Source organism: Phaethon aethereus (assembly GCF_964289735.1).
Source record: "Phaethon aethereus genome assembly, chromosome: 1".
NCBI classification, from domain to species: Eukaryota; Metazoa; Chordata; class Aves; order Phaethontiformes; family Phaethontidae; genus Phaethon; species Phaethon aethereus.
The window spans coordinates 191243551-191315639 of record NC_138575.1 but is presented as its reverse complement, the minus strand read 5'-3'; the positions used below and the strand labels follow the sequence as shown (position 1 = coordinate 191315639).

The 72089-nt window shown below is 41.8% G+C and overlaps 1 protein-coding gene across 1 annotated transcript; it reads left to right on the top strand.

Moving 5' to 3' along the window:
• Positions 1–13524: 13524 nt before the first annotated feature.
• On the top strand, positions 13525–68318 carry KPNA3 (karyopherin subunit alpha 3; the record flags this gene model as incomplete). Its single annotated transcript, XM_082005693.1, has 17 exons — positions 13525–13608; positions 33029–33073; positions 43204–43293; positions 43494–43523; positions 43608–43660; positions 43751–43846; positions 46182–46267; positions 49271–49357; positions 49753–49922; positions 51074–51118; positions 60498–60629; positions 61770–61898; positions 64098–64202; positions 64338–64409; positions 64505–64667; positions 65643–65737; positions 68220–68318. The coding sequence occupies 17 exons, from the start codon at positions 13525–13527 to the stop codon at positions 68316–68318; spliced, it is 1581 nt and encodes a 526-aa protein (XP_081861819.1).
• Positions 68319–72089: the final 3771 nt, after the last annotated feature.

Below are 72089 nucleotides of genomic sequence, written 5' to 3'. Positions count from 1 at the left end.
ACCCAGGAGTCCTTCCAAATGGAGGCCCCTGTCGCTATCGTTTTTCAAAGTGGATGAAGAAGCCTTGCAGGGTTTTGGGGTTTACCGCTGTTGTTTTTCCTCCCTGCTTCTATTTACCTTGGCAGCAGGGGAAATACCGAGTCGCGTTGCTGCAGGTTTGCTGGAGGGCTTCTGGGAGGCCCCTGTGGTCTCTCACTTAGTAGCTGGCTGAGGGCAGGAAAAATAGCCTGGGAAAAAAACCAAAACAAAACCTCTCTCCCTTTTTCTCTTTTCCCCCTGGATCAGTTCTCTGACCTGGCTCACCACCAGCCTGCCAACTGCCTGTAGTGGCTCGTGGTGGGGGACCTCAGGGAGCAGAACCAGCCCTTGTGGCTGGGCTGGCAGGAGGAATGCTGACCCAAAAGGCAGCACCCCTCTCCCCACCTAAATAAATTGGTATAAAATATCAATTTCAGCTAAATTTTAGTAGCCACACCGGGCTGGCTGACACCCAGTTCAACTCAGCCAGATTTTACATGAACTGTGTTGAATCATCATAAAACTATCTGCAAACAAATGCTTACAGAAAGCTCCCTCCCCTCTCAATTACTCCACACTCACATTTTTTATTCGTGTTATGTTGTCATCATCATGCTTCGGCTTAGATAGAGCATTGCCAGCACTCATGCTGTTTGAGGTTGCACTTTAAATCCACTGCAGCTTGAGACAAGCAGTGAAGTAGGAATCACAGTGCTCCTTATTAGTTTTATTTTGTCCTTCTTGCCCTTCCTTTTCCTTCCTCTCCTCTCCTCTCCTCTCCTCTCCTCTCCTCTCCTCTCCTCTCCTCTCCTCTCCTCTCCTCTCCTCTCCTCTCCTCTCCTCTCCTCTCCTCTCCTCTCCTCTCCTCTCCTCTCCTCTCCTCTCCTCCCTCTCTTGCCCATTTTTCTGCCTTTTCTTGCCTCTTCCTGCTTTTTATTCTTTCTCCCTTGCCTCACCTCACCTTGTCTTTCTTTGCCTTGCCTTTTCCCTGTCCTGCCTTTTTCTTGCCTTCCCTTGCCTTGCACTGATGAAGAAAAGCTGAAAAATCCCTCACAGGCTCACCCTGAAGGCAAAGCCAAACTGAGGACTGGCTTAGCTCCACGTCTGCTGCTGGAAACCAGCAGCTGGTGAGTCCATTTCACAAGTAGTTTGGATGTCCCTGCCCTGGGATGACAGCACCCATCGGTGGATGCCGGGGACAGGAACAGCAGTCAGCTGCACTGGTGCCTCTGGGATGCAGCTGGACACCCCACACCGAGCTTGGAGGCGACAGACCCTGATCTCCGCCGGCAGGGCCCCAGCAAGGTGTGGTGCATGGCATTGCTCCATCCTTGCCGGTGAGCTGTGGGGCCTCGGTTGCCTCGGCCAAGTCCCACAGGGACGCACTGGGCTGCCCTTGTGCCAGCCAGCCTGCGAGAGCAGGGCAAGGAGCTGAAGACACTCGCACTTAAACAAGCTCGCTCGCAGCTGGTGAGATGCCATTGTAGCAAGTGGTTTTCGTCACCCACTCTGCTGGTTGCAGTAATAAAAAGAGACAATTTAGAGCTGTACAGCTTTGACTGGGAGCATTTCCCAGCTCCTGGCTCTGTGTGTGCTTCTCAGCCATGCCCCGGCTTTGCTCTGTGTCGTGCAGAGCCTGAAGTGCCTCAACCTGCACAACATTAAGGGCTCCTGTCTGCAGCTCTGCAGCCTCCTCACTGCTTCCTGTCTCCCCTCCATGCTGCTGGGTTCTCTCCAGCCCCTGGGTGGTGGTTTTCCCTTGTCAACCTATGTTGTTCTGGTCTTGTTCTCATGGCCCTGCGTCTGCAAGCCCTGTTATGATGGGCTCCTGTAAGAAGTGATGGCCATCAGCATGGGAATCACCTTCCTTTCTCACCTCTCTTCCTATTCCTGGGCTGTTGCTCTTGGTTTACATTAGGGGACCTGATGAAATGCATGCACAAGGCTTCACAAGCAACCAGTGTGCCCCATCAGCATGTGCTCCCATCAGCACTAACAGCTTTGTAAGCAGGAAAAACCAACACAGAGTCTGAGGGGATCAAAAAAACCCCGCAACATATAGTAACAATGGGAAATCTGTCTGCAGGGAGGGCACCCACGCCACCAGAGAGGATGCCCAGAGGAGGACACTCCTCTGGGGACCTCCTGTTCCTTCTCCTGCCAGCCGGCCACAGGGGCATTTTCCTTTCCTTTCTGTTTCCTTTTATTTTTTTATCTTTCCCCAAAAAGTAACTATTACCACTGGAGTCAATGCATGCCACCAGCTACAGACCCCGTGACTACGTCTCTGAGCAGGTCCAGCTGTCTCAACACCCTCCACACAACAACCTGCGGGAGGCTGCAGGCAGCTGAGCACCAGTCAGCAGTTTAGCACCAATGGCAAACGGTGCCCATCTTCCTGTGGGACCTGGTGCTCACTAGCCCCTGACACTCCTGCATTGGGATCACACAGGGGCAGGCTCCAGGTGTGATGCAGAATGGGGTAACCAGGAGATGAGATCCATGTGATAGCTGGTGGCCCACAGGAAGAGGTCCATCCAGGCACAGCCCTGCTGGAGCACCGTCACCGGACAAAGTCAAGGTCCATCAGAAAGGCAGAGAGCTGTGAGCAAAGAAACTGCCTGTGTAGTTAAATTCTTCCTTCATTGTACATTATCTTCAAACACTTAAGGCAGCATCAAAGATGAAAACAAATTCCTATTCTTAACCAAAACAACTCACAAGGCTTCCTGTTTTGATTAACAGCTCCTGTCCAAAGGGGGAATGCATGAATATACAAACCAAGGCGAGGATCCATTTTCTTGCTTTCCCTCTTCCGTGGCACCATTTCAGTGGTATTTTACTGGGAAGAGCGATGCCTAATGGGTTCCTGGTGCACATGAACCACATCAGGTATCATTAGAAAGCCGTTCAAAAGGATGAATGCAGGCCTGCTTTAAAAGTGACAATGTAAAAATAGCACTCCCTCACTTGACACATCTGACCAAGTACAGCAGATCTCTACGTGCACTTAGAAAATAGCTATTTACTTTCATGACTGAAATGAAACCCTCTCCCTGCAAGCATGCATCCATATGCTTTGCCTTACGTGTGAGTAGCGTCTGGTTTATTCAGTCAAAGTAGCTGCGCACATTGTTATTTTCAGGATTTGAGAAGCTATTGCCATGGGGACTGAAGATCCAAATAGATCCTGAGATCAGATCACAGGAGGTTTTAAAATAAAACTGCCATTTCTGCCAATAATCATGTGAAACTGGCTTCAATGTGTAAACATGGGGACTCGCCGCTTTGGTGACTTCTTACAAATTGAAGTTACTGAAACAAGAATATTATATGTTTGTTCATAACAGCCTGGCACCAAATACATAATTATCTGCAGGCTTTAAATATGCAGAGCATCTCCTCAAATGAGCAGGAGATGATGGCGGTAGCCAGCTGTAGCGGGTCTGTGTTGGGACCAGAAGCATAATTACACCTGAATTTTCTTCCATCAAGTCACACAAAGGGAAGCATCTCTTCTTCCAAATTCACATAGCACCGCATCTGTGACTTTCTTATCTCTGCAGCAAGACAAGCTATTATACATATATATATATATAAAAAAAAAATACATGTAGATATAAAAACTTATACCAGAGTAGAAACTAAAACTTGTTTTGCAGAACAGAAGTTATTGGAATCTGCCTCTACTTCTGCATAATCTCTGCAGCGAAGCGATCTCAGGCTGTGCTATCAGCTCTGGCAAATGAAGAGATGTCAGGGCAGGTTAATACTTGGATATGAGAACACGAAAGAAAATCCGCCTTTCTAAGGATGCTGTAATCAGAGCTGCATTAACCAGGGACGGAGACAGCCTGCTCTGGGTGGGTGTGGGGAGGTGCTGGTTGCACAACATGCACACAGAGTGGAAATGCACGTTGTGTTGCTGGGACCGAGGGGAGTGGAGGGAACAAGAAGCCCCCCAGATCCACCCCAGTAAATCTTTGCCTTGTCTGTCCTAATTATTTGCATTAAATTGTCTTTGCTTATGCAAAAAGTTCTTAATCTGCGTTAGTGCAATCAGATCAAATGCAAGTGAAGGCTTCTGATAACCTTTAACAACGTGAGCACTAAAGATACTTTGAGATGCTTCCGCTGAAAAAATGTCTGTTTTCTGCAGTGCAGGTGTAAGTCCCGCAGCTCTCAGTGACTGTGTTTAGGAGAAAAGGTGTATTGCTAACATGGACCAAAATCTTAAATGGGTCATTGCGCTTTTTGATGCTGTGATGCGTTGTCCCTGGCTGGACACCAGGTGCCCACCAAAGCCGCTCTGTCACCCCCCTCCTCAGCTGGGGAGGGGACAGAAAATAGAAGAAAAGGCTCGTGTGTCGAGATAATGACCGGGAGATCACTCAATGATTACAGTCAGAAGCAAAACAGACTCAACACAATTAATTTAATTTATTACCAATCAAATCAGCGTAGGGCAATGAGAAATAAAACCAAACCCTAAAACACCTTCGCTCCCACCCCTCCCTTCTTCCCGGGCTCAACTTCACTCCTCATTTTCTCTCCCTCCTCCCCCCAAGTGGCGCAGGGGGATGGGGAATGGGGGTTATGGTCAGTTCATCACACCTTGTCTCTGCTGCTCCTTCCTCCTCAGGGACAGGACTCCTCACACTCTGCCCCTGCTCCAGCCTGGGTCCCTCCCACGGGAGACAGTCCTCCATGGACTTCTCCAACGTGAGTCCTTCTCACGGGCTGCAGTTCTTCATGAATTGCTCCAGCGTGGGTCCCTCCCCCGGGTGCCGTCCTTCAGGAACAGACTGCTCCAGCGTGGGTCCCCCACGGGGTCACAAGTCCTGCCAGCAACCCTGCTCCAGCCTGGGCTCCTCTCTCCACCGGGCCACAGGTCCTGCCAGGAGCCTGCTCCAGCGTGGGCTTCCCCTGGGGTCACAGCCTCCTTCGGGCATCCCCCTGCTCCGGCATGGGGCCCTCCCCAGGCTGCAGGTGGATATCTGCTCCAGCGTGGAGCTCCATGGCTGCAGGGGCACAGCCGGCCTCACCATGGGCTTCCTCAGGGGCTGCCAGGGAATCTCTGCTCTGGTGCCTGGAGCCCCTCCTGCCCCTCCTTCTGCACTGGCCTGGGGGTCTGCAGACTTGTTTCTCTCATGCATTTTCACTCCTTTTCCCGGCTGCTGTTGCCCAGCTGTTTTTCCCCTTCTTAACTCTGCTCTCCCAGAGGTGCTACCACCATCGCTGATGGGCTTGGCCTTGGCCAGTGGTGGGTCCATCTTGTAGCTGGCTGCATGGGCTCTGTCGGACACAGGGGAAGCTTCTAGCAACTTCTCACACAAGCTGCTCCTGTACCCTCCTGGTATCAAAACCTTGCCATTGAAGTCCAATACAGATGGTAATGTGCTCGCTATTAACATCTGTGATAGGTAAATACATCTGGCTATGGTAGATCAAAACACCGTTTCCCCATCCGTCCATGGACATTAACATGTGTCAGTTAATGTATACCACTCAGTATCTGTTCAAAACAGCAGTGTCACAGCACCATGGTGTTTAGGAAGCCGGCAGTACATGGGCCTTTCAGCATGGCTTTGTATTATGATTCAGAGGTGATGAAGGTCACTCCAACCACAAAGCTCCAAACCTTCAGTTTGTTTACTTCAGAAGTGATCCTTCTGTGCCACCAAACTAGAGGCTACAAGACAAAAGCTATCGTCTTCCCTTGTGCTGCTGAAGTACAAAGAATTGTCTGATGTCCATCAAAACTCCCATTGACTGGGGCTCTCAGCATAAAGGAGTTTGCGAGCTAAGGCCTGACCAGTGCTCCAGAGACATTTTAAATCTTCACTAAAGTGAGGTTGTCCTGTCTGGATTGCCTTTTGGAGACCAGCCAGTGCCAACCAGGTCCTTCCTGTGTTTCATAGCCCAACCATAGCCTTGAGCTGGGCATGCGGGCTGGTTTGCAGGAGCTTCAATAACTCTGGGGAGGACAGTCCATGGACATGCATCCTGCCAGCCAGCAGGAGTGGGCTGTGACAGCACAGCTGCCCATCCACTGCTAAACCTCACCAACACCAGGCCTGGCCAGCACATTCCACCTCATCCACCTGTGCTCACAGTGGGACCACATGGAAATCTGCAGTACCATCACCTTGCTGCAAGTGATGCTGATGAGGTCTAACCACAGAGGATTGCCCCAAGCTCACCTACAGTCTTCAAGGCGAGGCCAGATGGTTTGTAGCTGGTGGATCCTCCTCATACTAGAGCTTACAGGCTGAAAAATGCAGTGTGGCTGATGACAGTTGTTCCCAGAGGCCTAGTGTCCACCTCCTCATAGATGGAGAGCAGCAACCTTCAGCTGGGCCCATGACTCTTGCAGGATGGAGTACAGGGGGCTTTGGGTAGCTGACCCTGAGTCCCAGGGCTCCAAAGACAGGCTTCCCCTCGCCCACTGTGACACTCTGCCTCGCCGCAGTCTCCACAGCTTGCATGAGGGTTTTGAGGACTCCTTTTTCCTAGAGGATGCAGTAAGATAGGGTTCCCTCGGTGGCAATGGCACAACCTGGCACTGCCACGGCTGGTGGACATGCTTCCCTGGCCAGAAGAAACACGTGGGAAGCCATGTGTGATCATACAGCTGGCACAGGGCTACCTGCACCATGCCGCAAGGGTCATAACACATGGGCTTGTACCACCAAGGATATCATCCAGGAGCATTGACTCTCCCCTCCTCTTTGCCGTGACACAGAAGTAATCCTCTCCTGCTCCAGAAGGTGAGGAATGTGGTACCCCATACCCTGTGACTAGCGCAAAGAGGAGATCTTTATTACCTCTCCAGTTTCCCATATAGGATGACTTTATTTACCTCATTGCAGACCACTTCTGCAATTATCTCCCTCCCAGACATGCTTCCCTCTTGCTGTCTCTACTACCATATTCTGTGCATCCATAATGAAGAGAAGAATGAAAACTTCTAATTATGCCAATTAAATTACCCACTTTGAAATATAAATTGAGAGCCATCCTGCAGACAGTCACTCCCAGGTCCTCAGGGATCTTTCCTGTAAACTACATCCCTTTGCTGTCTCCTTCAGGGGCAGCACAGTCTGTGTCAGGGATTTCATGGTCTTTCTTTGGCTCTGGGGCTGGGCTTCAACAGGTGCATCTCCTGGCTGCCTGCGCCCAAGGGTCTGGGACATGGAGAAGACTGCCCGAAGCTGTTCCTACCAGGAAAACCAGCGAGCCTGTCAGGTTTTGCTGTTTGTGACACAGCCCAGCTTCCTGAGCACCCGCATCCCAAGGCCAAAGCCTAGGAGGCTGGTGGACCCATGGTGATGCAAACAGTATCTCAGGAGCTTTGCTTGGATCAAAGGTCGGGGCAGGATGGCATTCTGGCTCCTGATCATAGAATCATAAAATCACAGAATCATAGAATAGTTTGCGTTGGAAGGGACCTTTAAAGGTCATCTAGTCCAACCCCCCTGCAAAAAGCAGGGACATCTTCAGCTAGACCAGGTTGCTCAGATGCTGATCACCACCTACTTTAAATTTGGGAAAGCTGTCCAGGCTTTGGTGTAAGCCTCCATGACCCCTCTGGTTCTGCTGCAGCCTGGAGCTCAGACAGCAGGAGAAAGGGATGTCTTCAGCTCCAGGTGGGTGCCCGGGCCCTGAGCACATCCCTCTCCTCCTGGGCCATGGGCTGCCTGGGCCCAGGGCCAGCTTTGACAGTGCAGCTGGCTGGCCTTGAATCAAAGAGCTGTTTGAGAGCAAGCTGTGAGGAGCGTCGGCAGGGACTCCCTCCTCTTATCTCAGGAACTGCTTTTAAGCAGGGCCCTTGCCCTTAGTGTCTGCCTGCGCTACGTTGCAGCTATGCCTGTACCCAGCCATATAATTCACCAGTCTGGACCCTGGCGTGACCTGGGACCTGCCTCATCACTGTTGTCTGGTGATTGGGCTTTTGGCTGACCTCAGCTACCATCATCCAACCAAGCTCTTCTTGCTTGGGTACTGTGGCAGCAGACCCTTGTCCATGAAGCCACTACCCCATGCCCATGCTTGCTTGGCTGCAACTCCAGCTCACCTTCTCATATGGACCTGCTTGACTGTGAGAAACAGCAGAAGATGAGGAACCGGTGTGTACTTACTCTGGGGTTTCTTGTGAGAATAGTGGGGGAGGAAAGTGATGCTCTGTCCCAGAAGGAGCTTCCGCTAATTCCCCTCCAGGTCAAAGTGTGGACAAAGATGCTGAGACAGCAACTTGGCTCAGACTGAACACAGAGGGCCTATGAATAACCAGAGGTTTTACAGTTCCTCCTTCACGAACAATGTGCCTCAGACTCTGGAAACACTAGCAGACCAGCCAGCTGCTCCCTCAATTCTTCTGTTCCTGGTCTGCAGATAACAAGGCATTTCTAAACCCCAGTCCTGGACTGTTCACTGGTTCTCCCAAAGTCAGCCTCACGCCAGCTCCTTCACCAGCTCTTTGTGTTGCTCCCAGAAGCGACTCCTCCCAGCAGAAAGAGCAGCCCTCTGGGACTGGTCCTGGCACAGGTGTACTGAGGAGGGTCCTCATTTCCCTGAGCCTTGTACTGGCCCACACACCTCCCGCCAGCCCAGTGAAGCTGCCTGTTTTGTCAAAGTGCCATTGACTGTTGCTACCTATGGGTATCAGGATATGGTTCACCACTGCAGAGAGGTATTAAAGACTGCCAGGTTCATTGAGACACTGTTGAAGGACTGAGAAAGGACATCAGAGAGCCAAATTTGATGAAGTACATATACCCAGGGCAGGGCTTCCTTGTGTGTACCATCCTAGCCTTTGGCTGGAGTTTTCTACCAAAAGAGCAGCGTTTTTCACCCAAACTGGAGTCTGGCAGAAGGTAAGCTGCCTCCAGGTGGGTGACTGGGGAACATGGACCCTGGCATGAAAGGGGCGAAGCAGCAACAGGACAGCATGGTGACACCCATAACCTACTGCTTTGAAACTGGAGGACCACACTGTACCCTGAGAGTATTTAGGTGCCAAATTTATAGTGATATGGTTTACTGAGCACTAACTTTCTGGTGTAAATATAAGGACTATTTTGGGTCAGACCAAAAGCCTGTCTTATTCAGTATTGCATCTCCAACAGTCGCCAGTAAACGGATGTCTTAAGAAAAGCCTAAGAACAGGAAAAAATGTGATGCTTTCCCAGCTTTCAACCATTTTCAGATTAGGGGTTTCCTGACCTGGGTGTGGATCTTTGTATACAGCAACTTTCCATCGGCTTCTCTTTGGTGGACCTATCTTGTCTCTCCTTGAGTACGAGGTAAGAACATAACTCTTTTCCTATGAAGATAAATTTTTACTTCAGTGACAAAGGGCACTGCAAATGTGCATTAATGGTCTCACTGAAGTGATACATGTATCTTAAGGGAAAATGAGTGTCAAAGGCATTGTTTCTAGGGGACTTTGCCTTAGTTTACTTTATGTGTTACTCATCCCTTTTTGTCAGAGAGTAACACCCGATGAGACGCTGCTCAGCCAGTTGCTGGAGAGCTATATGTACGGTGAGGATAGCTGCAAACGATGTGAGCAGAGACCCCGGCTGTGTGTGGGTGTGAGCCTGCACCAGTCACACTGCCTCGAACAGACATGAGAAAGCAAGGCATGAAAGTTAATGTCTGCTGGGAGTTAGAGAGCACATGAACAGTGGCAAATTTTGTAGGGAAAAGCATAGCGTTCTCTTCCTCTGCCATGCCAATGGTAATACACGGTTACAGCTGTTGTGCAACCCAAGTTGGAGATGCTTAGGCGTCCTGTTTTGAGATGGGCAAAAAGACGCGAGACTCATGAGTGGTTTAGGCCAACTTAAGGGCTTAAGTTACAGCCCTTGTACCTTTCTGTGATTACAAGTTGCATGCTTTTAAGAGACAGTTCTTGGCAGGTGGTCTGTAGCCAAGTCAGCAGCCGTGGTTTAAGATGATACCACCTCGCCAGCTGCCTCGCTCCTCTGCTGGGGAGGCATCCACACCTCCTTCACCCCACAAGTCTTGGCTTCAGCTGCTTGTGGTTGTGAACAGAGAGACTGAGGAGCTGACACATGTTTTCTTTGCCTCTCCTGCCTCGCCTTCTAACATCCACTAGCAGGGTGGCACTGACAACAGGTAGCGTCTTAAAGCACTGCACCTAAATATCCCCAAGCCCTCTTGGAGGGCATGCCAGCAAGAGCATGAGTCGGGTTCATCACATTTCTTTTACACACTGGTTTTCTTGCAGTTGTATTGACCGGTGGATATAGACAAAATCACTGACTGCAAAAGAGCAGATGACTGGCTACTGCAGGGTGAGCGTCCTCTGACTCTGGAGCTGCAGGTGGGTTCCTGAGCTGATCGTGTGCACTTCTCAAAATACAGCAATATCACCTGCTGAGTTCATTATGTTTTGCTGAAGCCAATAGCTCACCCCAGAAACAAGCACTTCTCAACTCTTTTGAGTAATGGCACAGCTGAAGAGTTGTTGTCCCACATCTTTGAATTATGAAATATCTTTCCTCCCCATAGCTCTTTAAGCTATGAAATATATGTTGTCAGGGCATTGAAGGCACCCACAGAGCTCGCTGGCCCTAACCAGCCTCTTCCTCCCCTTCACCCCTTCCCATCACCCAGGAGCCCCACTCCTGCACATCTGGACCAGGTCTGCAGTGAAGCTGGAGACCAGCACCACTACAGCATCACTGGGGCAGGGACTGACAGCCACAGGGGGCTGAAATGGAGTGCAGGGAGGCTGCTCAGGGCCAGTAAATCCTACTAGTGTACTCACAGCTCTCACATATATTTTGCTGGTCTTGGTGACAAGAACACCTTGATATGAAACTCATATGGTAAGGAAGAATGGCCACCCTGAACCACATGGTTTGTTCAGTTTTCAAAGTAGCCAAGTACTCGTTCCTTATATTTTAGTAGTGTCTGTTAATTACAGTGCCAGAAAGTAGTATTTGCTTAACTACATCAAAATGTTTTCTCTCTGAATACATGCAAGTTTAATTATCTAGTCAAGAACTCCACAAAGAAGCTTTATTCAGGCAGTAAAACTAATCAAACTTCCATGTAGCTCTAAGAGGCATTCAGTTCCTGCATGTCTACTAAGACTAATGAAGTGCGCTACAGAAACTTGGAAAGGCTTCTATTGTGCATAGGTAAAAAATGGAAAGAAAAGATACTGCCATTGTTGTGTCTATAAATCCTATCTGGTGGAATGGGTATACATTTATGGATTGGCAAATTGAATTGTCCCAGTCTGGAGACACTCCATTTTTTTATTTGCAAGTTTTCCTTTTACATCACAAATTATACTGGATGGAGCTGAACAAAGCTCTTTTGTTTCTGGTAATGGTGAGCAACTCCTCCAGAGGATAACTGTAATACTCCTCCCTGGCAGGGTTCAGATCAGCATTACTCTGATGTCCTAGCAGGCCTGAGTAAGCCACAGCTGGAGGCTACGGCCACCTTCCTTGGCAGGTAAAACAAAGTCCTCAGCTTCTGAATCTGCTTTAGCAGCTCTCTTGAAGACAGCTGACAGCTGGATCCAATTCCTCTTCAAAAGAGCAAGTGCCAGAGCCTAGAAGCCATCTCTGACATTAGCAATCTTGACAAACACCGTCACATTGGTCATGCCGTTTGGGGTTTGCGTGCCTCTGGCTCATTCTCTTGGTGCAGCACACCCAGACAAAGCTGTTGGGAAAAGGCATGGAGGAATGCACATAGAGAGCCGAAACTACTTGGATACAAGAGGGATGGAAATACGACATTGATCCCTCAGAGAAGAACATTTGGCACGCAGCTGAACGACAGCGAAGAGCATTAGTCTTCCAGATTTTTATTCATCTCCATCAGGCTGCAAGCCTTATTTTGCCAGAACTGTGAGTTACAAGTTACAGTCATTTGAATGATATAAAGAAGGGCTGGGGGAAAGCAATTAAAAGGCCAAGTTGTCAATTAGAGGGTGAGAGTCTGAGAGAAATCTGTGAAAAGCTTATATATTATATATATAGCTATAACAATCCGTTGCAGAACCTGTTGTGGTATAAGATGAGCTAGATATGAATGCTACATGCTTTTGTTATTTTTTATTTTGGTTTTCTTGGATGCTTTTCTTCCAAATAAACAATACTACGCTTTATGTAAGGTGTTAGATCACTGCTTACCATTGTCTACAATTACATCATCTCCACACATCCCCTTTTCTAGCCTGGAAATACTGGGTGTGACTTCAAGGCGCTGTATTTGACTCAGCCTGTTGTTCCCAGGCTACTATTGACCGGAGGTCCTTGGTCTGTTCACAATGTATACAGCTACCCGCCCCCAGCTGCACGAATGACTTGGTGGGGTGGGATATGCAGCAATTTTGACAGTATGGGGACAATTTGTTGGATTGGCAGGGACCACTTGGGCTCTGCATTACAGTAGATATGACATCCCCAGACGTACGCAGCTGCCGCGTGCACGTGAGGTAGGAAGGGTGTATTTGCAAAGTCCTGGATTTGCTTTCCAGGTAGAGCTTGCTTTCATGGCATGGGAGCTGAAGGAGACGCAGGGCTTCCCAAAACATCTCGATTTGCTAGATCTTGTTGTGCGGCATTTCTCAGGTGACATACAGCGACGTTAGTGCCATCGTTGGGAGCAGAGGGAGGTGCAGAGCAGACCCCTGACACACCCTGGGCTGGCAGTTGCCCAAGGCCGGGCGAGCCACACCGCGGCAGTCGCCACACAGTGCCTTTGGGGGACAAAGCCGCAGGTAACGAGGGCAAGGGGGCTCAGGGAGCTTCCCGGAGGCTGGGGCGGCCCAAAGCTCTCAGCAGCTCCCCTGTCACGATTGATCCCGATGGGGCAGGCGGGGCCAGGGGCTCCCTCAGAAACACGAGGCCATGGAGGAGTGTGTGCACACCACTGCCAGGCCCTCCCCACCGCCCTCGGCGTTTCCGGGAGCCCCACAACGTTCGGCGTTGAGCTGGACCCACCCAGCCGGACACGCGCAAGCCCCCGCCGAGGCGTGAGGCCGGCGGTGGCCCCGCCCGCCCTGCAAGGAGCACTCCCGCCCGCTCCACGTGCGAGGCCGCTGCCCGCCGGGACTACACCCCCCAGGAAGCAGCGCGGGGACCGCCGCGGTGCAGGGCGGGAAGCGCAGTCCCCAGCCGCTGGCCCCGCAAGGCCTCCCTCCGGTCTTTACGCAGGGCGGGCCAGGCGACGCGAGGCGGGGGAGCCGCGCCGCGATTGGCGGAGCCCGCCCGTTGCGTCAGGTGCGCTCGCTGCCGCTCTCCCAGTCACTCAGCAACGGCGCGCGCGCTCGGCCCCCCTCCTTCCCTTCGTCCTCTCCCCCCTTCCCCCCCCTTGCGCTCGTCACGGAGCGTCCCGCTTCCCCCCGCCCCCCTCTCCTCCCCCCCGCCCTCCCCTCGCGCGAGCCGCCGGGAGCCGCCGCCGGAGCCGCCTCGCAGGAGCTGGGAGCCGCCACCGCCGGGAGCCGCCACCGCCATGGCCGAGAACGCCGCCGCCGCTGCCGCCGGCCTGGAGAACCACCGCATCAAGAGCTTTAAGAACAAGGGCCGCGACGTGGAGGTGGGTGCGGGAACGGCGGGGCCCCGGCCGGGCCCGGCCTCCGCCTCCGGCGGGCGCGAGAGGAGGGGCCGGGGCCTGGCCGCGCTCGCGGCGCCGCCGGCGGGCGGCGGGAAGGAGGCGGGGAGCGGCCGCCCGGGGCGGGCGGGCGGCGGGGAGAATGCCCGCGGGGGCTTTTTTTTTTTTTTTTTTTTCTTTTTCCCCTCCGTCATGCGGGCGCGGCCGGCGGGGGGCGGAGGAGGAGGTGGTGGCGGCGGGGGGAAGGGTTGGCGCGGCCGGGCCGAGCGCGGTCCCGGCGTGCGGGCCCCCCCGCGCCCCCTCCGCCGCCTCTCCCCCGGGTGCGGGAAGGCCCGGTGGGCCCCGCGCCGGCGGCCGCGCCCGGGCACGGCCGTCAGGCGGCGGGATGCACCCTCCCCGCGCCCCCTCCCCCGGGCTCTGATGGGGCGGACAATGGTGCCGGCTGCCTTTTGTGCCGGCCTCTCCGGGCGGTGGTAGCCCGTCCGCCGGGGCGAGGGGCTGCCCTGCCCGCCCCGCCGCGCCCCGCTGTGCCGCCTGCGCCGGTGGAGGGGGCCGCTCCCGTACTCTGGTCTGCCTTTTCCAGTGTACTGTGGTGGCCCATTTTGCTCCCTGTACTGCCTTCAATCAAGCCCCCTTTTTTTTTTTTTTAATGCTTGTAGGCACGTAAGCAATCGTCTGCTGGGCGTCTCTATCTAAATCGGGAAGGAGTGTGGCGCTTACTAGGGCTGATGGGGTAGTAGTTTACTCCCCCGAATTTGAGAGACGCTGGGTAATTAGAAACTTATTCCCTGGAGGTATTGCGAAGGTCTTCTGAATCTGTGTGTCATTACCGGGGACGTCTTCCATTCTAGTCGCAACTGAACAGGGAGGAAATCCCGAATCTTGTGTTTTAAGTTTCTGTAATAGGAAAGGAAGGGGGAGGGGGTTGTTCTCCAATCAGACTAGGATAGAAATCGGATTAGGACTCACTGGAGTGAAAACCTAAATATGTGTCAGATTACTTTGACTTCACCTGAGAGTGTTTTCCAAGCTTCTGTTGATTTTATCGCTTAAATTCACTTCTGTAATCAGTAGGGCTGGAATTTTAGTCCTTTGAAAGCACGTTTTGTGTCTTGGCAGAATTCACACCTTTGCTGCTATTGTTTGGGTGGAGACAATTTTATGCAGGTCAGGCGTTAGCAGCAGCAGTGTCTTTAAGGTGACATTCACAGTGTAAACTAATCTTTACCTTAATCTTTGTTTAATTTGGTGACAGTAAATCTTTCTCGCTGAAAATATTGTATGTAAGGAGTATGATAACTTCAACACTTCTGGCTAACATTAGTAGATGTTAGAAAGTAACTAAAAATTGCCCATCCTTCTGTTTAGCAAGTTGCTTTTCAGGGTAAGGAGGAGGCGTGGAGGGTTTCTTTTTCCCCTTCTCATCCAGTGAGACTCTTCCTGCTGCTCCTCATTCATTTTGTCCTTGTCTCATCTTCCCGTACTAGTTACTGGCTTTGTTGCTGCTTTCTCAGTCACTGGCCTGAATCCATCAGAGCTCTAAACAGGGAAAGGTTAGGTATGTTCGTGCCTAGTGTGAACTGATCTGTTATCCATACTTGCTTGTATTATAGCATGCCCGAGACTAGGGGAATTAAATATCTGCCTCTCTGGGGGGGAAGAAAGGAATTGACTGCCTGAGCTTGACTGAAATTAGTTATACCAGACCAGCTAAGGTAGCTTAGCTCTCATTTCTTCCTGAAGGGGAGTAATTATTTTGGAATAGGGTATTTGCTGTTATGGAGAAGTATATCCTCAAGGGTTATCTCCTAGTGTGCTGACTGATTTCCTTTTGTGGCTGAGCTTAAGACTGGCAGATAGCTCCAACAATGTTAATGTGGTTAAAGATTTCATCCTTGCTTTTGAAAAGAGTTAAAATCTAAGAAGCATCTTTCAAAAGATGGGCAACAAATGAAACACAGAAGCATGTAAAAGTTGTATCCCACGGAGATAAGCTGAAAAGGAAATTTAGATTCATTTAAAGACCTGTAAAAGATTAGAAATGTGTCAGCATCTTTCAAAAACAACTTAATTTGTATTAAATGGCTGAAATTTTTTATTACACCTTCTTTTTGACTCTTTTCTGATCATGGTACTTAATTGAAAGTTCATGTTAGAAGTACCCTTCTAAGTAAATTTTATTTAACTTAAGTCTCTAGAAGTAAAACAATGTAAATTAAGTTTATAGTGGAAAAAGGAGGAGCATGGCAGTGCTGTATAATTGCCATTACTTACTGTGCTTCTCTTGAGATACTGCTATGCAGACTGATCTGGTGATTGGACTGTTTGTTGTTATTTAATGAAAGTTATCAGTTCTTCACAAAATGTTTATTTTCTAAATCAAATATGATACATAATTCCCAACTGTCAGCAATTAAATACACTTGATTTGGTCCCTGTGCTGCAATAAGGAGCTTTATGTAGAGCTCCCGCCTCCAATTTTCTTCACTTAACTTTGGAAACCAGGAGACATCAGTGCTATTGTTGGCATTGATTTTCATCTACACATTTTGTCAAATTCCACCAGTGATAAAATAAGTGGTTAAGATGATGGAGTAATAAATCATGGTCTGATATCTAGATTATATCCTTTGGAAAATCTAAAATATTCGAAGCCGTACACTCTCAAGTTCAGTTTGAAAACAGTGATGTTTGAGTCACCTTCTGCCCGGAGACAGTCACTGCCTTTGAACTCATCAGGCTTGAATACATTCTTTAGTAGTCTTCCTTTGGCTTCTAATAAATACTGATGAGTTGTTATTGATCCCCTCTGGGTACAGACTCTTCTGGCAGACCAAAATACTTACTCCTTTAATTTGTAACTAACTCATATTTTATTACTGGGTTTGCTAGGCCATATAATTGTCTTTGCCTTTTGTTAATGCAACTTTAAGGGAAACAAAGGATGAGTAAGTACTTTTGTTTTATGGTAAGGCAGACCTCAGTCCCCTGTGCAACTTCCCACTATGCTCCTTTTCTAGGAGCAAAGAAACAGATCTCTTGAAAAGAAGTCAAAGTTTCTGATTCCTTGACCTGCACAGGTTCCCTCAACTTTTCCTAGTTTCAGGTTTGGGTGGAAGTTTTTTACCTTTTTGTTGGCTTCCTCTGTTAAGGAGGCAGAGTTGTGTTTATAGAACTGAAATTCTGATTTTTGAGTTACTAATACTTCCAAAAAGTATTTAGCACACAAAAGGGATAAATAGTAAAATCAAATGCCAGAAACAGAGCATTACTCACTTAATATGAGTTTGTGTTCTTGCTTTTATTAGTGAGATTCTTCTATTTTTATAGGTACTGACATGTGATTAGCAGCAGACAGAGTTAACCTGAACCTGCAGAGCTGAGTGATAAGGAGCCAAGACACTAGTGGCTTCATCTGGATGAACAACTGCCAGAACAGTTCTTCCTCACAACCTTCTCAATTTTATATTCTCCAGAGATGTGAAAGGGCTTCTTAAATGGTCTCATACATGGAGAGAAAACTTTCCTGTGTTGATGATAGGCATGTAGTCGTAAGTCTCAGTGGGTTTCTTCTAAATGCACGGCACTGATTATTCCAATACAATTGGGGCTTTACAGGACAAGATTAAACGTTGCAGTCACTTAATTCATAATACCTCTTGTAGCTGCTGCGTTCATTTGTTTATATTGACATCTAAGCTAACCTAGCTTTTAGAAAACCTAATTTGAACCTTCTGGTTTTTCTGTTTGCAGTTCTTCAGCTTCATTCTTTGCCTAGTAACATCCTTCTTAGACTTTTTTTTACTTCTCCAACTTCTTGGACCAGAACTGTTACTTATTCTTTATTACAGTAGCAGGCACCCATATGTTGGCTTGCTGTTCTGATGTTTAAGGTGACCGATCAAACAGTTCAGCCCATTTCTTTTTGTCAGGATTAGGCAGCATCCCTGACTAAAACTGAGGAAAAGTTCTTGATGAATAGAGATGTTATAATTTGTAGGGCCGTCTGCATGACTTGCTGTTATTTTTGTGTGTGGTGCAATGAGACTATGTGGTCGTGTAACTAGCAAAATTCATACTGTATCAAAAGTAAAGCTCAGTGTGCACTCATTAAAAAAAACCCAAACCAACAATAAAACCCAAACAACTAGTGGGGAGTTAGTGCTGTATAACCTAAATAACTTTCTGTAAAAACACTTTAATGACTGGGATTAAAATTTCCTTTTTGTATACTTGTCATACCGCTAATAATAAGTCAAAAGAACACCAGTCCTTGAACTTCTGTTAGGATTCAGGAACCTCCTGGAATTTGTTGAGGGCTATTTACTGAAAGGAGACATAGCTACTCTGTCATTGTTCACCTATGTCTGCTCTATTTGGTTTTAACCTTCAGAGGTCCTGGCCACTGATGTCTTTTCCCCAGTTACATTTTTTTGGGCGGCAATTGTGTCACCTTTTGGTCTGTATCTCCTTTGAGTCCACGGACTTGGAAGGATCCATTTTTATTCCGTACCTTCAGCATCCTGACCCCAGATGAGACAGAGGAAGAAAGTGGGCTTAGCCCAGATCTCCATCATCAGCTCTGGCTACTTCAGTGTAACAACGCGGATCTAATTCTTGAGGATGCTTGAATTTATTCACATTTTTCTGTCATGCTGCCATCATTTTTTAATTTTTTTTTGCAAGCAGAGGAATATCATTCTGAGGAGGTTAAATCTGTACAGTCTCTGGGCATCTGAGAAAGGTATAGGTTGACTTAAAGCCATGTTGCTGTCAAAGGCTTATTGCAGTGGAGGCACCATAGCTGTGCAGTGTTAATGAATGAGTAGACATGCTGCTTACCAGCTCATTTTTTGATACTGTTCTGTATACTGACTAGTGTTTTTGCTGTCTCCCTGTACTCCTCTCAAACACTACATGAAACAAATAAGGCTTGTAGCAGTCTCAGAAAGCGTGGTATTCCCAGCTACTTTACAACAACCCAGTTTCTTTCAGGAACACACTTTTACAGATTGATCAGCTTTCTGCCTTTCACTTTGCTGGCACAGGAACTGATACTGGCAAAAGAGGAGATGGGTGGGAATAGAGTGGTAACAAGCTGATCTAGATTGGTTTAAGGTGCTATGGACCTGCTGTCTTAATAGCCTCACTGGCTTAGTGAATCTCAATAGTTTAAGTGAAAACACAGGTGTCAACTTCCTATTGGGAACTGCATCTAATATAAGATCCAGTACTCTCATGTAGACTTTCTAAGGTCTGACTTCTGCAGCTTCTTTATTGCCTGATCAGGCCAGTATACACTTGGGATAATATAGGTGTACATGTTTGTAGCTTGGAAAGAATTACATGAGTAGGAAGTAAGAGGTAGAGGTGGGAAGCCTCCTCAGTTGCTATTGCTACAGGATTCTCCAAACTTTAGTTAATCTGCAAGTAAATAGTACAATGCTGTGAAATGTTTGTGACTCTTGGCAGAAAGCAAACACCTAATAGGTCCACTTAGATACACTGTTTTATATTTTCCTTGTGAGGTTCAAAATCAATTGAATGCATTGCATTTTAAAATGTTTAAAGACACAGATACCTTAGGAAGTTGTAGTTTATTTCAGAAATATCTGTGGAGAAAACAATATGGAGATGGCATCTCATGATGAACATAATCTTCATCAGCTGATTGGGATCTGTGCTTGCTGTATTGAGGCCCAATTATTGCTGTTTGTTGTTGTGATAGACGAAGCTAATCTTCCTGTAATTACAGAATCTCTTTTTCTTCATTCTTGTGTATTTGTAACACTATGGCAATTGCACTGGTATCTGTAAAGCTGCTTCTATTAAAGGATTGATTTTTTTAACTTGTAAACTGTCAAAGTCTAGTCAAAGTTGGTAGCAGCATAACTGTCGTACTAGTTTTAAGAGCTCTTTAGCTATTTTTACATAAGTTCTTTGAGGCTTTCATAATATTTGTGCAGTTCCAGCACAAATCCAAGCAGGACGTTTTGTCCTCTAAAACTGCATTATCTGAAAAGACAGCGATGAGGAGGATGTACCAGCTACAAGTGAGTGATCAGATTTGTATTTATTATGGGGTTGGAAGTGGGATGAGGCATCTAATTTATAAGATTAGGCCAGAAGAGGCAATGACCTTGTTGAAGCTGATGGGGCATGTCATCAAGTAGTTAAGACAAATAGCCAAATGAACTGATTTGAAATGAAAAATAAATGTAAAACCTATATATTTTCCAAGAACAGGGTCTATCAGTTGTTTCCAAAGTACCCAGCACTGTGAAACTCTGATACTGAATTGGTATTCCAGATTACTTCTGTAACAGCAGAAGCTGTGGGCTTTACATTCCTCTTCACAAAATTTGATGTGGGTAGCCAAAAGAGCTAGTTTCTTCCAAAAAGATAGTCCTGCATCAGAACTGGTTGTGTCTTGGAGTGAACTAGTTGCAAAGCTCTTTGTGTTTCTTTAATTTTCTATTCCCTTAGCTTCCCCCTTCATATCTGGGGAAGACCAGTGCTGGCTTGAAGGGGAGGAGGTATACCTTGTCTAGTGATATTTAACTGTTGGATTGTTATTCCTTCACAGTTGGATTGACACCATTAAACCTGCTGGGGAAGCTCCATATTGTTTCTTCTGGGTCAACTGACACTTGTCTCCTTTCTCAGGTTAAGCAAATGTTACAGTCAGTTTTAAACTTTATTTTGTGTGTGTTTAATAAATACAACAGTACAAAACAGGAATATATATACTGTATGAATGGCTGCAGAACAGAAGACGAAATTAGTATCTTCCCCATCCAAACACCCGTTACTGAATTACTCGTTTCTCCCATGTTCTGTCATGTCTGACCAGCTAAGGACCTCTTCTTGTGCATTTTTAACCTTGGTTATTGTCAGATTGAGTAACAGGTGGGCTTTGGAGGTAGTGATGGAATAGGTGATTTGCAAAATCAGCTTGGAGAAATGGCTTCCTTGTAGTTTGACTTGTTAGCCCTGGTTAAGATGTATTTTAACAAGTGCTTAAGCCCCATTGCAAACTTGCTGTTGTGGAATGTAGTCAAAGCTTGTTTGCATGAGGAGAAGGTGGTTAGAAGGTGGTCAGACAAGGTGCTAGGGTCACTTGGGGCCAGGTTTTCAGAGATGCAGTAAGACATTCCTGGCCAGGTGTAGTGTGCAATTTCAGGTTTGCAGTTCTCAGAATGTCCTAGTCCTTGCCTTTTCTTATTCAACTGCAGTGTAAGTCAGAAAGTTGATGAAATAATGCAGAGAGACATTGTAGCTCTCTCCCAGGTAAGCTAAGGTCACTCCAACCAGCAGAATACTGTCTTTGCATGTAGCTTTTTGGCATCAGGGTCTCATGCTTGTTTTCCTGCACACAAATGTTAGATGCGAAGTCAGTGGTAATGATTTCTCTGCACCAAAAATCTGTCTTGCAGCCAGATATAGAAGGCTTTCCACATCAAGAGAGAATCCTGAAATGAGAGCACCCAGCTAGGAGTCAGCAGGATCCTGTTAACCACTGTTTCAGGCGCGCAAGAAGAATGTAGACTGGTGGTGGGTAGTGTTCATAACACACAACAAACAGCAACCTTCCAGGCAAGAAGAAACGTTTAAGGAGCTCTGACACAGGCAATCAATCAAACGAGCTGCCAGCAACAGTTCAGAATCTGACAGTACCCTCTTCACATACGCTGATAGGGAGGTATGGCCCCCTATACCTCTGTGCTCAGTGTAACCTGTGTTTTGGTGGGCCCTATAGCTGTGAGGTTCGAAGGAGTTTTGTGTTGGTTCTTGTCCATCAAAACCAGACCACTTCTGGTGATCTAAGCGACTTCTTAGGGCTAGCAGATACCCTTTTTATGGAAGGACATCTAAAGTGGAATTTTTAGAAACTGAAGGCATCCTCAAGAAGTATAGTACTCAAAATATTCACATGCCAGAGATATGGAATCGTGGCTTATGTCATGTTAAAAAGTGAGATAGAAGCATCTAGAATTCATGATACTGAAATGCTTAAATCGTAAGGGTTGCTGACAGGGTTCATAAAAGATGCTGGGATGTTGCTGGAGTGTATTTTCTAGTTCCAAATGCTCCCTCTTCTTCCTGGGTTGTCAAATGGGTTTGTTTTCTCTTGCATCTTGAGCAGAATGATCTCGTCATAGATTTAATTAGGCAGTTAGCACATGTTAATCTTTTTTTGCCTTTTGATTATATCTTTCAAAAAAATGGGAAATCTGATTTCATTTGAGCCATGTAATATTACACCAAAAAAGCTTACTGTGGTTGAATATAGACTAGCTCTCTAGGGACTTGATTTGTTGTTTTTTCATGGCACCCTATGAATGTATGCAAATTGCAATTATTTTTTTCCCACTTTATAGATGGAATGATAGGACTCTTTTTTCTTCATTTCACAGGGAGGTGCTTATAAATATGTCATAGAATCATAGAATGATTGTCTGAGGTACTTTGATATTACAGTTGAAGACTTTTAAGTATCTGGAAAGGGAGTGTCTTTGTTCAAACACAGATTGCACAAGAAGGTATCTGGCTAGTATTTAGCCTAGTACATTTTCTTTTTTCTTTTTTTTTCTCTTTTTTTTCCTAGGGGAAACTAGTGTAAGTATTTGGCAAGCTTAAGAATGTCTGGGCTCTTGTGGCATTTGCCCCAGAAGTCTGTGAGGCCTTTCTGACCAAACACTTCATTCTGTAATTAGATTCTTGAAAGTGTTTATCTACAATTTTAGAAAAGTTTTGACATTTAAAATAATTTAAAGTTTTTATGCTGATATAAAGACCAAAATTTTAGTATGATGTTTGCACCTAGTTACCATGAACAGTTATTTTAATTTTGTTCTGCTGTTTTCTGTTGTTGTGTCCTTGTACACAAGCAAAGACAGTATTTTGGCTGTGAAGTATGGCATTACAAGTGGTAGATTTGGTTTCTGGTAACATCGGTTAGAAAAAAAATCTGAACCTGTAGCTCTGAATTAGGGTCTCCTAAACTATAGAAGAGGAAAGGGACTCCTGCTCTTTTGCAATGGCAATCAACTGTTCTGCTTGAATAGACATGTTGGTGTACTTTCCCTCCTTGGTAAGGGAATGGGAGGGACGCTTGCTTAGAAATTCTAAGAGAGCACAGAGGTGGTGTCATATCTTGGGAGAGAACAAGGACTCATGTAGGTGTTTGCCTTCAAGGACAGGATAAACTTCTCTTTCTAGGATAATCTAAAGCATCTGCTACACTGTTTGTGCAATAAAGGAAAATAAATATCTTTTTAGTGTTCACACATCTGAATAAAAATTTGTGTACTGGCAAAAGCAGATTCCTGTAATATATAACTGTACCAAATTTCAAATCCTTGTATGCATTTAAAGTCAAGAATCTTAACCTTCTAACCTTTTGAAAAAGTGTGAATAGGAATCACTTGTAATTAGGTTATCTTGGTAATCCACTGTTCTCAGTGCCTATTTGGCATACCACAGTATTCAGGTAAGATAGTGCTGGCATCATGGTAAAATTCAGTATGCCCTTCTCTTTCCAAAAAAGTACAGCAAAGAAGAAAGATGGATACAGGTATCCTTCAGACCAGTAGTTTCTTTTGGGCTGTAGCATAAATGACAAAACTCCATGGTTAAGTGCAAGGTGGGCCGTTGTTAAAGTGAAGATAGCAGTGGCTGCATTGCCACCACTCTTTGGAATGTTACGCAGACAGATTCCTTGCCATCGTAGGACAAAATGAATACTTTGAATTAGTTGGTGATCCTGCTTGAGGTGCTGTGGGATTACCTCGAAGCTTCAGTTTGACTTCAGGTGGAGCCTATATGCCTACGTTGTGGTCTTTGGTCTGATGTCAGTAAAGGTGTGCTTAACAGTGTTAAGATCTACATCTGAATGGAAATGCTGTAAAACTTTTGACTAGGTGTAATGCCCTTAATTCACACAGAAGCAGTAACTGGAAATCTACAAGATCCTGTCTTCCTTCCCCCAATTGAGTTTTTATGTTGAATAAAGAATTCCAGCTCTTCTTTTATTCTATATTAAAACAGCAGATAACATGTTGATTGTATTCTGAACTGCTTTGTGTCTTTTGATATCGGTGCAATTTGTGTTGAATGCAGCAAACTAAATTGCTTCAGGTCCAGCCTCCTGAGGATTGTTTGATATGTCTGCACTTGTAAACTGGGTAATTGGTATATGGAAGTCAAAACATGAGTGCTCACATCTCACTTTTTGCAGGTAGTAGCTCAGTATGCAGGTTAAACAAATGCAGAGAGGATATGAGGACCTTGAAGAATATGCTTACAAAAGAGCTGGTAAGAAATAAACTTAGCAATTGCTTTTCTGCCGAGATCTTTTGGAGCAGTAGAAGTGGGTAATATGGATGGGCAACTTTGCTTCCATAGGGCTTTCAAGTGAGTCAGCACCATAAGCAGTCATAATTGGAGGCTTGTAGCTTTCCATGTTGGCATGCATGTCTGCCTTCAGTGAGTAATTACCTGTCACTAAGTAAAAGCATTGCAGTGGATATCTTATGCATCCAGTTTGCTGAGACTAGCTGGGTTCAGATACTTGAATTATCTAGCCACAGATGGGCTAACAAGAAGCAGCTGGTATTAATTTTAGGGGCCCCAAACTGGAGATTAAAAAAAAAAATAAAAATAGTGTGGCAGCTCCGGCTGCAAAAGAACTAGTTTTCCTTTGGTGGCTTTTATTGACCCTGAGAAACACAAGTCCCAGACAGATTATGGCATAAAATACACTAGTGTAAATACTGCACTCTGCTCCTGATGTACCTAGTACTGTGTTAAATGGTACAAGCCAAAAGGGAACTTTATAGTATTAAGGTTCTGCAGCACACAGAGTCTCAACCAGTTCTAATACTTTCTGCAAAATAATAGACTGTTTTCCTAAAAGAGGAGCAAATACCTGTCGGGTCAAACAGTAATCAGATGAAGTAAAACTCTCTTGGAGTCTCAGGTCAGGGTACAGGCAAGTTGTAAGTGTATTTCGGTGCTTTGGTAGATCTATTGCTTGTCCTGTGGAATCCATGCCTCCTACCTGCATTTCTAACTGAGTCAGCATAATTTAATATGGAGCTATGATAACAAAGCCAGAGGTGAAGTTGTTCTAACTTTGTTGTCTGTATGACTGAAAAAACATCACAGTTTTCCTTAGAAGGACAATTTGGAACTTCATGGGAGTACTTGGTAATAAGGTAAATCTCAAAATAGTGTGTGGGGAAGAAGAGTCTGTCTAGAGCATATACTGTGGGGGGAAGGCTGGGTAATAATCCATGATGTTTGTAACTAAAGGAATAAACCTAGTAGGAAGGGTTAATTTTGACTAAACATTTGATTTAGTTTGGCATGGATGTCAAATCTTTTTGCATGTCCAAAAGAAATAGAGGGGATCAGTGTCCACAGTGTCACTGGGTTTAGTTCTTTTAATTGTGATGAGGTAGTTGCATTCAGACTATTGTGATGCTGTCCCAGAATTTTGATTTAGTAGTCCCAGAATTTTTTCTTCATGTATTGTGGTTTGCTTGCAGTTCTTGGAGTAAGTTATATGCACTTGGAAAGTGTGAACAGGTAGAACAGCAGTATCACCTTCTATCAGTGTCCCTTTGTGTCTTTGTTTTTGGCTGAGGCCAGCTGTACCAGAACAAGTAGAACAATATCATCAGTCTAAGCCTCAACTTTACACATGCTAACAAATGATGTTCCTATGCAAATATGGAATATTTAACTTCTAATGTTAACCAAAGATAGGCAGCTGACAATCTTAATCATGTCAGCTATTGTACAACAAACAAGCACTTGAACTTTTTTTTTCAGCCCAAAACCAGCCCAGCTCCCAAGGCTTCTGCATTTTCATGTGCATTGCAGTATTTCATGCTTGTTAAAAGGTGTCAGAGAAGGAATAAGGAAAAAAGGCAAGTAAAGGTGATTTCTAGGGAAGAACAGTGTTTACTTCATCACTTCACCTTCTCCTTTCACTGTCTTGCATCCACACCTACATTGTAAAGTATTTAAACTATACTGTAGCATATGCTCATATGCAAGGGGGAAGGTATTAGTTAAATGTAATCCAGCTGTTGGAAATGGACCATTTTTTTTCTGTCAGTTAGGCAGGTGGAAGTAGTCTGGAATTGACTTGCAAATGCTAAGCTCTTCAGGTACCCTGTGTGTTTAATCAAACTACTTTACTATTCCAGCTATGTATTCAGGGTAGCTCTTTCCTGTAAGCATGTATCTTCTGGTTTTCTAAGACTGGTTTCTGTAATGTAGTGAGGCAAGAGCAGAAATAGAGTAGAAATTTTAATGAAGTTTGTAGATGCAGAGAAATTAGAATCAGTCAGTGAATTTGTTCTCTCTTTTCCACTTAATAGCTGAATTTTCAAAAGCAACTAAATGCACATCTTACCAAAGTTCCTGAAAACTTATGTTTTGTATCCACAGAATAGCTAAAACTGACATTAGTGTGTGATGTTCATCTTGTCATGGTGAGCTTGGATTTTCCACTTCCATGGGCTAGTTAGAGGCTGATGCATGCTGGTCAGCCTGCAGGAGAGCAGGAGTAGCCAGCTAACTGCTTGTGGGGCAGCTGGCAGGCCACTGGTACCAGTTGGTACACTGGCTAGCATAAAAACATCTGTTTCCTCTTCTCCATCTCTGATGTTTTCTGGACTCACTCCTGTTGCAATGGAAGTTGGTGTCAATGCGTTGATTAAAAGATGACACTCCTTGGGTATCCCACTTAATGAGGTGGCCAGTTTGTGTGAGCACCACACTCAGCTCCAGATCTCGGTGTTACAGTGGTAGGTAGATTTTTAGTCATTAAATGACGGTAGTGCTTTAATCTTCCCTCTGACACAATGGGTATAGCTAAAAATGGTTGAAAAGTTTAAAATTCATACCACTTACTGTTGCAGCATTTGATTTTTTTTTACTGTACAGAGAATATATGTTTTTAAACATCTTGTACATGAAACTTAATTTTTAGCTTTATTTAAGAAATCTATCCCAGCATAACAAAGGGAGAGTAATGACTTAAGCTTCTAACTAGTTCTATCATTCACATGTTTAAATAGTTTTGATTTTTCTGATTTGTACTGTAACTGGGAATGAAGTACTCTTATCAGGTATCCAGAACTTCTTGTCTCTGAAAGTGATATACTTAAGGGACTTTAAAGTGCTTTTAATCAATTAAGATTGATTTTTAGATATGAAGTAGAAATTTCAAATTTAACAGAAACCCTAAGACTGGTTCCAGTATTTCATTGTGAATGAAATCTAACTTGCATAAAATAGTACCAGTGTTTTAAGTTATTCTTTAGTAAATAGAAGGACTATTTTGATTGCTGTGTCTCAAGTGGTTTTGTCCTTGTGAATTAGCCTGAATTTTCTTCTTGTAGCCTTGCATAAGGTTGGTAGAGTCTTGTTTTGTTTCCCCTTTCCTCCCAGGAAAAACAGTACATTACATATTTGCTACAGAGGGTTTTGGAAATGTGTTATCTTGTTCTGATGTACTTTAGACAGGTACAGCTGATTGGTTTTGGGGTTTTCTTGATTTTTTTTTTTTTTTTTTTTTTTTTTTTTGGTTTACAGAAGCTATATGAGTTGCCTTTTCAGGTAGTAGGTAGTTTAATCTATTATGCAGTTAAACATTTTCTATGTTAAACAAAGGCTCGAGAAGCCAGAGCAGCTTGCTAGACTTAATTCTCTCCTCTAGAATCTCAGTGCTATTCAAAACTTCAAAGTAATCTTTTTTTTTTTGTTTGTTTGCCAGGAAGGTGTGGATGGGCTGTCTTAACACATCAAGTGGTAGTGTTACAGCAGTGATACTTGCTCTTTAACATGTAGTGGGTATCTTGTGCACCTTTGTACAAGGTTTCACAAATGGTACATGGGAAGTATGTGTGGTTGAGTCAGAGGGTCCCAAATGTTTAATCGCTTAAAAATAATTCTTTGAATGTCCTGGTGCTAAGGGTTACTGTCACACTGATAATTCAGAATTGTGCAGGTTATCTTTATCCAATGCTTATTGATATCAAGAGTTTTATGTACAGTTCTGTCTTTTGTCATAAACCAAATATCAACTGAGAAATCAGGAAGATATTTTCCTTCTCCACAGGTTGGTCTGAAATTGAGCTTCTTGTTGGAAGAAAGATACCAGTGCTCAAACACTGATCTGATAAGGATGGCTGTATTCTGTTGCTTCTGCCCATTGAGTGTGTCAAAGGCAGATTTACAGCCACTGAGGCATTCTTTGAAGCCTTATTTTGGACATTGACTTGAGGCTTGCTTTATTTTCAAGGTCTAGTGTCTCTTAAATCCCTTGTCTTTTCTCAGCTTAGCATTTTTCTGTTTTGTATCAGCCTGAAACAAGGTTCCCTTGCAGCCTTTAACGTAACAGCCCTAATGTGTGTAGTGATTTTCTTTATTGACATATAAAATTAATTTCAGTTTTGATACTTTGATGGAACTAGGGATTATTTTTCTTTCAAGTGGAAGATATTAGGAAGTGGTTCTTGGCACATGACACTTGGTATCTGGCTTTGGAAGGGTATTCAGAAATTCAGTGTAGAAGCGAGAACAACAGTTTATCTAACAGCATCTAGCATCATTTTGGGGTTTGTTTCCTAGTTTATCTTATAAAATAACAAAATTGGGAAATTGAAATTAGAAATATTGCTGAACGTCTACTTTTGGCTTGTTACAAGACTTAACGGTACTTGGTGCATTACTGTGGTTATTTCGGCCTGTCAAACACACTGGTAAGTAATTGTTCTTCACAGATGGTGAACTGGGGAGAAGAAATCTTTTGTTAGAAAGGCCTTATGAACTTAAATCTGACTTGAGTCATGTGTAACAATTGGAGATGCATTGTTGTAGCACAACTTGGTAAGTGTTGCTGTGTTCTTGTTTCTTAATAGTGCATGCTGGCTGATGGTTACTATCCGCAATTTTTACTTCCTGCACCTTGCGCATGGTGCATTAATACCTCTGTGTTTAGCAGCGGCCTCACAGTTCAGATGCTGCAGGAATAAACTGTCATCAGTTTTGTCACCTGTAGGATTTTGCCTATGCAGAGTTTTTCCTTTCTGAGATTCAGAGTCTGATTTTTTTTAATTTTATTTTTTTATTCAGTGAAACAGTTGAGATTTGTCTTGGGGGTAGTTTTGAGATGTACTGTTACAGTGTGACATGAAATTATTTGTTTGAGTAGATTAAGCTGAGAAGTGACCATAGTCAGATGCTGTGGATGTCAAACACTGTATTAGATCCACTGGTAACGTCTTGCTAGGCTTCAACTCCTTTTGCATATATTATAGACCATAGCAGATGGTTGTCCTCTCAGTCTGAAAGCTAGTAATGAATCTGTGAGGTTAAGTTGCAGAATAACTGTGTCTCTTCTCTCAGTTTTAGCTCACCTGTGTTAGCTGGGGAAAATGTTTAACCTTCCTAATACTGTATACATTTCTTGTAAATGCCTATCAGTTCCCTGCATGCTGGGGCTTGCAGGTAGTATAAAAGTGTGGTATTTGGCTTACAGTGGTAATGCTTCTTTAAAGGGAGGCTTGCAGTGGTTCTTAAGACTGCATCTTTTATGTACTGTTGGATTATAGTATGTTTGCTTCTGAGGCTGTAGGAAGGTGCTGATTACCTGCTGTATTTCTATAATGCTTCATCTGAAACACAAGCTTTAAATACCTACCTCTTAAGAAATGTCAAATCAGGACAAAATATTAACTGGATCATTTAAGTTTGGGTTTTGGGGAATAAAATTTGGGCTTTGCTGACATGCCACACACCCCCTTCCCCAGATAAGGTTAGAAATTGTGCCTATCAGTCTGCAAGTTTTAAAATAAAGCTTGCAAAAGCCCAGCAGGAGAGTCCAGTACATAGCATGGTGCTATGTGTATACTTGCATTTCCTGTAATCAGATGAGGTTGAAGCATGGTTATGGTCTTAAGAGTATGGTCTCTCAAGGCAAGGATAGCCAAATTGCAGACATTCAGAGGTCTTATCATAGAGCAGTCCATCCCTAGTGTATCATCTCCTGTGGTAAAGAGGAGAAAATCAAGATGGGGAACAAATCCCAATTAAGTAGCAGGCATAAAACTAAGAAATTGGGCCAGTGTCAATTGGCATATCTGTGTTTTTCATGTACAGTCTATAATTGGAACAACTGACATATATGAAGTGGAATTTGTGGTCTTAAATATATTGGTATGCAATGGTCGTCTCGTGTGTCAGGGACATGAAGTGGAACACTATTATCATCAAGTTAGAAATAATGTCAGCATATATCTAGCTGAGAGCACTGGTCATGATCCAACTGTGGCAACCAAGTTTAACTGCCAGAATGCATGATAGGCTCTTTGGGAGCTTCAGTCCCATATACTTGTAGGAAGGCTCTAGCTGTAACACTGTACTATGGGTTCTTGGATGATCCTGGTGACCCCAGCATGCTGAATTTTTAAAGATGCTGTGCCAGCAAGAAGCTCTGCAAGACTGGGAGCCTTTAGTTCAGCTGGGGCCAGATAATATTTACCAGTTCTGTGAAGCTGAGGCTAAGTGATATCCCCAGTTATCAGCCTGCTTGCTCTGTGAATGGAGAAGCAGCTCTGGACTTAGTGATGAATACTGCGTACTCTATCTTTTAAAGGAGAAAGGGAAAAAAAGAAAATGTACCAGGACTGCTTTGAAAGAAAAACTACATATAGTGCGTTTAGAGGGAAGTATAAAAGAACAGCTAAAAGGATAAGACCCAGGTAGTATGGAGATTGCCTTAAGACATGTGTTTAAAGCTCAAAAAATGTATGCTAGTCAGCAAACACGTCCATGTAGTTGACAGTCTTTTTGAAGAATCTTTCAAAAGAGTGGTAGCTTTCTAAATGAGGAAAAGATGAGATTATTGCACATTAAATATAAGACCAGAATGGAGTAGTCAAATATTTTGAAGAGCAGTTTGATAAAAGCAAAAAACTAGTAAAAAATAAGAGACAGAATTGCAATAGGGTAGGATCAGTGGGGCTGAAATAATGAAAGTATGAAACAAAGATAAACCCTAATTGAAAAGCTGAGTTATTTGCCTTTAGGAAGAAGCTTAGAGTCTTCCCAGTAGTGCCTTTATGGATGGATGACTCTGAGTAACTGTCTTTGGTCAAAGCATTGTTAGAGGAGTTTTTAGAGTAAATTGACAAAGGGAATAGTAATGCTTTGCCTGGGACTGCACGGTATTTGTTTTTTTCTAACCCAAAATATTAAGCTGCTGGACTGTTGAACACAACATTTAGTTTTTCTTAAATCTGCCTTGCTTCCAGAGGAATGGTAGGTCGCAAATATTATGTAGGTCGCAAATATTATGGTTGTCCCCTAAAAAAACTTCAGATTTGGTCTGACTTTTCTGCTCAATAGAAAATATTCTAGAGTATCATCATATAGATAAACAAACAAAAGTAGGAGTAAATTGTAACTAGGGAGCAAATTTTGAAGTAAATTGTGCCTTGCATCCATTAAATCTGAGATTTCAAATTTGGCACATACAATACTGGATTTTGGGGAGCAAATGCTAATGGACACTCAATTTAACTAATTCGTCATGTGATGGGGTACCTGTTCAAATTTAAGATAAGTAGCAATAAAAGATTAGATTTTAGGGTGCAGTAGGGGATTGTTACTAGTGGGAAGTTCTGTGGAGGTCTTTGATTTCTAGCACATTTGGAATGATCAAGAAAAGGAACTTTTATAGCAGAAATCTAAGACAGCTTTGTCTAACTACATTTTTCCATTCAAATGCAGTTATCATGGGGAAGAAGTATTGAAAAACATTTTTAGGCTATTTAGTGCCCTTAAATGTGATGTAGTTTTTAAGATAATTCAAATACAAAATTGTAATATAACAAGAAACTTGAATGACTGGTCTTGCTAGTTGCATGCAATAACTTTTCAGGTTTTCTTCATTTCTCTATTCCCTACCTACCCAGTGCCCTCCCATTCCCCATCAACCCAGTCCTATCATACTGAGCTTTTGCAGCAGGCTCAGATGGTCACAAGAATCAAATAATTTAGCAAAATAATGAGGGGGAAGAAAAGTGTAGTTCTCGTTGATGATGTAGTGCTACTGTCCTCTTATTGCAGTGAGGACTTGCTTTGTTTAAAGTAATACAGTTCACGCGTGTAGATGTAAAAGGAGAATTGTGTCTCTGAGTTGGTTAATCGAGCAGTGGAGGGGAAGACAAGCCTTCCTTACTTTCAAGTCAGCCTAAGATAATTAAATGAATACCGCTATGCAAACTGGGCAAGAACAGTGAAGCTAAGATAATGTTCTAAGCACTGAAATTACGTCCTGTATAGATTCATGGTGTGAAGTCTGCTTATTTCATTTACTCACGTTTGAGCATGTTCAGTATTTCCTTAGGTGGCTGATGGGGAGTGCTGGTGTTTTCTGTGTACTGCTGGTCTTCACTGATACTTTTTAGCTTAGGGAAGTTATTTGCCTTAACTCAAAAGGAACGTGATAGCAGCAGTGAAGGTCACTAGCAAGGATAGAACATAGAAAGTATTTTAAAAGGCTAATTTTAGTCAGTGTTGGTGATCTTTCTAGGCTGCCAGCAGTCACCCAGTCCTGATTTTCTCTGAATTGCATTGTGATGGTACATGTCTTTTCCAGTGATTGTAAAATGAACCTAGGGAGATTGCCTTTACTGGGCTAAAATTGTTCTTTCTCAATCTTCTGATCTCTTTTAGCTAAGAGGTATAGCAGCATTGTAGGGAATGCATCCTGAGTGACCAGTATCTTTAAGGAGCTGAGATGTTTAGGGCTGCTTTGCCTTTACAGTGTTTAGGCTATAGATCCTAAGTAGACTCAGTGCCACTGTACTTTGTTTCCTTTTGCCACAAGCTTAATCTGTCTTGTTTGCATTGAGCTCAGTCAGCTTCTGTCGCTTGTGATTGATTTTGGCCAGATAACTGGCATAGGTTATGTGTTTAGGTTGTGAATGTGATCCTATGTTAATGTGAGACTGTCTAACCTGTATTTACTACTTCTTTTCATGTGCACATATGAACATCTGGAGAGTCATTCCATTGAAACTCTATAATGAAGTCAATGTTTCCGCCTTTGGGTAGTTACTGTGGTTTATGACAGTTTTCTGTAAAGTGTATAATCTTAAAAAAACCCAACCAAAACAAACAACAAAAAAAAAAACCCATAAAAAAAAAAAACCCAAAACAAAAAAAACCTCATGCATCTTGCTAGGAAAGATTGAGTTGTAAATTACACATGCTGTTTTCCTTATCTTTTTGAATAGCTGCACTTTTGATGTAGAAACAACTAGTTCCAAAATAAAACACTTCTTTACATAAAATTATCTTTTTTATTTTTTATTTACAGACTATGAGAAGACATAGAAATGAAGTTACAATTGAATTGCGGAAGGTGAGCCTGCTTTTGTTTATCAACTGTGTTATTTTGCTAATAATACTTTGCTGTCTTGGCTAAATATTTTGCTGTAAGCTTTTGCTTTATGGCCCCAAACTCACGTAGAAAAGTTGTAAATTTGTCGATTACTAACTGTGGATTCTAACGTTAGCTTTACTCTCCAACTCTTTAAGCTCAATACAGCAGAACAGTACTGCTTTACTCCAGTGTATTGCTTGGAAATAATCCATATTCAGTTTCTGTACCAGTTCTTACATTATTACAGTGAAGCTGTCAGCTGTTCAAATGTTTAAAGTGTCAGAATGGAAAAAGTGAGAGTTCTAGCATTTAGGAAGTGTGGATGGTCTTTTATTTTGTTTTATGGAAATTACTGCTTCATTGCTGTAGGAGTTAATTTTAGGGTCAGATTTTGGTTGTGTTGGGTAAATGCCAATATAGCTGGGAAGATCATGACCATGAGACGTGATCTAATTCAGTGCTCTGCCTAAATACAGGATTTGTTACACCCTCGTAACTCGTAACACTTCCGACAGCCTTTCTAAGCACCTTAAAGGATTGCTGCTAGAGGACATTTTCACATGCTAAACTACTCTTGGGCTATGTTGGTAAAAAGAAGGGGTAAACTTTCATCTGCCGTTGGGTACCTTCAGTATATTTGAGGACTGCTACCGGCCCCTTTAGTTTTATCCTGTTAAGACAAATTCAGTTCTTCACCCTTTTCTTGAACATTGTTATCTCCATTTGTCTTGTTGCTGCTCCTCAGATCCAAACTGCCTGTATCTTCCTGGAAGTGTGGAAGTCTGGACGGATGCAGGCCACAGCTAAGGTTTAAATGGGACAGTGAAAAACATTTCTTAACACAGTATTCCTATTTATATTGAATATGTTGCTGACTTGCAATCAGTCTGTGATCTGTTATATCCTTCAGACACTTCCTACAGTACCACAAAGTAAGGGTAGTTGTTTACGTTCTCTATTTGCGTAGTTAAATAAATGGAGAGGTTTTTAAACAGGATTCCTGCTTTTCTTTTGAATTGCATCTGCTTTTTCCAGACTTATCTTAACTTGAATTCCCATTCTGTTCCCCAGTATGCTTCAAGGGCTCCCCACCTTGGTATCACCCATGTTTTCTAATATTTTCAAAGTGTGTGCCTTCAGTATTCTAGATGTAAGCCAAGCTGCTTTTGGGTCTCCCATTTGATGCATATCTCCAGTTTGCCAGTTGAATTATTGACAGTCTGAGTGGGGCTTACTTAGGAGTGCACACCCACCCGATTTTATCTAAATTTTTAATTAGTATTTGCAAACAGAAGACAAAAGCCTTGCTAAAATCAAGGCGAAGGCTTTGTAAATGGAAGTTACATTGGTAGAAATTAGCTTGACTTGTTTTTGAGAAATTTTGTCTGCATTTACCACCTGATTGTGTACAAGCTACCAAAAATCTTATGCTAGTATTTTCCTGGGATCCTTCTGTTCTTCTTGACGAGACTTTAAAAAAAAAAAAAAAAAAATCAGGTCTTACAGGAAAATTTCTGTGTCTCATTACAATATCAAAAATAAGTATTTGTAAGACTCATCCTGACATTATAAGAATTAGTTGAAGAAACCTAATTGGACCCAGATGACTGGGGGGAAAAAAAATCTTAATGCTTACATGGGCATGATGCATCATTTAAATTGTTTAATGCTTTCATATTTTCCTAATCAAAGAAACTAGCTGAAGATGTCTGAATGTGTTGTGCAGCTTAAGCTGGCTGTGGCTTCATCAGTACTGGCAGATGACAGAGGTGTGGAGAAAGCTACTTTTATATACAGTGGCAGGTACTCAGTGAAAAATGAAATTAGCCAATTTTTGCTTAAAATGAGATTCAAGTAATTTTGATATCTGAATTATCAGAAGTTAAGTTTATGCTGACATGTTAGAGGCCCTCTCTGTTGAAAATTAGTGTGTTGACTCTGTAAAACTCTATCTAACTGTGAAATCTCTACTGGGAAGAGTCTTTCATAGCACTTGAGCAGCCTGTGCCTGCTTGCAAAGCAATGCTGTAAAAGATGGCTTAGCTAATGCAGCATATTCTCATAAATCTCGTTAAATTGAGACTGCATGCAAACATTCTAGCGCAGTCTTTGGAGAGAGCTTTGCAGCGCAAAGTGGGAATTTTCATTTTAATTTAATTCTTATAATTGGTTTTTGTAACAGGTCACAATTTCAAGGCCATCTTATTTCAGAAGCATGGCGGGGAGCAAGTCATACACTTAAGACAAGTCAATGGATTGTTCTGTGTGGAAGGAATCTTGTATGTACCAGTAATAGTGGAGTGAAAGTGAGGAAGAGGAAGCCTGTGAGCCGATAGTGACTTTTCACTGAAAACTGCACATGCAAAGATCAGTTACACATTTAGAGAAGCCTAAGCACTGAGTGTAGGTCAGACTGTAAATCACAAGAAAACAGCAGCTGCAGAACTCTTAAATGCAGAAAACTCTGTTCTTCTGGAGTGTGTTGAACATCTTCCACTGCAGAGATCAGAAGAAATCTGTTTTAATAAGACATTCAGCATGTGTCCAAGTCGTTGGTTTGCAGCATCTGAACTGGTGCTGGTGGGCAACTGGTTTGCTATGGGGACTCTGTGGCAGATGTGAGGCCGTTGCTCTGGTACAGACTTGGGACTGAAATGTGAAGGGATATGTTTTATTAAGCTCTGGCAGTGGAAAGGATGAGCTGCAATATCACTGCTTCAGTCTTCATCTTTATGGCTAACACTTCTACCCTAGCATGAATAGGCCAAATTCAGGCAATATTTGTGTTGGTATGACCTTAGTAATCCATCAGTGCCTCTTCAAAACAAGGGGGTATCTTCCCTTTATACCAGCTATCCAGCTGCTGAGTGTACATCTGACTTTTAAAGAAAACAGGCAAACTGAGCATATTCTTGATCTGTACAGTTGAAGCACTACATATTCATGTCTTTTGAATCAATTTTTGTATAAGTATTAAATGAGTGGATCTGATGAAGTTGCTTACATCTGTTTTGTAAGATGGAATAAATAAAAAAAATAACAGCTTTGAACAGTAGTAAACAATTTCTGCATGCATTAATGTGAGGTGTTTATTCTTTTGAGATTTACAGACATAAAGGTGCATTTGCAATACATTCTGTGTTTCAAGAATATATTATCTATCACTATTCACTGTCTTCACACCACAGCTCTTATTCAGAAAGAAACTTTACTTTTCTTTTTCCATTTTTTGTTTCTTTGCGCAACCTCTTATAACTTGATTAGGAATTGAACTAACAAAGCTAGCTCTGACGTAAAAAGGTAGCAATCATCTGGCAGAATCCTGGCTGCGGCATGGGTTGGCACCGTGAGGCAGTCAGATGACACTCCTGATGGTCAAGTGCCCTTTTCTCATTCCATATTGGCTTTGCTGAACATGTGTTTTACACATTTTGGGAATGGACCTACTACACTTCTGGAAAGATGATCTTGGTCTCTGGCTATATTGTTAGTGCAGCAATGGGCCCAAGAGCTTAAAAAGTTGCCATCTCTCTCTCCAGACAGACAAGATAATGATGTCAGTTTTGGTTATGGAATCTCTCTCAGGATTTAGAGTTTAAACTTCTCAGTGTAGTGTCTTGTCGAATTCTCATTTAGAACGTTTATCATTTAACTTCAGCATCACAGAAACCCGAAAGCTGCTCTGTTAGCAACAGGGAATTAATTGGCTAACCTAGCTGATTAGTCTCACTCTAAAGGGGAATAGGGTTGGTGAATAATGGTTAGGATGCAGATGAAGGTTCCATACCTAAATGAAGCCTGTAACCCCATTGCTGTGAGAGATCTTTTTGTTCTAGGTGCTTGGCTTTCTACAAAGGGGAAGCTTGACTTGGGCCGCTTGTGTGCTTTAAGAAAGGTAGTCCTTAGCCACGTCAATGCTATGGTCACTGAATTAGATGCCATGCTTCAAAGGAAGCCTTAACATTCCTAACCTCAGCAGAAACAGAGGATCCTGTCCTCCTTTAAGGCTGCTAACTAACTGGAATCCTAAGAACTTCCAGAATCTCTCACAAGGTTTATTTTTTACTTTCTTGGCAAACTCAGCTGCCTCTGAGAGCTCTAATTGCCAATTAAGTTTGATGCAAGGCAAAGCAATTATTTGCTAAACAAGAGGTGGGTCAAGGAGCCATGGGCATGTGTCGTCTTTGCCTATTTCTCTGGCATACTGTACTTGAATCCCTGCTCTGATCTTTCTTAAATAAGATTATTTATGTCCATAATAACTCCTAAATAAAGCAGTGAGCCTTGAAGAAAGTTGTCTGTCTTCATCTTTCTGAGAGAGCCAGGGTGGGAAAAATCTTTTCCTGATTCTCAGGAAGTTTGAGAAAGCAAAAGAAAAGAAATTTCCACATTTTCAGGTTCAGGATAGTAAAACTTGCTTTGGTTATGTATCTTTTCCAGTTCAGTGTGAACATATAGCTTTTCATTCACTGTAAAGTGCATTTTTTAGGCATGAGTCTACCAACTTCAAAGAAACATCTACAATCACAGGGAGGCTGAAGCATTATAGTATGTTCTTCTGGAGGCCTCCCTATCCAGTCTTGGTAGCACAACTTCTTGGGACAGAACTTGCATCTTCACAGAATCATTAAGGTTGGAAAAGACCTTCAAGATCAACAAGTCCAACCATCAACCCAACACCACCAAGCCCACTAAACGATATCCTGAAGTGCCATGTCCACACATTTTTTGAATACTTCCAGTGATGGTGACTCCACCACCTCCCTGGGCAGCCTGTTCCATTGCTTGACCACTCTCTCAGTAAAGAAATTTTTCCTTATATCTAGTCTAAATCTCCCCTGGTGCAACTTGAGGCCATTTCCTCTGGTTCTATTGCTAGTTACTTGGGAGAAGAAACCAACACCCACCTCACCAAAACCCCCTTTCAGGTAGTTGTAGAGAGCGATAAGGTCTCCCCTCAGCCTCCTGTTCTCCAGACCAAACAAACCCAGTGACTTTAGTCTTTCCCAGGATGAAAGAGCTGCTGCTTGTCATCTGTGATTATAGCTAATGCTGGCTAGCACTTGAGTTCCTGATGTTGAGATGTTCTTGAAGTTCTGCTCTGTGTCCTTAGAGGACTCAAACAACTTTCATGCCAAAAGAGTTTCTTCCTACTAGCCAGTGAGTTCATAAATCTTTTGCTGACCTGAAGAAGCATTTTTATAATTGTTTGTTATGTGAAGGCAATGATTTTCTTGTTTATTTATTTTCCCTTTTGATCTTGAATCTTTCCAGCAGACTCTCTAGTCTTCATAGAGTTTTCCCATGTGTCAAATGCTGAAAAGTGTGTATAAAGTAGTATTTAACACCTTTCACAGATGCTATTGTTCATGTCCTGAAGTACTGAGTGGAATGCAGCACGTAGCTTGATGGACATTGTCTTTGCCCACAAAGATTCTCCTGTTAATCATGTTGTCTTTGAAACTTGTTTGCATTGATAGGAATTTTTTTAAATCCTGTGGCCATCTCTCAAGAAGTTAAACAAGAAGTACTGGGATCTGCAGGATTTGCGTTATTTACTGTTCATGCAGCCTGACCTTCCCACTGTCAGTGAAGTGAACAAGATGGGTATCTATCATCAAAAACTTTCAACAGATCATCACACTGGACAGGAAAGTGCACTCTTCATATCATTACTGTTGTTTCTAACCATTTGGCATTTTTGCCTGCCGTATATGTTCACAAACCTCTTGTTCATATGGAAACCTTTGTATACTGTTGTAGTGTGATCTCTACCAGAATGTTGACGAGCTCATAATAGTCAGTCAGGTGCTGTTTATAAACCTCCAGACTTTATTGTGCATAGCACATGTGTCTCAGGCACTGGCTGAGGATCTTCCCTTTTAAAGGAGAGCTGCTTAGTTTTGTTGGTGGCAAGGTCTTGCCCTTCATCAGGGATTCTGGTCTGATGCCTCTCCCTTTGAAAAGTCTCTCACCGGTCTTTGAGCAGAGCAGTTGTATCCAGGTCTGTTCGTTTGCCTTCAGCTTCACCACAGGAGCCTACAGACGAAGCTGGTGTCTATGATTTAGGGAAAAGCTTTTGAGTTTGTCATAGTATAACAAAAAGCAAGCATTTTAAGGTCATGCCAAGGTGCAAATCATGTTCTTTTACCTTATGCAGGTGAATGATTGGTCTGTCAAATTACTGTGTACAGCGGTTTAGTTCTCCAGGAGTTGCATGCCTTTGCAAATGGACAGAGCTGTTTCAAATAGCCTTAGAGACACTTTTTAGCACTGGAAGGTTCCATGAACACTTTGACTTTATAAGAAATGCCAATAAGAATAGCTTCCCCTTCATAAGAAATTTTTAGTGCTTCTCAATAAGTACTAGCCTCTCTGTTTCAGGCTGCTGTGGAAGCTCCTCTGTACATGTTTTTTGTCTTGCTTTTCAGCCCAGCCAGCTGCAAACAGTGAGTAGCTACAGGAACATTCTTGGTCGCTTTTACTTTCCCTCGCCAAGGTAATTTTTTTCTTGAGCCCATTGCACCGTATGATTGACAGCTTGAAGATACTGCCTGCATTCACAGAAATTCCAGTGTCAATTTGTGGTCCATTATGTGGACCACCAGTGTGTGTCAAATAATGGTTACAGGCAGGTAGGCTTTGTGAAGTTCTTTGGGTGAAGTGGCATGGAATAATCCAGTGCTTTGCCTGCTGGCATGCTCTAGACTTAGTGCCTGGTGCTTCTGCAAGGTGATTTTGCAGGTGTTTCGACTGCTGAAGGCCATGCAACTCTTTCCTGCTGTTCTGTGAGGACGCTGTTCAGTCGCCCACAGGGGGACTCTTGCTTTGTTCCAGCTATATTCTCTGTATTCCAGCCGCTGCCATCCTGGTATTTCAGGGTGTTTGAGAGAGGATCTCAAGATACATCTTCATTCTTACTTTCTGGAGTAACTGGATACCATAGTCCTTATGTTACACTCTAGTAGAGGCACAGCTCTGACAAACACTGATCACTCATAATGGTGTAATTATGTATGTTGAAGAGACACTCACATCTAGAGGGATATGCATTCATATTCAGTACCACAGTTGTTGCAGTGTGACTTTGCTGTTTGCATCCAAAAACTTCTAGATCTTTCAAGCTAAAAAATGCATGATGTGGTTTCAACTGTTTCTGGTTAGTGTTGCTTTGTGAGGAAAAATACTGAGGGTGGAAGTAATGTGCATGATAGATGCAGCCCACATATATGTGAATATCAAATATTCTTATCCATTTTAATAATGTGATCTTTGTTCTGAATAGGTGCCATTTATTTAATGTCAACACAATTCAGAAGGTTTTGGCCTTATTTAAGTTTCCACTTACAGTGAAGTAATACGACTTTAAATGGCTCTTGCATACCCTCTGGATTTTGGAGGGATTTCGGTTGAAGCTTTCTGAGGTGCATCCTTTCTGTGACAGCGTAGATGCTTTTGTGGGGAGCAATGTGGAATGCTGGTGTACCAGTTTCTCCCCCTCAAATATGAGGGCAGTTCCTTAAGGTCAAAGGATTCATTTGGGGTGGGAATCTGCTAATACAGTGATGTGAGCACCTAAATAGGAGAGTCTACTGTTTGAGCTCTTAAAAAGCTATATCTTTTTTTACTGACAGAAGAAGCGTGAAAATAACAAATGAGAGAATGTGATATTTCCTAACTAGAATTTTCTTTTAAGTTCAATAAAAATAATTTGTTTGCTAAATTCTTGACTATTCTAGATATTTCATTATCTTTTGAATAAAAGAATCTGCAAGAGGCCTTCATCTAAAAGGCTTTTGTACAAAAATTTAGAAGTAAAACACACCTGTCTTTATTGCAAGATCTTGCAAAACACGTAGTTCAATGCTGCTGATACCGAATCATTTGTTTGAAAAACAAGTAGATATCACCAACTGAATCTGTGAGTAACAATTCTTTCAACAAGCATATTTTTCAAAATCCCTGCAAAGCTTTTTCTCTGAGTTTTATGAGCATGAGATGTAGAAAATCAAACCAAATACTTTAGGCAGAACAGAATTGGAAAACCCTGCCTTGTACCACAGTAGTTTACTGCCAGTGACAAAGAAACTCTACCCTTCCCGATGAATGATTTAATATGAATTGTTTTCACGTGCTCCAGCAGACAGCTGGCAATGGTTCTGCACTAAGATCCTGATTCCTTCAGGCTGCACCATTTCAGTAGACAGGGAATGTCTGCTGGGCCAGTGTGTGCCACCCTCATAACTAAATGTGTCTCCAGTACATTCACGCACATGTTGACTTGCTCACCACCATGAACTCTGATTCCCACTCTGGGTGGGAAGAGAAGGATGGTAGGACTGAAGGCATCAGGACATTCCTCCAGCTTCAATCCCCTCTGCCAGGACTGGCTTGTTTTACCCTAACAGCACAGCTGATCCCGCAGGAGCCATTCATCTGAGCCAGGAAGGAGGCCCTTCCTCCGTGGGGAGATGCGTGTAGTAGCTGCATGCTGAAGAAAGCTGACCTGCTCATGGAGGGGGCCTCTGGAAATTGGGTCCAGTCCCTGCAGTTACCAAAGTGTAGGCTATGGTAGATAAACAGTAGGAAAAGGAATTGCACTTGAGCAAAGCCAGATTGACTGGGGTTGAATGATGTTTGCTCTTTGCTTAAAATGGCAGTGCCAAGTACTAAGTATGGAAAAATGAAAGAAATATATTGTAGGTCTTATGGTGAACCCGTCCTTCAGTGTGTACCTATGTGATGCAATTTGTCTGCATAACATCATTTTCTCAGCGTTTAACTGCCGGCTCATTTCCATCTTCCTTCTCTTCAAAAATGCTTGACAACAAAATACCTTTAGTGCCTATCCATATGGATGTGCTCTGAGTATGCTGCTGTTACTGTATGGCTCTGGAGAGGCTGCCGTAGCTAATCTAGGTGACCCTGTGTGCTCTTTGGGGATTTAGTTTCTGTGCTTAGACTTGACAAAAATTAAACTGTGTGAAGTTTGTGGAATGTTGTCTTCTGCATTAAAGGGCTATTTAATTCCAGTGCTTGTTTGTTGTTTCAGCATTCTCTGATTTGAAAAAAAATCATAATATATTGCTTGCAAGCCTTGCAAAATGAGACTGGAAAAGTTGTTTTAAATTCTTTTTAAAATGTCTAAAAAGTAAGCAGGTCACAGAAATTTTGGACCCAACGTTGCTGTTTTTTCTAACATAGAATAAAATAAAATAATTGGTACTCCTTCAAAACGTGATTCTGTTTAGAGGCTTTTTTATATATTAGAAGCAAAACATGATATAATACAACCTCTATAGTCAGTACTGTTTGGTTATAAGATAATTGTTTGGAGACTGAAAAGCCTGCCTTTCCTTGCTAATACAATAGATTTGTTTTAGGTGTTATAGCTGTTTGTTACACGTTTTCAATGTTTTGCTTTATTAGAGTTTGAAATCTTAATGTGCTTATTAAAAAAAAAAAGCCACAAAAAGGTGCTCAGTTATACATGCTACATCATCATCTTCCATTGCCCTTTCTATCTTTTATTGTACCTCTAGATATACCAGACAAAAGATAAAGTCTAAAATTTAGAAAAGACCGCTTCATAGTGAATTTTTTCTTCAGGAAATTTTTTCTTTGGTAATTCCTTAAAGGAGTTAAGGCTGGAGGTTGCTTTGTTTTAAGTCAGAAATTAGGCTAACAGTGTGAGTGGGAAATACTACAAGTGTCAGTGTACACAGAGCATGCTACTTTACGCAGAAGATGAAAATACACGTAACCGGGGAACTATGAAGTAGGTTTAGCTGAAAACTAATCTTACACTGGAAAGTAATTTCTGTTATGTGTGGCAATTAATTTCTGTTATATGTTTTTTTGTGTAGAAAATTGATCCCCAAACTGTAAGTTTTAATTCATTCAGATGTCTTAGATTGACACAGTTCTGTCTGTGATCAGCAAGCTGCTAGATCCTTACAGCTGAAATACTGCAAATTCTATTTGCAGGTACAAATGCCTTTTAAAAAACCCCAATCTTTCCTAAAATTTTATTTTGAATGGGGCCATTATATCGTCACCCTGTGCTAATAAGCATTAAGTGTCTTTTATTTTTCATCATTCCTTTACAGAACAAAAGAGATGAACATCTTTTGAAAAAAAGAAATGTTCCCCAAGAAGAAAGTTTAGAAGATTCTGATGTTGATGCTGACTTCAAAGCAGTAAGTTCCTTGATTCTGGAATTACTTTTAAGACTTTGATGGTGTCTCAAAACAATGTATTCTGTTTTTATTTTAACACTGAAAATCTTGCATTTATTGAAAGCAAAACTATGAACTGATACACTGTTTGTTTGTATTAAATGTTTAAAAAGAATATAATTTAGCAACAAAATTACTAAAACTTTTTTTTTCTTTTCAAGCAAAATGTAACACTAGAAGCTATACTGCAGGTATGTTACATTTAACCATTTTTTTTTAATTAGAAGTGTGTGTTCTGTGCATTTTTAGTTTTTACTGTTTTTGTTACTTTTCAGAACGCCACAAGTGACAACCCAGTGATCCAACTGAGTGCTGTCCAAGCTGCAAGGTAAAAACAAGTAAAGGCACAGAAATATATTTCCTATACATTTTTTCATTATGACAGTTACTTACTTTACTTTCACATTTACTTTCGCAGAAAACTCCTATCCAGTGACAGAAATCCACCTATTGATGACTTAATAAAATCAGGAATTTTGCCAATTCTGGTAAAATGCCTAGAAAGGGATGATAAGTAAGTATACTTATGAAACTGTTCACCTTTACTGAAAATCTGCATCCCAAAAAAGGGTCATTATTTCAAATGAAACTGAGGATTCATAGCACCATATAATCTGACATAGTGGATCACATTCTATGATGATAAACCATAAATTCTCCAGGAGTATTTATTCTGCCACTGAAGCGGCATTGTATTTTTTAGAGCTTGCATGAGCATGTCCAGCTAATGGAGAAAACCTTACTAAATTTCTCATTGGTTTGGAATATTCCAGACTTTTTTGTTAACTGTTTTTAAGAAACCTGTCTCAGACTTACTGTGTATATTTGTGTGAAGGCAGAAAACATGCCTGGTTGTGGACAGGGCTCTTCTCTTTGCCAGAATACATTTGTCATCTTTTTCATTAAGGTTATTAGCTTAAGTTTCTAGCTTCTTTTGTTCTTACTGCAAGGTGGGTTTCCTTCTGGCTCTGTGCTGCTCCCTCATGTGATGGTAGAACACAGTGAGCATGCTCTCTGTTATGATTATTTGTTGGAAAACAAGAGCTTCAGAAAAGGAGGTAGAGAACATTGAGCATCTAGTTGCAAGAATTTAATGACATGTAAGAAGAACGCCATATTCCACAATGTGTGAGCCCCTTATTCATTTGATGGGGATTAACACATTTGAGGTAAATGTTTTAGCCTATCTTTGGTCTCACACAGCCATAAATGTGTTTACAGTATTTCCATTTTCAAGGTTATTTCTGCAGCCATGAGGGCTAGAAACTTCAAAAATGCAAATTGGCAATTTGAGTGTAATTTGGTGGTTGCAAAAACATGAAGCGTGTGTAGCTTTGTTTCTAGCTTGTTTAACAAAACAGTTGCTTAGAAGGCAGCTGGCAATAATGTTCACATCAGGATAGCATTTTAAAATGTGTCATGTATGCCTGTCTGTTCTTGAAGTAGAGGGTTCAGTGCTGTGAAAATTCTTTTAATTTGAATTTTCTGTCTAGTTTTTGTATGATTTACCTTTGTAAGTGATTAATAAGCCTTTTGAAATTGAACTCAACATTTTCTTAAGCAGTCCTTTTAATTGTGATCGCTGTATAATATTTAGTAGAGATGAATTCTGCAAAAACGTTGTATAGCAGATTGTTAAAGCTGTTGTTCATGTTATAACTGAAAGCTTCTCACAAGAGGAAGAAAAGGAGGACTGACCTAGAACTAGAATTTTAATGCATTTGATCCTAGAATGTTTATAGATAGCTGCTCACAGGTACTATTTGTTCTTACAAGTCCTTATTTACACGTCTTGGGCCCTCCTATCTAATTCTTTTCCAATCCCATCCCCAATAAAACCTTAAAATGCTTTGACAGCTAACGCACAAAGCTTAAAGGAAGCAGGTGCTATGGCTGTATATAAAACATAATTGATAAAGACTCAAAAAAGCATGGAAATTAAAAATAGTCACCTAACAGTAAATATTCTCTGCTCCTCCCAAAGCCAGACACGTTACTATTGTGCTAACCACCATAAGCTGTAAACTTTTATAGCTTTTAGAACTCTAACCTTCAGAATTTGGTTGAACAATAGTTTTGATGTAAACTGTTTTACTAAATTGCTGTTGGCATAGACAACAGTTAACAGACAGCTTGGAAGAGGTGTTCCCCCAGCTTTCATAATATTTGTAACTAATTTTATGTGCATTTAATATGTCAGTTTTACTAGAGATATGATGCTGTCTTTTGATACTAATGCTAGATCTTACCTCTGTCTGTGATGGAGCAGAAAAATGTCCTTATCCCAGCATATCAGCTTACACTTGATCTGGGATGTTAGAAGGGACAAGTTTTTATTAGTTATGGTCAGACATGGTTAATTTATTGAGAACTACTAATTGCAGCAAGGCAGTTGCATGTTCTTCACGAAATATGAGTGGTGTTTGGATCAGCTGGATGTGAAGAGCTCTCTTACCCATTAGAGAGGCATAATTAAATTTTATGATGAGGGGTGCTAGAAATCTTTCATACAGGAGATAATTAGTTGTCTAGAGTAGCAGTCAGCTTCACTGGTTGGTATGTACTTCAACAAGTATTACTGATTTTATTTTTTTATTTTTTAGTATTAATGTGAAGTCAGAATGATGGGTGGTTGTTTACAAAGATCATAGAATGTAAAATCTTTTTTTTCTACTAGCTTTTCCTCTGAAATGTCCAGGTTTAGAGTTTTTTTTAAAAAAACTGCTAGCCCAGTGGCACTGCTTAAATGTAGTGTCTCAGAGTGGATACAGCTAGTAATGCTGAAATGAACCATAAAATAATCTGCAGATCATGTTTCAATTTATTACTATAAAATTATTTCATTACAGTCCATCATTACAATTTGAAGCTGCATGGGCATTGACTAACATAGCGTCAGGCACTTCTGCACAGACTCAAGCTGTTGTACAGTCTAGTAAGTATCACAGTTTGTTTTTGCGGGGTGGTGGATGTTGTGGGTAAAAGGGAGAAGGGGGTATTTGGATAACAAATGCCGTTTGTTATTGAAACCATTAAAATAATACATTCATGTCTGTCGTTTTTCTCAAAAAAATTCTACATTTGTAGAATTCTACAAATTCTACATTTGTAACCATCACTAATGGTTAGTATTAAGGATCCCAGACCTGATTTTCCTGTAAAGAAGATAGAGAATGATGAATGATATAATGAATATGACAAAAAATGTTAGCCGTTTCTAATTATTGGGTTAATTTCTGAAATCATTAAATCACTGTTAATTCCCATATGGCTAAAACTTGTGTTAGGAAGTAATTCTTTCTACCTCAAAGGTATGTTCATAAATCTTACTAAAGCTGTTAAATACATATAGTTATGTAAGGTTGTCCATTTAAACACAGAGTTAAGGAAATGACTGTCCTTTCTTTCACCATATGATTACTATTTCCTATATGTACCATGTTTGTTGTGCTGCCTTTGTTTCTTGCTTGACCAGCCAGTAAAAATTCCATTATGAAAAGAGAAAAAAAGAGATAGGAAATAAACTCTGAAGTTAATTGAAGATAAATTATTAAAATTAAATTTTCAGAATTATATAGTTTTTTATGCATCAGCATACTTATTTCAAAACAATCACCTTTATGCTAAATACAACATTTTGTCATTAAACAGGCAACTATAGGCAAGCAATTATATAATAAATTGTCTTGGCTTATTCATATTCAGTGTTTTCATGTGGGAAGTTGGTGACTTAATTGTTTGATTTCTTTTTTTTAAGTATATGAACCTGTCTTTCACATCAAATGCTGATTTGTACATTTTAATAGCTAATAAAATATCTCACTAATTGTTAGATTCCACATAGATAAGATATTGGACTAATAGAATAAGAATGCTTATCAAAGTAAGCTTTGGGTAAAAAAACAAAACCTTTTAAAAAAAAACAGATGTCTTGAATGTGTTTCAAAAAATCCTGACGTGGTTTGGGCACCTCTGTTTTTATATTGTTCTTCTGGTGTCTAAATATCTTAGAAAATCTATTTGCAATTTTTTTCATCCTTCCCAACTTGTTCATTGGTTAGTCACTGTTATCTTCCTTTTTCAAGTCCCACAGCATTTTCATATTTGAATGAATGAATCTAATGAAAAGGCTGCTTATAGTATTAGCTTTGCAGAAAACAGTCTGTAAAAAATCTTGCAGTAAAAATTAAAATTAGAATGAAAATATGTACAGCACAGCCAAAAGCACTGTTGTTAACCTGAACAATTAGTAGAAGTTCAGGCTGGCATATGTCTCTCCCAAAATCTGTTTAGCTAATGCTAGAAAAGAAGAAAATATGATAAAATTACTTTAGAGAAGCAAAAAGCATTTTCCAAGCTTTACTTCTGAAGAGAAGATGGAAGAAGTTTAGTCTAAAAGTCTTGCTGCTTTGGCTGGGAGATGACTAAGGGAGAACAGCCTCCTAACTTTACTCCCCTTAGATAAGGGATAGTTTGAGGAAACAAAGTGATGGCTATGCCCCTGCAGCTATAGAAGAGGCTGGTGCAGCCTAAATACAAAAGAAGGCGGCCTCCTGCAATCAAGAGGGACAGATGGCAGTTGGAAGACCCGGCAAAAGAGGATAAGTACTGTACACACAGAATAGATCTTGTCAGGAGCCAATTTGGAGCAGAAGTAATTAATTTTTTGAGAGCAGTGGATCAGATAACCTGCAACTTCATGCTTTGTCAGACTGTCCTCCTGCCTGAGTGCTGATATGAAATAATTTCATTTGTGCTTTTGAAAGCATACCAGGATTGCAATCTAATATAAACCACATACTTGACCCTCCTCTCTGAAATATGTTGAATAGACGTATGGCTGAAGTGTAATCTCAGTAATCACTGAGAAGGAAGCTAGAATATTCCACTTGAGCTGATGGAAGTGGGATGATTGTTACAAGAACAGAGAGAGTGTTCTTAAGCAATGGTGTGTTGCTGTCCCTCCTAACTTGTCAGTTGCAGGCAATTGCTGAATTACTCATCTAGGGCAGGGAAGGAATTTTAGGTTGTCATTATTCTTCATCACTCTGTATTTTTCAGGAAAATACATCAGGGGGTTTTGGCTTATTATCACATGTTAAATTATCAACAGAATATTGATTCACAGTTGCTCACAAATTATGTTGCAGTTTTTAAAAATTTCTGAAGCTGTTTCTAAAAGAAAAAATATTCTTTCCTTCAACAGTGTATAAATTGATCTATTTTACTTTGCTCAGAAAGACTATAGGATGAGTATGATCATATATAGATTTTAAAAATTGGTGCAAGAATTACTGCCTTTCAAACAGTATGGGTTGTCCAAAGGGAAGTAGTGCATGGGAATAGGAGGGAGATGGTTTCTTAGTTCTACTAAATTTATTGAATTCAGCAGAGACTGATATCTCAAATCAGTACCACTTCCTTAATCTGGTATGTTGTCTGTGTTATATAAGAGCAAATTAAAAAGTGTCTTAGGATTGGCAGATGGATGTAAATCTTCACTGCATATGGAAACTAACTATAGCCACCTCTTGGGAAGAAGCTATTTTCTTAAAGTCGAGGTTTGAAGCACGTTTGCATGATTAGGCTTGTCATTCTGCTAGGTACGTATTGTGATCTCAGATAACTGGAAAATATGAATTACCAGCGCATTAAACCTAGCACCTACATACTTGAGGCTCTTGCATATCACTTTGAGGAATATGGGGAAATGTTTAAATGTGGGGACCATTGTTGTTTAATAGTTGCTTGTTCTCAAGTCTTGTTTTTTCCTCTCTCTAGATATGTACAGAAATGTTTAACTGAGGTTTTGTATGCTCTTCATAATAAAACCAGGTGTCTTAGTATAAGTCAGTGAAAGTGTTTTGTATTAATCAATGAGAGTATTGTGCATATACCACGTTCCAGTAAAAACAAATCCGGTCTTTGCATTCTGTAGATGCAGTACCCCTCTTCTTGAGACTACTTCATTCACCACACCAGAATGTTTGTGAGCAAGCTGTCTGGGCTCTCGGAAATATTATCGGTAACTCTTGTTGTTGTTACAATTATTTGAATTCAGGGAGTGTTTCATTTTAGAATTTGACTTTTTGAACATTGGCATTATCATATGAGACTATGTTTCCTCTAAATTCTGTGGCTTAATATAATTTTTCACGTGGCCAGAATTACATGTGTACATCCTGTTTTTTTCTAAAGAATAGTATCACTTGCTGCATAAAATGTTAACAGGATAAATTTTTGTGTCTCAAAATATACATACATATCTGTACGTATGTATATTTAATTGAACACGAACTGCTAGTAGTAGACTACTGGTGAGGAAACATAGAATTTCAGTATCCCAACATGTCATTGCATACATTTCAGGATTTTCCATTCTTAATGTAATTTCTTTTACAACAATTTTCATTTCTGTAGGTGATGGTCCTCAGTGTAGAGATTATGTCATATCACTGGGAGTTGTCAAACCTCTTCTGTCCTTCATCAATCCCTCCATTCCCATCACCTTCCTTCGGAACGTCACATGGGTCATTGTAAATCTCTGCAGGAATAAGGACCCCCCACCGCCTATGGAGACAGTTCAGGAGGTAAATAAAGAATTACAAGACAGATAATTTTTTATACTCTGGGCTAGAGGCCAAATGTTTTACATTTTCATACTATGAATTTATGCATGTTTTTTGCCACTGTCTTGTGCCACTTACCAGTTGTTAAATGAAGTAATTTGACCAATTTGATACTTCTTACTAAGGCTTTAATAAAGGTATTTGTAACATCTGAAACTGAGTAAGATTGAAGACTGATGAGCCATATATTAAAATGGACACAACAAAGAATTAACACACTAGAAAGTGTTAACATACTCAGCATTTCTTGTTTTTATCAAAAAAAGGCTGCGAATGTGATTATGTATATAGAAGTACTCAAATGTAATTATTTCCAGTAAGAGGAAATGTAAGTAAACTAGTGAAGGGAGTATAGTTTGTGTTTGGACTAGCTGTGAACATGCAGTCAATGTCAAGTCCCCACTTGAGAAGAGAAGCATCTGAAAATCCCTTTGAAGTGGTGAACAGAGCCAACGCAGTGTTTATAGAGCTGGCACAGCTAGTAAAGTGATGCTCTTTGACTAGAAGTGTAGTTGTAATGTACGTAAAGTTCTTCATTTTAAGATAAATTCCAAAGTGTAGATACAGATTTGAAGCCATGTGAAGTATAATGTTAGCAACTAAACTTTAATGAAATTTTAAAAATGAACCAGAGAACAGGGAAACTTTTACAAGTAATACTTTACCAAATAAAACCCCCTGTTCTAAGCAGTCTTGTTTCGGCTTAGTTTTATATTTTCTCCATGAGTGAATAAAAAAAAAAAAAATATTACTTTAATCCAAGAGGGTTTTATATATTGATATTAAGCTAATGATTTTTATTACACTGTGTGGTAACAAAACATTCAAAATAGCAGGGGGATGTCTTATCTCTGTTCTTTGCTTGTTTTCCCTCAAAATATAGTCTGCTGTCTGTGTGTCTTTGGAATATACTACTGTCTTGTATTTTTACAAATTTTAAATGTAATATATATTTTTTTATACATACTTTGAGGGAATGACCAGCTGCTGGGAAATCTGTGAATGCAATATGTTAATGCAGTCTCAAGTTAAGCTTTGTGACTGCAGTACTTGGATTCATGATTGCACAGCCAATTTTATTCTACTGTAACGACCAATGAACTTCTTTTCAGATTTTGCCAGCATTGTGTGTTCTCATTTACCATACAGATATAAACGTAAGTAATTTCTAAAGTTTTTAGATATTTAGATTCTTTGTTTTCTCTCTTAGAGAGACAATGCTGCAAGATTGTGTTTGTGGCAAACTTGGTTTTGTGTGTTAATTTATGTATAATTAAGTAGTAAATGCACAATTAAAAATTAAGACTAATATAATTGTAGTCATTCAGAGCATGAAAAAGTGCAAACATCTCTGAAATATCTTCTCTAAAAGTTCTTTTTATCCTTTACATTAGAAACTACATTAAAAAAATCCTGTCTTGCAAAATTGAGCACTAGAAACTTAAAGTGCCAGCTTTACCATCAGCTTCACGTTAATTTTTTATAGATGATATATAATGCATGTGTAGAAAAATATATATAATTCTACATATCGGTCCAATCAAATATTGTGATCATATGGGTAAATCTGACTTTTGTAACCTGTTGGGTGCCTGACTTTGCCACCTGTTTAACTAAGGAAATCACATATATACTTAAATGAACAGCAATAAACTATTGTTTTGTGGCACCTTTGACAACTTTTCTTCAGGTTTTTAATACTAAACCTTCAGTACTTCCCACATTCCTGATCTATGGGTTTATATATATTTTCTGAGTAAAGTCCTAGAGGGGTGGACTTACCTCCTGAAGTCTTTTATTGGGACTTCAGGAACAGAGTTCTGTGTAACTAAGGGGTACTGAGCTGCTCTTCTCTTCCTCCTCCTGTCAGGACTTTGTAATGTCTTTGACTCTTGCTCCCTGTAGATCCTTCAGTTTAGGGAATGTCATGGTTTAGCCCCAGCCGGCAACTAAGTACCACACAGCCTCTTGCTCACTTCCCCCTCCCCCAGTGGGACGGGGGAGAGAATTGGAAAAAAACCTCATGGGTTGAGATAAAAACCGTTTAATAGGACAGAAAGAGAGAAAGAAACAACAATGATAACAACAACAATAATACCAACAAAGGAATGTACAAGAACAAGTGATGCCCAATACAGCAATTGCTCACCACCCGGCGATCGATAGCCCGTCCACGAGCAGCGATTTCCACCCCCCGGCTAACTCCAGTTTATGTACTGGGCATGACGTCGTATGGTAGGGAATATCTCTTTGGCCAGCGTGGGTCAGCTGTCCTGTCTGTATCCCCTCCCAGCTTCCCGTGCACCCCCAGCCTTCTTGCTGGCAGGCCAGCACGAGAAGCTGGACTGTCCTTGACTACTTAGCAACAACCCAAAACATCAGTACGTTGTCAACATTATTTTCATCCCAAATCCAAAACATAGTCTCACACTAGCTTCTGTGAAGAAAACCAGCTCTATCCTGGCTGAAACCAGGACAGTATCCACCCCTTATTCCATACCATTTACGTCATGCCCGGGTCCTGTACTTTTCAATACATTCCAATTATTCATTATTACTCTTCCTGTCTTTTAATATATACACACAGATATCACTCTCTTAGTCCATGGGCCATCACTTTAAAAAGTCTGTGGAGTTCATTCGGTCCATGACTCTGGGCGTCATCCATCATAGCAGTCTCTCAGGGCAGGGGAGATGGTGTGTGGTGTTGGATTGTTATCTGGCACGGTCCATATCCATGATCTACAGGTTGAAGATGTCAATCTTGAGGAAATTGTTGGGCGCAAGTTGCTGAAGCCAGTTTTGGTTCCATCATCGCTGCACGTTGCTTGGTTTCAGTGAAGCTCATTCTTCATCAGTCTGAGTGATTCTTACTGTAATACCATTGACATGGTAGATAGCAACCATAGTAGTAATGTCATACTGTATTGTGTAACAATTAACATAATACAATTCAAATCATTGACTATTTTCACCCAAAATCAAATCTCCTTGAGGTACACATTGGACTTCCCCATCCTTCCACATTACCCACCAAGTGCACCCAGGTCGCTGGGCAAAGTCAATCCCACAAACGGGTTTGCCTTTGCCTGAGGCAGGAGTAACCCAGACTGTCTTCCCCAGCATATTTCTCACATGCACCACAGGGACTTTATCCCCTTCTACAGTACGTAAAAGTTTTGATTGGGCAGGGCTGGCTCTGTTAGTAGATCCCCTAGTGTTGACTAACCAGGTGGCTTTTGCTAAATGCTTATCCCAATGTTTGAATGTCCCATCACCCATTGCTCTCAGTGTAGTCTTTTAACAGTCCATTGTATTGTTCAGTTTTTCTGGAAGCTAGTGCATGATAGAGGATGTGATATACCCACTCAATGCCGTGCTCTTTGGCCCAGGTGTCTATGAGGTTGTTTCGGAAATGAGTCCCATTGTCCAACTCAATTCTTTCGGGGGTGCCATGTCGCCATAAGACTTGCTTTTCAAGGCTCAGGATAGTGTTCCGGGCGGTGGCATGGGGCACAGGATATGTTTCCAGCCATCCGGTGGTTGCTTCCACAGTGGTAAGCACATAGCGCTTGCCTTGGTGAGTTTGTGGAAATGTGATATAGTCAATCTGCCAGGCCTCCCCATATTTATATTTCAACCATCGTCCTTCATATCAGATGGGCTTTAACTGCTTGGCTTATTTGATTGCAGCGCACATTTCACATTCAAGGATAACCTGTGCAATAGCGTCCATAGTCAAGTCCACCCCTTGATCCCGAGCCCATCTATATGTTGCATCTCTTCCCTGATGGCCTGAGGTGTCATGGGCCCACCGAGCTATAAATAATTCACCCTTATGTTGCCAGTCCAGATCCACCTGAGCCACTTCAATCTTAGCAGCCTGATCCACCTGTTGGTTGTTTAGTTGTTCTTCCGTGGTCTGACTCTTGGGTACGTGAGCATCTATATGGCGTACTTTTATGACCAAATTCTCTAATCAGGCAGCAATATCTTGCCACAATTCAGCAGCCCAGATGGGCTTGCCTCTGCCCTGCCAGTTGCTCTGCTTCCATTGCTGTAGCCACCCCCATAGAGCAGTTGCCACCATCCATGAGTTAGTACAGAGAGAAAGTATTGGCCATTTTTCTCGTTCAGCAATATCTAAAGCCAGCTGGATGGCTTTCACCTCCGCAAACTGACTTGATTCACCTTGTCCTTCAGCCACTTCTGCAACTCGTCGTATAGGGCTCCATACAGCAGCTTTCCACCTTCGATGTTTGCCTACAATACGACAGGACCCATCAGTAAACAGGGCATATTGCCTTTCGTTCTCTGGCAGTTTATTATATGGTGGAGCCTCTTCAGCACGCGCCACCTCCTTTTGTGGTGATATTCCAAAATCTTTGCCTTCTGGCCAGTCCATGATCACTTCCAAAATTCCTGGGCAATTAAGGTTTCCTATTTGAGCCCGCTGTGTGATAAGCGTGACCCACTTACTCCACGTAGCATCAGTCGCATGATGTGTAGAGGGGAACCCTCCCTTTGAACATCCAGCCCAGCACCGGCAGTCGGTGTGCCAGGAGCTGTGCTTCAGTGCCAACCACTTCTGAGGCAGTTCGAACTCCTTCATATGCTGCCAATATCTCTTTTTCAGTTGGAGTATAGCGGGACTCAGATCCCCTATATCCTCGACTCCAAAACCCTAGAGGTCGACCTCGGGTCTCTCCTGGTGCCTTCTACCAGAGACTCCAGGTAGTGCCATTCTCCCCAGCTGCTGTGTAGAGCACATTTTTAACATCTTGTCCTGCCCGGACTGGCCCGAGGGCTGTGGCATGAACTATCTCCTGTTTGATTTGTTCGAAGGCTTGTCGTTGCTCAGGGCCCCATTTAAAATCGTTCTTCTTCCAGGTCACTTGATAAAGAGGTCTTACAATCAGACTGTAATTTGGAATATGCATTCTCCAGAAACCCACAGCGCCCAGAAATGCTTGTGTTTCTTTTTTGCTAGTTGGTGGAGACATAGCTGTTATTTTGTTGATCACATCTGTTGGGATCTGTCGACATCCATCTTGCCATTTTATTCCTAAAAACTGGATCTGTTGTGCAGGTCCTTTGACCTTACTTCGTTTTATAGCAAAACCAGCTTTCAGAAGGATTTGAATTATTTTCTTCCCTGTCTTGAAAACTTCTTCTGCTGTGTTGTCCCATACGATGATGTCGTCAATGTATTGCAGATGCTCTGGAGCTTCACCCTGTTCCAGTGCAGTCTGTATCAGCCCATGGCAAATGGTAGGGCTGTGTTTCCACCCCTGGGGCAGGCGATTCCAGGTGTATTGGACACCCCTCCAAGTAAAAGCAAACTGTGGCCTGCACTCCGCCGCCAAAGGGATTGAGAAAAACGCGTTAACAATATCAATGGTGGCGTACCACTTGGCTGCCTTTGACTCCAGTTCATATTGAATTTCTGGCATTTCTGGCACATCTGGCACGGCAGCACTCAGTGGCAGCATGACTTCATTCAGGCCACAATAGTCTACTGTCAGTCTCCACTCTCCATTAGACTTTCGCACTGGCCATATGGGGCTGTTAAAGGGTGAGCGAGTCTTGCTGATCAATCCTTGACTCTCCAGCCGACAAATCAGTTCATGGATGGGGATCAGGGAGTCTCTGTTGGTGCGATATTGTCACCGGTGCACTGTTGTGGTAGCGATTGGCACCTGCTGTTCTTCAACCCTCAGCAGCCCCACAACAGAAGGGTCCTCTGAAGAGACCAAGCAAGGTGGACAGCTGTTTAATTTCTTCCGTCTCCAAGGCAGCTATACCAAAAGCCCACCAGTACCCTTTTGGGTCCTTGAAATACCCTCTCTGGAGGCAGTCTATGCCCAGGTTGCACAGAGCCTCTGGGCCAGTCACAATGGGGTGCTTCTGCCACTCATTCCCAGTTAGGCTCACTTCAGCCTCCAGTACAGTCAGCTGTTGGGATCCCCCCGTCACTCCAGAAATACAGATGGGTTCTGCCCCTATATGGCTTGATGGCTTTAGGGTCCACTGTGCACCGGTGTCCACTAAAGCCTTATATTCCTGTGGGTCTGATGTGCCAGGCCATCGAATCCACACAGTCCAATAAACTCGGTTGTCCCTTTCCTCCGCCTGGCTGGAGGCAGGGCCCCTCTAGTCCTGCTCATAGTACTCGTTACCCACTTCTTGTAAATATGAATCAGAAGTCCCTTCAAGAGGATCAGAGGTGAGATCAGCCCTTCTTTCTGGAACTGCCCACTGGAAAGTGGAGTGACGACTTTTCTGGAGGAACCTGAACCCTGCTTTGTAGTTGTTTTTCCTTGCAGCTCGCGTACTCATGCCTCTAGGGTCGAGGTGGGTTTTCCATCCCACCTCCTCATGTCCTCTCCATAGTCACGCAATTGAAACCACAGGGTGGCTCGTGGTGTGTGTCCTCTATATCCTCTCTCTTGAGCAGAAGAGTGCTTACTCCTAATAGCTGAGATGCTGGTCCATACGGGGGGAAGGTAGGGCATATGCTCTTTGAATTGCCGGAACTCCTGGGGCAGTTTCTCTACAGCAGAGACGCAGGCCCGTAGGGAGGAAGAGAGTCTTTCTTCATATTTGCCAGAGTTGGCCAGCCAATTCATCCACTGTTGGTCTCTCTCCGTCTTTCCAGGCCATTACTGCTAATGAGTTGGCATATGATGGTGGTGCACTCCGTACAAACTTCCGCCACATAGGTTGTGTGCAGTTGACTTCATCTGGATCTTTGGATGATTGTCCATTGTCCAAGTCACCATAAATCATCTTCAGCACAGCTAGCTCCCTCAGGTACTGGATACCTTTCTCCATGGTGGTCCACTTGCCTGGGTGACATAGAACACCTTCCTTGAAGGGATGCCTTTCCTTCACACCCGACAGGAGTCGTCTCCAGAGGCTGAGGACTCGTGCACCTTTTCCAATTGCTTTGTCAATGCCCCCTTCCCTAGAAAGGGATCCCAGCTGCTTGGCTTCCCTACCCTCTAATTCCAGGCTACTGGCCCCATTATCCCAGCATCGGAGCAGCCAGGTGACAATGTGCTCACCTGGACGATGGCTGAAATCCTTTTGCATATCTCACAATTCACTCAGGGATAGAGATCAGGTAGTTACCGTCTCTTTTATGAATTCTTCCTCTTCCTCCTCTTCAAGCGATGACCCGCTCTCTTCCCTCTTCAGTCCTTGTGATGGCCCCTCTTCAGAGCACTCTGCCTCCTCCCTCTCTTCCTCTGGCTCCTTAGAAGAATCTTCCTTATCCCTTACTAAATGAGCTGACTTCTGCTTCCAAGATTTCTTCTTTTGTACAGGGGCTGGTTCTCTGGTTCAGCTGCAACAGTCTGAGTAGCTACAGTGCCCGTTGCAGGGGTTGGAGTAGTGGCAGTGCCCGTCACATTGCCATCAGACCCAGAGAGCCTCTCTCCCCTTTGAATAGTGTTAAATAGGGTTCGGTAGGCATGGGCCAGGCCCCAGCACATTGCAATGATTTGTGTCTCCTTGGAGCTGCCAGGCTGACAGCATACTTCTTCCAAATATTCTGCTAGTTTATCAGGATTCTGCGCTTGTTTGGGAGTGAAGTTCCAAAACACCGGAGGTGCCCACCGCCCCAGGCATTTGCCCATGCTGTTCCACACACCCTGCCATTCATAACTGTCCAGCCTTGGGGTAGATCTCTGGGTGATATTCTTAAATTGCTTGCCAACCTTAGACAAAACCGAAACAGTGTTCCCCTGAAGGAGTCATAGAAGTATTTTAACTACCCAAGGGTGTTCAAAATACTGAAAAGTTATTGTGATGAAGGAGGAAACATTATGATAAAGGGTAGCAAAGGTACCATTCTGCATTTCCTCCATAAAAAGCCTTTCAGAGGCAGAAGTATAATTGCTAATCGTCTCCACAAGATAGTAGCCAAAATACAGTAACGGCTTTAGTACAGAGCTCAGATACCACATTAAGCTCAAGGTCAGTGTTCTAAAAACAAATCTCCCAGGCAAGACATTACTAATCATCGCAGAGTACAGCAGCCTGCAGAAACCAACACCGATCCTTAACGTGTACAGCAAAGATGAGAACATGATGCAAATCAAATAAACTGATATCATGACCTGCAACCGTTATTATCTCAAGCCTCGGGCCCCACGTTGGGCGCCAAAAAGGACTGTCGTGGTTTAGCCCCAGCTGGCAACAAAGCACCACACAGCCTCTCGCTCACTCCTCCCTCCCCTAGTGGGACCGGGGAGAGAATTGGAAAAAAAACTCGTGGGTTGGAAAACAGTTTAATAGGACAGAAAGAGAGAAAGAAACAACAATGATAACAACAATAATGATACCAACAAAGGAATGTACAAGAACAAGTGATGCCCAGTACACTAATTGCTCACCACCCGGCGATCGATAGCCCGTCCACGAGCAGCGATTTCCGTCCCCCAGCCAACTCCAGTTTATGTACTGGGCATGACATCGTATGGTAGGGAATATCTCTTTGGCCAGCGTGGGTCAGCTGTCCTGGCTGTGTCCCCTCCCAGCTTCCCGTGCACCCCCAGCCTTCTTGCTGGCAAGCCAGCATGAGAAGCTGGACTGTCCTTGACTACTTAGCAACAACCCAAAACATCAGCACGTTATCAACAGTTTCTCATCCCAAATCCAAAACATAGTCTCACACTAGCTTCTGTGAAGAAAACCAGCTCTATCCTGGCTGACACCAGGACAAGGAAGCAGGAATTGTACCCTTGTGGTGGGTCTGGGGATAGAGCGTAAGGTTGGTGGAACTGCCTTTCATTACCTACATGCTGTAGTAGTGGTGTTTCTGCTGCTCTTTTAATGGTGAAGTGGGCTTGGCTCCACAAAATATTTGCAAACAGTTTAATTTGGGATTTTGCCAGGGTTTTCCCAGTGTAATGTGAGTGGGAGACAGCACATGGTGACTTTCCAATTTGTAATTTGGACAAACCTGAATGGAAATTCATAGCAAAACCAAACATACTTCTAACATACAAGCTTTTTTTACCTACCAAATTTGAAAGCTTTTGCAAGCAATGATTGTGTGAGAGCTTTTTGAAGGAGAGATGAGACTATGTGATGCCAGGTTTTGACTGATCTCAATTAGGGTGCCCATCTTTTTGATCCTGAGAGTCAGGTGCTAGTTTGGAGGTACCAGTCTGGTCCCAGCCTCTCTGTACTGGAGCAGCAACCTATAACCTATCTTTGGAGATGAGTCAGTGATGCAGGTAGGTCAGCCAACAGTCCTGTGAGCTTCTGGCGGCTGCTGCTCTCATCACCAACAGGGCTGTGGGGCAGCAAACTGGTGAGGCACCATCTCTCACTGCTTCTGCTGTGATACTGGCTCCACTGCAGCACATTCTGCTGTCCCTGTGGCACTAGCAGGTGAGGGCAGCAACAGACTGTGTCAAGAAAGCACTAGGTCTGTGCTGTCTGGTCCCTGGAGCTGGGTGGAAGCAGCCTGTGGGTCAGGACTTGTAAAGTCCTTCCTATGTTTCAGTACTGTAGTATTCAGCTATCTTAATAGATGGAAATTTTAAATGGGTATCTGTTTTAAAAGTAGAGTAGATAAAGGTACCTCAACAGATTATGTCCTCAGTGGGGTCCAGATTTCTTTTCCTGGAGTTCTTAACATCATCTCTAAGTGATAGGATATCCCTCTTTCTGCTGGCTTTGTTTCTGCTTCAGATTCTACCTTTCAATGACTGTAACTTTTCTATCTTTTGTTTTTTGAGGGCTCTCAAATCATCCTTATCAAGTTGTCAGCGACTTAGTCTTTATTTTCTTTAAGATACTAAGATTGCCCTGCATGATAGTCTTTTTCTGGGTTTTCGCTTTGCTTGAACAGTTGCCACCTTACAACAGTTGGTATAAGAACTCCTTTCCTTCGCTGTAGGTTTTAATCTTAATATGAAGGCAAAAAAAGGCATACATCTAGAGTAGTTTGCAGTTTCACTTCAGAACTGCACTATGGATCAGAAATGCTAAAGTGTAGATAGATGGATTAGAGACTAAGGGGATTTAGGTATTTTGTAATCAAAAGATAGCACAGCTAACAAATTATTGTGATGCTAAGAGGCTGGGTCGATATTTTCTTCAGAAAGTTACTGGCACAACTCCTTACCTGAGCTAGTTTTCTATCGTTGAAATGCAAATAAATCCCAACAGTTTACCTTTGTGAGATGCTGTATGCTGCCAGTTTATGCACATGGTATTTATATACCATATAAATATAATATAAAATATGGTATTTAATTCAAAAAATATTTGAGAGAGGACATACAGAAATTATTATTATGGAACAAATGGCCCCAATTTTCATAGTTGTACATAATAATCTAACATTTTACTAGTTAGGTCTCGTCATAATGTTTGAGTTTTTCCTGTAACTAAATTGCATGCTCTTCTCCCCCTCCCCCACACCCACCCCCAACTTGTGGAATGTTGATCACTAAATTAAGACTCCATTATATGGATTTTACTGTTCAATGTGTAAACCATGTTCTTTCCAATTTGTAGATTCTTGTGGACACTGTTTGGGCTTTGTCCTACTTAACAGATGGTGGAAATGAACAGATACAAATGGTGATTGATTCAGGAGTTGTACCTTTTCTAGTTCCCCTTCTGAGTCATCAGGAGGTTAAAGTTCAAGTAAGTCTGGTTCAGTTGCTATTGAATAGTGCTTTGTAATCTGTTTTCTAAAAAATGTCCCTTAGAGTATTTATTAGTGGAATACTGAGATGAGCGTTTATAGCTACATTTGTTGCAGGTAAAACTGAACAAAATGTTACCTACACTGGGGGAAAAAGAATATTAAAATGAAAGAAAATTCAAACAAAACAGTTCTAATATAGTTTTAAGTAAAGTAACAGGTTAAACATTAGATTCCGTTGTGTGATTACCAGGAGTGCCTTCTTTTTGAAGTCCTAAAATATTTAGTGACAGCTCTTTTCTGTTGCTGCATACATGGTTGTACTATTCTGTCTGAATAGGTCACAGAAATCCATTAATATTTTGGGGCCTTTTGAATGTTAAAATATTTGCAGATGCTGAATCCTTAAAAGGACTAAAGTAGAGTAAATTTCTAATTGGCTACAAAAGGTAGGTTAACTGAACTTGTTTAATTTCAAAGACAGAGGGAAACTAAAAGTTAGTTAATGTGTGCTTGATTTTTATAAACCAGCCATTGGGAGCTTTTTTACATATCTGTGCATTGGTCATATTTGTTTAGTTTGTACTTTGGATGAGACTTGGCTGTCTTGAAATTTGTCAGACCCGTTTACTTGATGACAAGAAGTCTCTCCAGTATTCTGTTGCTTGTAGAGCATTTAATAACCAACACACAAAGATATAAAGTCCACTTCTGAAAGTCGACAGAGTCAGTAAGAAGAAAAGTAGTCGTGGGTTTTTTAATTAGTTAGTGGAGAGCTGAATGGAGAAGTAAACAACCTGGGCAGACATAATGAAAGCCTAGAAACAGTTAACGTAATTGTAATGCAGATCAGATACATGATGAATTAACTCTTCTATTGTTTTAGTATTCTTTTAATTTCTAATCTTTACGCTTTTTGAGTTGAGCTGCAGTGTGTCTACTCAGTAAAATGCTGTACTGTGTGTTTCTGTTTTGATGAAGCAGTACCTTTAGGATGCAGCTCAGAGGACAAAGTGCAAAACTGTATTTTGCAAAGTGTTTTTATAAAGACATGTCTTAAAATTGTCTTTGTTTTAGCATAAGTAACAGCAATGTCTTTAACATGAAATTTTTTTTTCCTTCCCACTTCGGATTTTCAGACAGCAGCACTGAGAGCAGTAGGCAACATAGTAACTGGTACTGATGAACAGACACAAGTTGTTCTCAACTGCGATGTTTTGTCTTATTTCCCAAATCTCCTGACACATCCAAAAGAGAAGATAAATAAGGTATGATTTGTTTCTTCCTAACTTCATGTTTTTGTTTAAGAAATAAAACAGTAGTCTGTAGCATATTGCAGAAGAATTTCTTACAGCTATTATTTCCAGCATGTGAGCAATTTTGTATAAACACCACACAGAATCACAGAATCATTAAGGTTGGAAAAGACCTTCAAGATCATCAAATTCAACCATCAACCCAACACCACCATGCCCACTAAACCATGTCCTGAAGTGCACGTCCACATGTTTTTTTGAACACTTCCAGTGATGGCGACTCCACCACCTCCCTGGGCAGCCCGTTCCGATGCTTGACCACTCTGTCCATAAAGAAATTTTTCCTAATACCCAATCTAAACCTCCCCTGGCGCAACTTGAGGCCATTTCCTCTCATCCTATCGCTAGTTACTTGGGAGAAGAGACCAACACCCACCTCACCACAACCCCCTTTCAGGTAGTTGTAGAGAGCAATAAGGTCTCCCCTCAGCCTCCTCTTCTCCAGGCTGAACAACCCCAGTTCCCTCAGCCGTTCCTCATAAGACTTGTTCTCCAGCCCCCTCACCGGCTTGGTTGCCCTTCTTTGGACATGCTCGAGCACCTCAACAGCCTTCTTATAGTGAGGGGCAGCATTTGAGGCTGGGGCTTAATTAGGGCTAAAGCCAAACAGGCATAATGAGGATACATGCATTGCTGTTGATGCGTAGTGCTTTTTGGGAGGACTGATGGTTTTTGCTTTGGAGTGTGATACTTTTTTTCATTTGCAAAGTGAGTAACCGGCTGACTTGCAGTATAGTTTTTCTTAATTAAGGAATGTTACTTGTAGTTGAGTCCAGTGAGTTGAGTAAGATTGATCCAGTTTTTACACTCCACCTTTTCATAGTGGTGTTTGTTCCCTTGTCAATTGTCACCTTCAAGGAAGTAGGGAGTACCACTGTCCTCTGAAAACTGTACCTGCATTTCTTCTGCTTTCTTTTGGCAGAGGTAACTTTGCTGCTGCAAGGACTGGGAGGAATAGAGGAAGTTAGATGAATGTGATCAGTGCTCTCATTTCCACAGCTGTATTTCATACTATTTGTGGGGTTTTTTAATCATTGTGTCATCGTCCACTGCAAAGATGGGGCTGGCTGAGGAGGCTCCTTTTTTGTTTAGCTGATGTGATTCCCCCATATAGTGTACCATTGAGGGGAAAATTATTTATGAGGAATCTCTGCTTCTTCAGGCCCTGTCAACGGCCAACAGGTCTGAAGAAGTTATCTTTGACAGTTCAAACTGCTGTGATTTGTTTCTGCCTGCCTTTCTAACTCTCAGAAAAGAGAATGATGAAGAGCTCCTTTTGAACACCAAGAAAGGAATTATTTTTGTATAAGGGGAGTCTATAAATGCTTTGACTTTTTTTAAGTGTATGTTGCGAGGGGGAAATACAAATAAAAGCCAGATGTACATCCCCCAAAAATGGAACCCATTATGCTTTTTTTCTGAAGTACTTTATAATTGGCTGCTTGCCACATCTGTTTGGTTTTTATTTAAGATTGGAGCCTTTTTAAGATGTTTGGGGTTGCCTTGACAAGTTACCCCCCTTTGTAACCAGGAATTTGTAACTGCCAGTAGGTAGGTGTTAGCTATGATGATGAACCACCTGAAGGAGATAACTGCTGAGTAAGGTCTCAGGGAATCCTGTCTGATACTTAGTGGGAGGCCTTGATTGAGCTTTCTGAGCTTCACTCCATGTTTCAGGACGAAAACAGGAGCTGGAGTTGGTCTTCCTTATATCAGCACAGAAAGCTACTACTGAGCTGCTAAAGTCAAATATTACAGAATAAGTCCCTTTTTATATGAATTTTCCTGTTTTCTTTGCAAAACTGATCTCCAGTTTAAAACATGGCTGTGACTCCGGCAGTGCAAAGGGGATATAAGGTTTAAATCAGTATTGCTCACAGTATATGGAGACACTCCTTGTGTAAGTAATAATCTGGCCCTGTGAATTAATCACATCAATTTTACATTGATCCTCTGTGTGTTTGGCTTTCGCAGTGCAATGAAAGTTTGTGTGCTAAAAGTGCTGCTGGGGAAGAAACCTGGAGGGTCTGTTTTAGTGATTGGTCATGGTACGATTTTAGGGTTTGAGGTTGTTTTGTTTGATTGTGGTTTTTTCTTTTGTCTGACTATTTTTTAAAAAACCTTTTGCTTTTTTATTTTGTCCAACTGTAGGAAGCAGTTTGGTTCCTTTCCAATATCACAGCAGGAAACCAGCAACAAGTTCAAGCTGTAATAGATGCTGGGCTAATCCCTATGATCATACACCAGCTGGCTAAGGTCAGTCAAGCTATCAGCTATGCAAGTTGTCATCCTCTTTTTATAAATCTGACACGAGGAGCCTGTGATTTTTAATAATAAGTTTGACAGATGTTTCCATGCTGATTTTAATGAACTATTAATTTTATTTTTCAGGGGGACTTTGGAACACAAAAGGAAGCTGCTTGGGCAATTAGCAATTTGACAATAAGTGGGAGAAAAGATCAGGTATGTGTAGTGGGATTTCAAATTGTCACTAAAACATTGCACATGCAGCCATTTGTAAGAAGCACAATGTTGAAAGCACTTTTTTCATTATTTAGGTTGAATACCTTGTACAGCAAAATGTAATCCCACCGTTCTGCAATCTGCTCTCAGTAAAGGATTCTCAAGTGGTACAGGTGGTGCTGGATGGTCTGAAAAACATCCTGATAATGGCTGGTGATGAGGCTAGCACAATAGCTGAAATTATAGAAGAGTGTGGAGGTAAGTGCTTATTAGGCTTTTAAAAAATTGAATTTGCTGGGTATTATTCCGTCTTCCCCTTGCTGCTGTTGATATTTACTACAGCATTTTTTTTAGCGTGGGTTATTTGAATAAGCAAGTGAGTCTTCTGTAATGAGGGAAATGACATTTTTTTTGTCTGTCTAGTTGGGTTTAGGGATTGTCATGTTGGAGGCAATCATTGAAGGAACTTTCTGTAGCGTAGGTATTTTTTAGGTTTAAATGAGAATGGTGGTACTTTTAATTTGATTATTGCATACACTTCATTCTGTGGTAAAACACACAGTTTAGTTTTTTGCATTGGAAGCAGTTGTTAGGATCATAATTTCGTGACGGACCAAAGCAGGATGAGGAGTCAGGCCTCTGGATATTGCAATCCAAGTTTTAGCACATGCTAATTAGTGTATTACAGTAAGATAGCAGTAAAAGGATGTTTAAGTTCTTAGTTAGTACTTAAGTACTTAGTATAGTGGAAGTCTTTCCCTTGTATTATACCATATCCAGTTTGAAAATGGAACTAGCGTTTTAAGCTGCTCTTGGTGTGAGACTTTGTCATCATGTTGTTTTAAACTAGTTTGCAACGCACAAATGAAGCCAATTCCTTTTAGTGATACACAAAAAGCACAAATGACTGGAACAAAAGCTATGTAGCAGCTTATGTATGTAGTACATACTGTGTATGTAGTTTTGTCTAAAAAGAGGGAAGGTTCTATTATTCCTTCTTCATAAAATGTGATATTCCATGGCATGCAAAGGTTTACAAAGTACTTTTTTTTTTCCATCTTAGATACAAAGATAGCTAGTGTGTTAGACAAAATTTGCCAACTGAGCTACATCTTTTCTAGTATGTTTCAATAGTAATGTTTTGTTATTTTTCTTAGTTTAGTTTTTTCAAAATAGTCAGTAATTCACTTCAGTTTAAACTTACAAAACTCTTCTCCATTTTCTTTTATCCAGGGTTAGAGAAAATTGAAGCCTTGCAACAGCATGAGAATGAAGACATTTATAAACTAGCATTTGAAATCATAGATCAGTATTTCTCTGGTGATGATGTAAGTATGCTAAAGATTGAAGAGTGTATGCCCTATGCTGTTAGCTTAGTAAGTACATTGTCATTGTTCCTCAGTTCCAATTGTCATGAACATAGGTTACCTAGGAAGTCAGTTTTCCTGCTCATTTTTCAGCACAGCTTCCCTTAATTGAAAGTCTTTGAAGAGTTTCTCAATACCAAGAATTTTCTTTAGCAACGTAGATGACTACTGTAGTTTTGCCTAATAAATTGGTTGATACAGACCTAATTTTGTCACACTGACATGTAAATTGACATGTAATTACTTGTGATTAGAATCTAAACAGTTCTCTGGCTCTCCTTTTTGCTTTCTCATACATCAGTCTTTGGAGTGGGGGTGGACCCTTACCTCTGTAGGTGCTCAGTTTGGATTCTGCATTGAAGAGAGTCATCAGAACTGTAACACTTTCTGCAACTGATTGATCTAGACCATCTGCTATTTTGTTGCACCCTCATTAGGTATTTTGACCCTTTGGGTTCTAGCTCTTTCTGCTGCTGGCTTTTTGCGAGTGCCTCAGAAGCACTTCAACAAGCAATTTGAAGACAACTAATAATTACCTTTTCTAGGCCAGCCAGGGTGTCTGTAGTTCTGCAGTCTAGCAGAACTATGTCTTCAGTTCTTCTTTTAAATTGAACTCTCCAGAGACCAGCTCTAACTTTAAGACTCGTTAATTTTCAATTCATGGGTCCATCATGTGATTGCGAAGTTAGTAACCAGAAGTTAAGATATGTGAAAAGTTGCCTATGCTTGTAATGATTCTGTGAGTCTCCATAATGACTCTGAGACTTCTATAGCTAAGTGAAGAGCACAGTCTAGTTGGTGCAGGTGGAAAAATACCCCTTTTGAGGTTAGTACTCCCTTCTATGCATTTACTTTTTACATAATCTAATGCACTTTAATCTATGCCTGATTTGCTGAATTTACCTCCTTTACTCAGGAGCAAAACTTTACTTCAGATTATTGTTTATACTGCTACAGTGTTTTCTGGGGTTTTTGAAACTCGAAACTGTAGAAATTCCGTGATGGGGAGATAGCAGTTGAAACATAAAACTAGACAAATTTTCAGGCAGTAACTATTAACTAGGAAAATAAGCCTTGTCATTTGAGGACCGGGGGGGGGGGGGGGGGGGGGGGAAGGGAAAAAAATCCAAATTTCCCTAGGGAGACAAGAGACTGGTTATGTTAGCCTGCTTGGCAGTGTTAAGATTGACTGCCGAGGAGCATTCCTGCCTTCTGTCATTTCAGGATCTTCTGTATTCTCATGAGATGTTGCTGGCTACTAGATACCCCTTCATTGTTAATCCCATCTGCTTCCTGTGCTGAGCCCTATAAAGTGCACAGGCATGTACTTTAGGACCAGCACTAATGGCTTCCTGACTTCAGTTTATTGTGTTAAAGGCATGTGAACTTAGGTAACGTTACTTTGTAGTACCCCTTTATCGACTCACAAACATTTTGCAAAGCATTCTGAAAACAGATTCCATCTTCATTTGGGCATGACGTGGCCCACTCTTCCTCCTGAGGATGGTTGCTGTCACCGAAGGCCTTAATCTCTCCTTCCAATGTAGTATTGTCACCCAAAGTAAAGAGAAACAAAGATTTTAGGTGAGTCAGTTCTGACATCTGCACTGCTCCAAGGCCAGATCTCGGAAAGCTATTTAGACCGCTCCACACAAGGGCTCTTACCTGCTTCAGAATGACACACGGTTTGAAACGAGGCATATGGTTCCTGCAGCCTGGTGGTGTGTTCAGAGAACAGATGCGGCTGATGGTTTGGAGAAGGATGGGTAGGGTTTGAAATTGTGCGTATTGATGCTACTGACTGTGTTATTTGCTGTTCCTAGAGGCAGTAAATACCTAAATTCTAACAGCTCTGAGGAAGGTGGGTGAAGTTGGATACTGATGCCTTTCATTCTATATCCCCAGAGTAATGAAGTACTTTTGATTTAAAAAAAATTTCAGACTGTGCTTATGAGAGCAATATGAAACTGCTCTGAAATGAGTAATTCTAAATCCTTCAGATTCTGATAAGAGATACTGAGCACTCTTTTGAAGCTTTATATAAGCATTTCTATCAGCTGCTGATAAAAATTATTTTCATGTTCAAAGAAAGCAGGAGCAAGTACAAAACTAACTTTGGAATTCACAGCTAGTGATTAGCCAACTCCAGAAGTACTAAAAATTGGCATTGAAAATTAAATCGCACAGCTAAAATAGCAACTGCTTTGACCAAGCAGCAACCTGCTCTCTAACCATTTCGATTTTCTGTTTCCCTAGCTGTATTAGAGCAGAGTTGATGTGTTCTTTTCAAACGTATTTGAGGAATTGAATTGGAAAAACTGATGTAATTTTACTGCAATAATATTTAAAAGAGAAGAAAATTCACATTTGTGAATCTCTTCTACATGTACTGAATTGTTCAGGGAATTGGCCTCTCATGTATTTTTGTTGTTGTATTTTATAGATTGATGAAGATCCTAGTCTCATTCCTGAAGCCACTCAAGGAGGTACTTACAACTTTGACCCAACAGCCAACCTTCAAACGAAAGAATTTAATTTTTAAGTTCAAAAAAGTGCAGCTTCTCTGTCCCACACCAGTATGAAGCACCACCAGATGGCTACCAAGTGAAGAAACAAAAGGCTCCAAGACACACATGCCTCTTCGTTTTGATGCTTCTAAAGCAAGCCATGTATCGGTCACTTTGCAGTTGCCAAACGTCACTATCACATGGACTGTAAATGCATATGCATGATCTCTTAAACTGTTTCAGAATTCTTTTTAACAGTCCCAACTACCTTTTTTTGCCTTTTTCCTGGTGCCACATGCTGACAACCGCAATCTGCAGTTTTGTTAAGAATATTCCATAGTGGTGGCACATTGGCTTTCCACGGAAAAGTAGCTTCTTTGGAAAATGGTGCGCTGTGGATCAAGACACTTTGGTATGATGCGTACATTTTGGAAGACTTTACAGGGGCCCAGTTTGCTCTGAGCCTCCATCATCGTCCTCCACAAACATATTTTCATACACTTTATGTGGAAGAATAGATTCAAAAATGCAAGCCAAATGAATTTCATTGGTGAAACTGAAATAAAAGTAACTTAAAAAATAAACAAACAAAAAACAACACTTGGCAATTGATTAAACACTTCAGTTTAAAACAAACAAAAAAACTACTTCAGCTATCAGTAATTGATGTGTGTTCATTAACTGCCTCAGAAACCAGGGTTGGAGAATGAACTGTAGATTTGGACTGGTAAAGCTTTTGCCATTATACCTAATTTTTGAGAACAGCAAGCCCTATTTGACCACTCACTTCAGCCTGTGTGTTCCTGCTGTTTTGAAGTAATCAAATGCTGTGCATGGTATTTTACCTGAGCTACAACCTGTTAATGGACTTGAACTTCTGTTTAAGCTGAAAGCAAGAGTCCCAGACTGTAGGGGGAAAAAAAACCCAAAACTGTCCAAAAATGTATTAGTTAAAAAGAATCTTGCTTTCAACTTTCAGTAGTCAATATATTTTGTTTTAAATTGATAATTGGATATGGTTGATTTATATTGGGTTTAAACTGTGGAGCTTTCATGTTTACTGTAATTTAGTCTTAAACTATTTTTTACTTAGTAACCAGTGCTTATGATGATGTGGTTGGCAACAAACCAGCAACTACTTAGAAGCGTCATAAAAGCTTCATTCTTGGAGTATTGGAAGAGTAATTCAGAAATTAGTCTCAAATCTTATTCACATGATAAAGATACAAACTGGTTGATGTGTGAGGCTGTATGGAAGCTGCCATTACTCGGCATAAACCTGATGTGCAGCGCACATTCAATAACTTTACATAAGGTATGTGAGGTCATTGCTTTCAGAAAATCGTCTGACCCAGTCATTTTGATATTGCTGGGGTGAAGATCGATAATTTTGAAATTCTGTAAGCTATCACACAAACTGGTTTTGTTGCTGTTGTTTACTGGGTGTAATTTCCCAATGCATTGATGTGAAGGGATAGAAAAATCTAAACTAATTTAGTTCTTGGATGTGGGTTGTATTTACTGTGATGAAGATAAGGACAGATGCCATCAGAGCTTTGTGGATCAGCTGTTTTTCCACTGATGAACAACGCATAGCAGGTGTGCATTCATTAAATATATATCTGCCAAGGTGGAGCCACTTTAAAGAGTGAGTTGTCTTGTATCTCAGCTGGATACAAGTGTATGTTTAAACTGCAAGATTTTTACTTGCTAGATAATCTGTTTTAATATAGTGGTTTGGCCTCTGATTATTTATAGGTTTTATAAATTTTAGAATCAATTTCTCTTTAAGGTGGCTCAGATTTTTCAACTCTTGTGCACATAAAATTGAGTTGAAGTTCATTGTGCCTTTTTTCTTTTCCCAAAAGTTGAGTTGAAGCTTCATATGGTAACTGCATCCTATTCACACACTATAGTCTAAAATCTTGAAACTGTGTGGTGTTCGCTAAAAAACTAAACAATAAAAAGTCAAAGTTAGGTAAGGTCACAAAATTTTTGTGAAATTAGAGTTCCAGCAGGTGTTATTGTGAACAAGTATTTCCCCCCTTCTAATTCAATTTAGTTTCCCTATATGCCCTGTAAACTGACAGATAGCCTGTTCAGCCTGCACTCACTATTATCCTGGAGATTACATACAAATTGGTCTTGAAACAACAGTTTTCCACTACTGTGAAGATTTGATCCTTTTCTTGCACTCAATGCATTACATTAAAAGTGAACATTGGAGAACTGGGTGAGGCAGGACAAAGCGTTTGCTCAGTTCTTTCTGTTGTGACCTTATCAGCTTTTGATTGGGATTGCACCATTTCATAGTTAATAAAGGAAACAAAGTATATTGCTGCACTTTTACGTTTTCAGAACAGTGTTTAAAATTGCATTGTTTTTATTATTTTTTTAAACTATCAGTTAAAATAGACTAAAACGTTCTTTCAAAGAGGCATCTAAATGTGTTCCTAATTTTGTATATGGGCTTAGGTTTTGTAACCAATAAAAAGCTGCTATCAAATACTATAAAAAATTCAAAGAACTTATTTTGAAGATCATGAAACTGCTTAGTCTTCACAGATTGACTTAGGCATTTTTAGCTTTGACTAGATATTAGTTAGCAGAACTCCGCATCGAAGTTTAAAGCATGTTACAAGAATGAATAAAGTAAGCTAATGCAGTCATCTCTGAAACTTGGGATGCCATTCCAGTATGGAGTTTTATACTTTTTAAGGAGATGTTTCCCAAACGTGTACAGGAGGCTGTGGTAAGTGGGCTGCAGCTGATCCACAGAACTATATTAAATCGTGACTTCAGTTTTAAAGGTTTGGAAGTGCACCATAGGGTCGAGAAACTTTCACAGTCTTTTTCTACCTCCAGAAATGTCCTTTTCAGGCTCCCAGTGCTAGGCTCTGATGGCTTGATTCAGCACTAATTTTAAGCTCGGGATGCTGTCCAAGCAGGCCCTACTCCTTCTGCCCAGTGTGTGTTGGGAATTGCTGTCCACCAAGACCGGTTTTAGGCAGGAGACTGGCCTTCCTGTGGCTCTCCATAGCTGGGAGGGGTGGCCAGCGTCCCTCACCTTGGGCATGAGTGACTCATTGGGGTGCCGCTTGGGGATAGATTGGAGCCAAGGCAGAGATTTGCATTGTCCAGCAGCCCCCTAATTAGTACAGTCCTGCTTTAATTACATGACAGCATTAGTGGAGAAAAACCTCTTGAACTGCTTGAGAAGTGCCTGCAACTCCGCAGCTGTGGCTTCGCCATCCTTGCGCCGTGTCAGCCGGGTGAGTCACCTGGAGAAGCCCTTCCCTCCATGATGAGGAGATGAGCTTTCAGTGCCGTATTTTAATCTTTGCAAATGCTCTTCCATGGGGATATAAAGGGTAAAGATCTCAAAATAACTCAACCCCCATTTCCAAAAGCAGTTTAATCTCTTTGGTTCCTTTGGCTTCCAGTTGATAAAATTAAACCCTTGAATCATGGGGTTTTTGCAACCTGTTAATTGTCCAGCAGGTCCTGCCTAGATGACTTGAAAGACACTACGTTGGAATCATGAACTCATTGTTTTAAGAGACAACTTACTCAGAAAGAATAAAACCTAGAGAATATTATAATGTTCCCCATGCTTTTAAAAATATAAACACTTTAATTTTGTTTACTTGATCTGCTAAACTGAGAAATGAGTAAGAAGACCAACTAACAGGCACATATTTTTAATTTTTTTTTTTTTAATGTCAGTGGACTGAATGATAGTTCAGGCCCATTTTGTTACTCTAATTTGATTTATAATGACCTCTGGATTCTGAGTGTGTTTCAAA